Source organism: Carassius auratus, chromosome 1 (genome assembly GCF_003368295.1).
Source record: "Carassius auratus strain Wakin chromosome 1, ASM336829v1, whole genome shotgun sequence".
NCBI classification, from domain to species: domain Eukaryota; kingdom Metazoa; phylum Chordata; class Actinopteri; order Cypriniformes; family Cyprinidae; genus Carassius; species Carassius auratus.
Window position 1 is genome coordinate 29,770,569 of NC_039243.1, and position 60,871 is coordinate 29,831,439.

General features: G+C 36.3%; 1 protein-coding gene across 1 annotated transcript; it reads right to left on the reverse strand.

The window, feature by feature from the left end:
• Nucleotides 1-28,249: 28,249 nt before the first annotated feature.
• On the reverse strand, nt 28,250-52,613 carry LOC113106881 (2-hydroxyacylsphingosine 1-beta-galactosyltransferase-like). Its single transcript, XM_026268895.1, has 6 exons — nt 52,265-52,613; nt 43,206-44,032; nt 38,007-38,149; nt 35,282-35,358; nt 32,582-32,801; nt 28,250-31,879 (listed from the first exon to the last, which is right to left on the reverse strand). The coding sequence occupies exons 2-6, from the start codon at nt 44,028-44,030 to the stop codon at nt 31,519-31,521; spliced, it is 1,626 nt and encodes a 541-aa protein (XP_026124680.1). The 5' UTR covers nt 44,031-44,032; nt 52,265-52,613; the 3' UTR covers nt 28,250-31,518.
• Nucleotides 52,614-60,871: the final 8,258 nt, after the last annotated feature.

Consider the following 60,871-nt stretch of genomic DNA (forward strand, 5'->3'; position numbering starts at 1 on the left):
GTAAGTGTGCAATAACAAAAGGTTGAATCTGAGATAAACTGATATAGTTATTCAGATCATGTAGATTTTTTATAAAGCCTATTTTTGTTTGTATACTTGTTCATGATTTTTTGTATCCATGATTATTGATGGATAGTGATAATAGAGAATTTGTTATTTGTTGAGATATGAGTTAAAACTGTTAAAATTGATAATAAAAAAAGAGGGACTAGTACACACGTTGCCAATAATCAAGATGAATAACTTAAAATATAAAGAATTAATGTATTGGATAAAAAAATGAAAAAGTGTATGGTGACAATAAAGTGTTTTTATTCTTTTTTAACAAAAAAAAAAAAAAAAATTTACAAAATGTTCTGTTTCAAATAAATTTAAAGAGTCCAGGAATAAAAATGTATCAGCAGAAATGTTAACCATTACAACTATTTTCATTAATAAAGAGAAATGTTTCTTGAGCAGTAAATTAGCATATTGGAATGATTTCTGACTGGAGGAATAATGCTGAAAATTCAACTCTCCATCAAATGAATAATTAATTTAAAATGTATTTAAGTAGTTATATTAAATTGTTACAATATTTCACAATATTGCTGTTCTAAAAAAAATTTTTATTAAATAAACATACGTTGGTAAGCATGAGAGACTTTTATTATTTTTTTATTGCCAATTATTTACCAGTTTAAACAAAGGTACTTAACAAGTGTTTTGTGGTTAGAAGAAGAACTGTCTCAGACAGAGCTTGGAAAGAGTGTGTATCTGTGTGTGTGTGTGTGTGTGTACATACTCATGCTTCAGTGACAGTGTCTGCTTATCTGGCTGTGCCACCATGTGCATTTGAGAGTGTGTGTTTACTCTTGATACACTGTGTACGCTGTACGTTTAGGGCTATCACACTCAGTGGAGTGTGACCATTGTCTTAATATATCTAACAGGAAATGTGTGGAGTTCATTCTTAAGGGGCTTAGTCCTTTATCTTAGTCCTGAATAAAAGATGGTGCTCGTCCATGGAATATTTCGTTTCAAGTTTGCAAGGTCTGTAGGTCATTATGTTTGACTGACACTTTTATATTAAAAAAATAAAAATTTATATAAATGTATATAAAAGTCATACTACATACTATATATAAAATGAATAATATAACTAAAGGAAGACTGGTATGGATGCAGATTGTTTACGATATCGTTCATTCTTTGTTTTCCGTGTAACTATCACAAAGCAAAACTAAACATATCCTTTCTGGGGAAATTGATTTTGTGTGTGTGTGTAAGTGCAAAACGAAAAATACAGTTTTATGAAAAATAAATACATATAAGGCAATTAAGGTAATTTATTAATCTGCGTGTTTACATGTGTACAGATAGATAGATAGATAGATAGATAGATATAGATATAGATAGATAGATAGATAGATAGATAGATAGATAGATAGATAGATAGATAGATAGATAGATAGATAGATAGATAGATATAGATAGATAGATAGATAGATAGATAGATAGATATAGATATAGATAGATAGATAGATAGATAGATAGATAGATAGATAGATAGATATAGATAGATAGATATAGATAGATAGATAGATAGATAGATAGATAGATGATAGAGGGCTGAAGCCCTCTAAGTAGTGTCCTGAATTGCCTATGATGTACAGTATACGCACACATAAACACACACTCACTAGGCCATTTAAATCAGTCTGCAGAATAACATGCATGCATTTATCATTATTCACTGTAATCAAGCACCAGCTATATACAGTGGTAAAGAAAAATAAATGATTGCTGGAATAATATATTTTTTCCTGTATTCAAATCAGTTTTTGACAGAATTCAAGGCATCAGAAAAGGTCTTTCAGGAGAACTGTTGTCTATCATCTCAATCTCTGAGTCCGATTTGACTGACTGACAGAATAAGGAGCCACTCAGAGTCAGTGAAGTTAACTACAAGTCACCTCAATTCTACTGTGTGATCTAAACCATGTTGCATTTAGCAACATCAAAGAAGCAATTCATATTCATGGAGAGAAAGACCTTCTTTAATCACGGCTGCCAAAAACACACAGATGCACACACACACACACACACACATGATATAAAGTGTGTTGTTTGTAAGAACCAGTTATGCATTTGTGAAGTTGAGAGGCAATTTCCTTTGTTGTCTCCTGCTGCGTGATTATTAAACTGACTTTTTTGTCTTTCATTCTTCCAGCGCCTCTCTTTCTCCCTTGTGAATACAGTCTGTGCTAATAGACTGCATCTGTTAGCGGAATGTGGCTGCCAACCAATTTAACTGACCTGCCTCCTCAGTCTGGGGTTTGTGTGTGTGTGTGTGTGTGTGTGTTCGGTGCTGATAGTCATACAGTTGCTTTGGCCAAAATTCCACTGCTATATAATCAGTACAAAATCTGCTGCGTAATCAGTTTCAGAGAAATATAAGTACAAAACAAACTCTCTGTAATATATTGTGCTAGGAAGTTGTAACAACTCTTAAAGAAATACTTCAGGTCGAGTACAACTTAAGCTCAAAGTAGTGTTTGTAGCAGAATATAGATTATGACACACACACACACACACACACACACACACACAGAGAGAGAGAGAGAGAGAGAGAGAGAGAAACCAAAATTTGGTTTAGGAGGCACTTCAATCTTGTTAAAATCATTTTGCTTACTGACCTTTTGCTTAATTTTACTATTAACCTCAAAACCATGACAGCGTAACTGAAACGTAAGCTGACTCTAACAACGATTTAAAAGGCTTTACAGATACAACTAAATTAACTATATTCATTTATTTTATTTTTTTAACCTTGATATCAGTTTCAAAATCATTCAGATGGACTTTCTTCAAATAAAGCGAACAGCTGTTTCTTTTCGACATTTCCCTCCAAACTTTACCAGAGATTACCGCGGTGTTATATTTATGACAATGTATTATACTCATCTTACTGTAGGCGCCTCTAAAGTCGCAAAAACACAAAGCTACATGCAGTTGCCTTAACAGAATAATTAATATAAATGTTAAATGCTCTTGTATTATAACAATTATAAGTGTCACATTTCTCATTTTAATTTCTCAAAAAAAAATGGTTAAGGTTAAATGGTTAAAAATGGGAGACATTAGGTCAGACACCATCGACTTCCCCTATAGTGAAACTCTTTGCATATACTTTGTCACAGATGAAGTGGATATCTTGTAGCAATAGAAACCATTTTAAAATTTCATTCAATTATTTATTTACTGCTACAGCAACCGTATACACAAGAATAAGGTTTAATATAAGCCTGTACCTGTATTTAAATACCAATAAATATAAACTGCCATATAAACTGAAGAGTGTAGGATTGGATCATTATTGCAGAGATTAATATGTTTCTGGCATATTGCACGTTTGGTATCAATTCTTTTAACCCTAACTAATGCAGCTTTTTACTTCTCAAACAACCGTGTTGGAAGACATACCCATGTCTAGCCTATATTCCAGAATGCCAATTCAAGATTTATTGGACCCAAATTGTGAAAAAGTGGTTCAGAGAGCAGGAGGAGTAATTTTCATACATGAATTGGTCACCACAGAGTCCTGAGCTTAACCCTATTGAACATCTTTAGGATGTGCTGCAGTCGACTTTGACTCTATCATTCAATACAAGATTTTAGCCAAACATTAATGCAGCCCTTGATGGAAATAAATGCTGTGATGTTGCCTAACATTGCTGAATCAATGCCACAGTGAAACCATACTAATCAAAGCCAAAGGCGATCCAAATAAATATTAGAGTGCATAGCTTTTTTTTCTTTTTGGATTGTAAATGCATTGTTAAGTCAACTCCAGCATGTTCAAAAGACTCTGTGGTGGCTAGTCTTTCTCAGTTTGAGCCTGATGAATTCTGGAATATGTATATGGGTACATCTCCAGCCAAACATACAACATGCCAGAAACATATTTATCATGCTTTGCCAACAGCCTTTGCATAGAGAAGGTCAAGTGTTTGGGAGCTGAAATGGGACTGAAGACTCAACTGAGGGCTTGATAGGAAACGATGAAAGATCACTAGTGTGTCTGCCACAAGCAGGCCTTGAGAAAATCTACACAAACACTATTCGTCTACACACAACCACACACAGTTATGAACCTTGCAAGGTCCACTTGAGGAAGATTTGTGCAATTCTGTCATCAGTGAAAGATAAGAGCAAAGTGAAGGGTTGAGGCACGAGTGAATGGGCAGCGGAGAGAGGGATAAATAAAGACCACACGAGTGGGTTCGAGTGAGAATGAGTAAGAGAATGATGAAGTGGGAAAATAAAAGACACGGGGGTGAGCAGTCAGAGTGGATTGTGATGCAAATTACTCACAGCGAGATCTGTTATTGTAACAGGACAGAGTTAGCCTGACGACTGAACAGCATCTGCGCAAGCTCGTCTTTCTATTTCCGTCCTGCATTTGAAGAAATGAGAGAGAAAATAGTTGACAGAGACAATGGCAGGCTGATAACAGACTGAAATTTGGGTTGAAGAGACAGTATCTTACCAGAATCATGCCAGAAAGGTATTGCCAAGAAGCGAATAATGGAAAATCTAAGTGTGTGTTTCTACAGAAGAAGGTCAAAGAGCTTCTAAAGAGCAGTCTTCATCTTGTCAATGAAAAAAAAGTATATATAAAAATAACCTAGTGCGATATTCACAATGCAATAACAATGTTTACAAAATGACAACTGTAGAATAAATAAGTCAAATAATCCAATCACAGTATTGTGGATTGCACTGCTTTATTTATATATATGAGATTAATCAGCTGTATCAATCAACATGAGTATAATATTGCTGCTTACATTTGCACAGGTATTGAAATGCATGCACTGGTGTTAGCGCTAGTCATGTGACAGTGTACTAATGTAAAGTCTACAGTCTTTAAAACATGAACATGAAACATGTTAGCTAATGTTTCAGTATACTTATTTCATTATATTTCATGAGTTTGGCATGTTATACATTTCACTGATGTGTTTGTAATTCCATATACATTTCTGTTCAAAATATTATTATTTTATAGTGTTTTTTTAATTAATACGTTTTTCATCAAGGATGCATTAAATTGACAGTAAAGAAATGTATCATGTTACGAAATATTTATATTTCAGATAAATGCTGTTCCTTACATGTATCATGGTTTCCATAAAAAATATTAAGCAGCAACTATTTTCATCATTAATAAAAATAAAAAAAAATATTGAGAACCAAATCATAGCAACGTATATAAATAAATAAATAAATAAATAAATAAATAAATAAAATCTTAATTTTTCAGTGGTAGTGTACATGTGTCATACATCATTGAATTAAACATTTGTACATTGTTCAAACATAATACATTTTTCAAAAATGTGTCAATTTGACACATATATTTATTTTGGACATTATATATTAATTAGTAATATTTATTATTTCATTGACTGAAATTTTATGCCATTTCATTTAGATTAAAATGTGTTCAAATTAATGATGAAATTTTGAATACACGATTTGTTTTTTGATGCATTTTAGTTTATTTGCAAAGAGATAAAAATAGAAACTGTAGACTCCATCAGGAGTAAAATAGCACCAGTTTAACAAATCAATCAGGCCTCCAGCGACTCACGGCCGAGTCACATTAGCAACCGCAATCTTTCTCAGCTCCAGTGAAAGAATCGACCTGATAGAGATGCTAATGCCACTGAAACCAACATTAGAGAAAAATGCATGAGTGACTGTAACTTGCGTGTTGTTTTTTTATTGTGAGTCTACAATTAAATGGAGAATCTGTACAGCCCCTGAAAGGGATTGTCTTCTGCACCTTCAGGAATAGCCAATGTTTGGGTGTAATCATTAAAAACATTTAAGTTGGTGACTTTACTGACTTGATTACCTTGACCTCAAAGCAGTGGTGAACTCTATACCTAATCATGCACTAATGTTTCCTGTATAAAGTATAAAAACAATATTCAGCAGAAAGGTACTCACAGAGGTTATCTTAACTCAATCATAAATTAAAGATGATTTGTAACTTTATACTTCATAATAGGATTAATTTCATCACCTCATGTTTAATCATGAGAAGATGAGGGTCCATAGCGTCAGTTTCCATACTCAAACCCCTTTTGGATTTTGTGTGGCTCAGTCAAGCGTGTGTACTTTCTGACAGAAAATCAATTTCATATCACTGATTAAAGGTTGGATAAACGGGTTATTGCTGTATTGCATTATTTTCATGTCCTGCACCATCGTCTGTATGTTAATATATTAGATTAAAATACTGAACTTATCAAATCATCTTATCTCATCAAATATTTTTTCAGATGGAGATCATAATATTAAGTGAACACAGGGATTTTAAATACAGTGAAATTACATTTTAAATGGTTTCACTACTTTGGTTTGGATGCTGCTTTGTTTGCTATGTCCTTGAGTTCTTTGCACTCACTAAAGAGAAACTGGTGATTTATTTTTATTCATATTCCATGTATTCAGGTTATAGGCCCCTGGTCTCTTTGTTTTGCTATCTAATAACTTGTGGAGCAGCCCTACTGATTTTCATGTCTCAACATCCATCCCATAATAATTCTGTTGAGTCGACACACTTCTCCTGAGCAATGGTGAGCTTCATAACCTGCCACTTCTGTCTCACTTTAAGCCTCAGTCACACATACACACCAAACACAAGACAAAGATGTATCATTTATTTTCATTTAAGATGTCAGGCTACCCTTTTGGTCTTTCTCTGTTTAAAATGTTCAAGATATACATCGAGATATATTCTGACGGCTATATACTTTGTGTTGTTTCGACCTTGTGTGACCTAATGTTGACAGTTAAAGTGTGCAACGCATCAGCAGGCAAATTCCGACTCAAATGATGTGAATTTGACATGTTTTGACAACCTATCTTTTGCCCACGTTCCAAACAGAGCGTTTTTAAATGAACACAAGAAGAACCCGCACTGTTTTAACAAGCCTCCTTCAGCCACGAATCCACAGATTTTCACAGCAGAGAGAAAGCTAGTTTGATTTGAGAACATAAAAAATGCTGTATGAAATCCTTTCCGAATGCACATGGGTGCAAAAAATAACCCCATTTAACAGGAGTGACATCTGTGGCGCAGGTGATTTGCTTACAAGGTGACACTGCATCAGTCTTGGCGGCCATGTTTGGCAGCTTGTCAATAGAGGAAAGACTAGACGTATGAAGATGGTGGAATGTGTAGCTTTTTACAATTTACGATTCCAACTGCCAGGAAGCCCGAACCTCAAGCTCAGAGGAAAGAACAGTCTGGAAAATCAATGACGAGGTAAATTTACTCAGGTTTAAATATTTCATGCTTGAAAATGTTTTTAAAACTCCCATCGCATTGCTCGACTGACTGTGAACTTCTCCTTTAATGCAAAATTATTTCCCAAATTAGGTATTTTCCACCCACTCATTTTAACGCAGCTTTCAAAATGATTAGAAATCTATATTTCATACTTTTGTGCAGTACTGTGGCCTGCAACACTCACCCAGTTAGCCCTCACTCGCTCCGCTCTCATTTTCCTTCCCTTCTTTCATTTCATTTCAGTAATCTGTCTTGCCTGACTTCATACTCCCCGGTCTCACTGCAAGCCCCCCCCCCCAATTCATATGGATGTTATGGTTATTAAAAGCATGCAATAGACTGATTCAATCTGGACTTCTGTGTAATCTGCAAAATACAAAGACAGTCGGGCCAATCGATTTATAGCATCATTTTACTTCTGATTGAATTTGTGCATTAGATTTTAAAACAAACATTTTGTATCTTGAGTGTTTTTATCTCGGGGGAAGAAAAGACAGAGAGAGGGGCAAAGGAGTTTAATCATTTTGGGTGGAATAATTTAATAATGATGAATTTTTTAGGTTTATGTTTTTGTTTTCCATTTGGGCCTAGAACACAAGTGGAATGTGGAATAAAATAGCATTATAAAACGCATACTTTCTTTGAACGCATTCTCAAGTCTCCCTCATATAATATGAATTTTGTACAATCTCTGGCACTGCAGAGGAGAGGTATGATTATGACTATCCATGCTATTTATCTCTGATTTCTTAATTAAGTCTCCAGCTTGCCAACACCTTTCTTGGAAACCAAATGTTGGCAGATGTCATTGTATCAAAAATTAAGTTGCCCTTGCTGTCTCTTCCCACTTCTGACAGAATTTTGCTCAACAGGACACTTTCAGCATCCAAGAAAATAAATGTAGGCCAAATCAGATTATTTACAACACGTACAAACACACACACACACACACACACACACACACACACACACACACACACACACAGTACAGGGAGAATTGAGATGGGACTAAATAATACACTATTTAAAAAAGACTAAATTTATATATATAATAATAATAGACCAAGCTCAAACAAAAACATGCAAAAATGACAAAACTAGAAGTTTTTATTTTCTGAGTGTTAGTTCTTATTCATTACTGATTTCAGATTCGCAAGAAACAGCCACATAGGCCGTTGCCCGTGGCAACACTGTAGGGCCATTTGTATTAAAGGAGCTCTTTGATGTGGTAAAGAGACTCAATCAGTTAAAACTCCAAGAAAAATCTAACACTGCCAAAATATGATGGACATGTTGGAAAGCACTGACACTTGAAAAAATGTATTAACACAGATTGGCACAATATGAATTATAGATTATTTAACTTGAAGTTTAAGGAAATGTTCTACAAAGTGAAATATCTTTAAACCTCTCCTTTTTCTCCATTCTTGATCCTCTGTGTCATGCAGACACATTCTCTCATGGTCTCTGTCTAGCACCTGGTAATAAGTTGACACCCTTGAGTTTCCCTCTGTGTGAGAGGGCCACCAGACCCAGGTTACTGAGAGATCTGACTTGTGCTTGCAGCCTCTCCTCTCTCTTGTCATCTGTTCAATTAAACAATGCAAATGGATACTCTGCATTTTGGAAATATATACAGCACTGTATGTTCTTGTGCTCTTCTCTTATTTAAAAGGATAGATCACTTAAAGCTGCAGTAGGTTACTTTAGTAAAAATATATTTTTTACATATTTGTTAAACCTGTCATTATGTCCTGAAAGTAGAATATGAGACAGATAATCTGTGAAAAAATCAAGCTCCTCTGGCTCCTCCCAGTGTCCTATTGCCATTTGCAGAAAGCCATCCGCTCCCGGTAAGAAACAACCAATCAGAGCTGCGGTCCGTAACTTTGTTTGTGTTCAAAATGTAGAAAAATGTATATAATAAGCGAGTACACCATGAATCCATTTTCCAAACCGTGTTTTTGGCTTGTCCTGAATCACTAGGGTACATCTATAATAAGTGTTTATATTCGGACTATTTTAGATTGCTTCGGGGATACCGCGGCGGAGTAACCCAGTACCTTTGTGATTCTTCATAGACATAAACAGAGAGAAGTAGTTCCGGCTACGATGTTCTTCCGCAAGACGCAAGCAGTTCTGTTTATTAACCGCTAGAGCGTCAAAAGTTCCCTACCGCAGGTTTAAGTTCACACACTCTCTTGTCATAATCAAAGTAAATACAGAAAAAATTACTCTAAAAAGCTATAAAATGATCATAAAATTGGTTAAAAAAAATACCACATTCACAATCGCGATCACATGCTATTATTTATTTATTTATTTATTTGATTTAATTTAAATTGAATAGGCCTAAATGCATAGGCTTCATCATGCAAGTTGAGGCTTTTGGACTCTCAAGACCATCTTCTGGCAAAACACGGGAATTCATTCAGTGCACAACTTTCACATTGCATTATGGGTATTCTCTCGCAGTTGCACCGGTTGTACAATAATTTTTTCGCTGCATTGTGGGATTGAATGAGAGCACTCAAGAACATTCACTATGGTTTTGGACACCACTACAAATATAGTAGTACAAAATAGTGCCCTTTTTAAGGGTATGGGGGCAATTTCAGGTACAGTCTGTGTGGGTGTTTCCATGGAGACGCTCAGCTCACTGATTGCACTCACCTGTTCCTCATAATCAGCTCTCTATAAATGCTCTTTTGTTTGTTTTGTTATTTGTGGACTTAGTGTGTTGCAGTTCCTGTCTACCAACTTAATTTTTCACTCCAGTACTTTTCTAGCTTTTGCTCCTGGTTAGTGTTCTTTGCCTTATGGACATACCTGTTTTTGTATTTTTCCCCCTCTTTCATGGACTCCGTTTCTGACACACTCTACAGATCCCATGTTTTCTCCAGCCCAGTGTGTACCCAGTACTTGTTCTTCATTTGCTGCAATCCATGAGGATTGTACTGTTTCTATTTGAACAGTTCTTCCTCTGAACATTCAATAAACTGCTTGCATTGTTCCCTCTGCATCTGACTCCATTGGTCCTACAGCCGCATGACACATTTACTTAATTAAAATGTTGCTCTAAACTTGCATGTGTTCTTTCTAATATTCAAAAAATTCACAAAACAGGATTGAGAATCACTGCTTTAAACTACAGAAGGACCAAAAACAAAAAAACATTTCAGAAATGCATTATTTTAGGGAACAATTCTCACTATTAACTAGTTTTTTGTTAACATGCATATTAAAAGCATACTGGCTTTTTACTAGTACTTACAAAGCACATATGAATGCATTATTCTCAATATTTGTCTTCACATAAGACTCAACGTACTCGATACAGTGAGAAGAATGGCATCTATGCTAATATTAGTCTTTTTAATTCTTATTCCTTATTCAGTAGAGACCTTGTCAACTAGATGCCCCCAGAAACAGACCTCGTCACCTCAACAACCATTGGCACAAGACAACAGGAACCAGATGAGTCCTCTGCACAATCTGATCTGTGTTGCAGACTGGAATTAACCCTTGCCTTGCTGTTTTCATCTGGCCAGAGGAGAACTGGCCCCCCAATGAGCCTGGTTTCTCCCAAGGCTTTTCCTCCATTTCTGTCACCGATGAAGTAAATTTTGGTTCCTTGTCTCCTTTGGCTAGCATAGTTGGGGAAGCTTGACTGATTGTGAAGGTGAACTGGATGATGACATCACTGAATCATCAATGAACTGACTTTAGCTGGAATATTACTCTTTGAAATTTTCCTCTTGCATTATTGACAAACTATTGTCCTGTTTGACACTGTAAACCTGCTTCGACTCAATCAGTAATATATAAAGCGCTATACAAAAAGGTGACTTCCCTTGACTTATTTTCGACCCCTTAAACCAGGAGTGTTAAACTGCCGGAGCTCTGCAGAGTTTAGTTCCAACCCAGCTCTAGCACGCAGTTTTCAAATATGCCTGAAGGACTTGATTTTTTTGGATCAGGTGTGTTTAATTAGGGTTGAACCCAAACTCTGCAGGCCTCCGGCACTCCTGGAATTGAGTTTGACACCGCTGCCCTAATCCTACCTAAACTAAACAAAAGCTTTACTATTAATAAGCCAATCAGGAAATTATTGCGACCAAAGTCATAATGAATGGTTAGTTAATAGTGAGAATAGTGCTGCCAATATTTCTAATTACAAGGAGATTAAATTCTGGCCTTTTACCTCACTTTGATCCACTGAACACAACGATCTTGTCTTTGTGCGTATGTGCCTTTTGTTGTTGTTGTTTTTTAATCATTTCAAATGCAAGGATTTAGCTTAGGTTAATCTGTCTTCTGTTAATAATAATTTAGTTTTGTTTCCTGCTGTGTCAAAGGTGGCTAATGAGGGGAACATGGCACACACAGAGAGAGAGAGAATGTGTGTGTGTGTGTGTGTGTGTGTGTGTGTGTGTGTGTGTGTGTGTGTGCGCGTGTGTGTGTGTGTTATGCCTTGGCTAAACGTGAATCATTGTGAGAGACTTAACATTACAGAACAAAACTGTTTATTTTTTACTTTCTCTCTTTCATTCTCTCACACACACACCGTTCCAGGTTAAGCACATAGACTCACAGACACTTCAAGATTAGTATTCTTTTCTCCCTGTGGGTGGGAGGTGTCTGCTTTGCTATTGTTTGTTTAGAAAATTAATTTAGCGCAAGCTAGGTGCTGTGCTCCAGCTAATTATTTGCGCCGCTGCTCATCAAAGCGGAACAGAACCGGTGACGGCAGGTGAATAGATTGAGTGTATTTAACCTCTGCATCTTGCTGCATTAATGGCCTGACTCTCCGTTAACTGAGAACACTGACAGTGACTCCGGTAGCCATGCAGAAAATCGCACCATTATTAATGCATATATTAGCTCTAAAAAGCATCCACATAAAAGGTATGAAATGAGAGTTACAATGCTCTTAGAAAAAAGCCATCAATACTTTATGTACCCCTAAAAGGTGCATATTAGTACCTTAAAGTGCACATATTATTACCTAAAGTGTACATATTAGCAATAAAATGCTACTTAAAAATAGATGTTTGGAGCAAATCATAACAGCTTAAGGCCTTAATTTAAATTTTGGTGGTGATTTATTAATATCCCCTAGACACTGCTGTTGTTGTTAGCACCACAGCTAATGACACCCCAGCTCTGTCGTGACATCTAAGGATTCATTTGGCCGTGTGAGCTACAATATTAATGAGTCTTTATTTAGTCTGGCTGGGGTGCCATTCATTTGGACAATGGATGTTTAGCTGGTGCTTACAGAATCTCAGCAAAGGGCTGTACAGACACAGCAAAAAAAAAAAAAAATAGTTTTAATCACTATATTTGTCTTATTTGTCAGAAAAAATAAAATGTAAACATCCTTATAATTGTGACGTTGCTCTTTTTTCCCCCACAGAAAATTGTGTCAGATATATTCTTAAACCCAAAACTAAACTATTTGTCAGCTGGATATGAAAAACAACAAAAAAATTAAAAAGTTTTGTCTTTGCATTCACATTTGTTTCACATGGATTTAAAAAACATTAATTTTTTTTTTTTTAAATTCAATAAAATGGCACTTATATGTCATGTGATATAAGTTAAAGCATATAACAGACAAATCATCCATGCAACCATTTATACATTCTTAAAACTGTTTGTCCTTGATAAGCTCACATATATCAAAATCATTATTAAAATAAATAAATAAAGTAATACAAAAAATTACAAATGTTTTTTGTTGCATTGCATTTTTGGTTCCTGGTTGCATTACTTGACTTTCTTGGTCAGCAGAAGTTGTTCAAAAAAAAAAAACTTGAGTGCATATATATATATTTTTTTTTTCCAAAGAATTTTCCCTCAATTTTTCCCTCAATTTTATTATGAATTCAGGGCAGGTACCTGGTAAAAATACCTGGTGTTTTTACTTTTGTAAAATGTAAAGTGCCATTATACTGTATGAATGATTTTATTTTTCTGAACAACACATTAATAGATCCTGAACAAACTGATGTAAAAAAAAAGTGCTATGACTATTCAGTATGTCATGTAACAATCAGTCCACGTTTATTAAGAATCATTATGAATAGGTTAAAAAAAAGAAAAGGCAATTATTTCCTTCAGTGGTTTTAAAGAGAAAACAAAGACTCATGCACAGTTGCACACACTGTGTTAACCAACAACACCACACACACACACACACACACAGAGAAACTGCTTTCCATTGTAGCTAATTTAACTTGGATCTAAATTTCCAAGCATGACCACTCTTCTCCCCGTTGAGCATCTTTATAAAGCTCCCTCAGCCTGTACAATACTCTGTAAAATAATAATCCACTCCTGAGGCTCTCTCAGAGTGTTGCTGTCATCCCTGTGCCCCATGAGAGGCAGAGGGTTGAATAGAACTGTTCTGACATATGAATTTGTGGAATAATGATAGCGAGACAGAAATAAGGCCCTAATAAAAGAATCTACTCCCTCTAAAACCTGCTTTAGATAAGGGCCCCTGTACGCAGCCAGAGCCTTGAGAGCCACACAGAACAGAGAATTTCCATTTAGGTTAATCCACCCATCTTTCCCTGTGGTTCAGGGGAGGGTATATGCACACGCGCACACACACAACCAATCTCTATTGTAAATACATACACACTTGTTCCTTGTTCTTTGTTAAATACACACACACACATACAATCAAATACAATGGCGGCAGGTTTTTTTGATTCACAGGCTGTTGTTTTCCTAAATTTAAGTGGGAACACTGGAACAGATGTTGGCAAATCCTATAAGGAAAAAATCCCAATACCAGCCTAATCCCAAAACACAATGTTATTGCTCCAATCCTGCATCGTCGTGCACAAAATTATCCAAATCCAGGATTTCAACAGAGCCAAACACTGCACCGTTTCCAATCTCGAAACTCATTCTGCCTTACAGAGGAGCAAAGTTGTCAGATGCCAGAAAACATATTTAATAACAAGCGTTAGTTCTCGAGGCAGATGCACCAATGGCAGACTTCAGTCATGTTCTCTTCTGCCTGAACTGTAGGAAAATTGCAATCTTTTAGTCATACACAGTTCATTCTCATGCACAGGTTGGCTTGCTTCCACTGCTTTGGTTACACAGAGGAGTGTGAAAAAAATACAGAGAATTCAATATCACTACTGTGTCAAAATATACCAGAGAACGTCTAAACAAAAATGTACTTGAGTAGGCGCTGCAGTAAAAAAGTATTACTGTTATTTTAATTTTACTGTTTGCATTTGCATGTAGATACAATGTTTATGGTAATTTCCATAAAATTGGAAATCATGGCCTCACAATTAATGCTATTTTGCAAATACACATTTTTAATGATTTAAAATAATAAAGAACCACCACAAACTCCTTGTCTGTTGAGGAAATAGTGTACTGTCCTTTGGGTTACTGTAATTTGTGGTGCATTCATTTGAATAGACATCTAATCTCATATATGAAATAAAAAATTAGGATGCATCTAATCTTTGATCTATGCTAAAATATAAATCTGTTAACTTATCTCTCTCTCTCTCTATGAAGGAATATAAGGAAAGGACAGAGAAGACCCTTCTTCATTATCTTTTAATTTTTTTCATGACCAATAATATTGGAACTCTAAAAACAAATGCAAATTGTGTATATATTTTATCAGCTTCCAATATCTGCTTAATGAGATACAGAGAGTGGCCAATACACACACTAATGAAAACAGAACTATGCAGGACCTAATCTGGAAGTTCATCAAATTACATGAGAAGCTTGTTTGAAATGGAATTCTGTTCAAATATGCCTTATCTAAAAAAAATTCACACATTTTCTTTTAATGTCTTCTCATCAAAATACTAAAACTAAATGTTAAATAAGAGACAAAAATATAGATATATTTATTTAATTTTCCAGTAGAACTTGTTTCCAGATTTATATCAGGTGAATCATTCATAACCTTAAGCGGACTCCATATAAAATACTGTACCTGATTAGAAAACATGGAAAACATTAGGAGAAAACATTTGGGGGTTGAAAATTGATTTAAAAAAACCCATCTCTACTATGCATAATATTTATACTGTAAATCATAAAGAATACATTAAATACTGGCCCAGGGAGAAAGCGAGACCTCGGTCATGGTCTGATTTCTGAGAGATGCGCAGAGATGACATCACTGCTCACTTCCATCATAGAGTTTACACTCACTCCACACACACACATTATTGTGTTGTAAATTTAGAGGTTAATGCATAATATTGTGCTGTCTCCTGACCCACCTCTTACCTACCAACAACGATGAGTGAATGAGTCTGTGAATATTTTTTTCAGTTATTTGGTAAAATTCGTTATTCGTTTTAAAGCCATTATCTGTGCCTTTCTCGAATAAGGTAAATGGCTTCAGACACATCCTTTCTATAAACACAAAGTATTTCAGTTCAATGTAGGTACAAGTCCTGTTGTGTGATTGGGCGAGAGTCCATCGATGCTACAGAGTTTTCTTTATTTACTTGTCAACATTTTTTTATAAATGACCATGTCTTATTTGGAGAACATTCTCTGTTTGTGGTTTACACAGGGAGGACTGAGGACTTGTTTATAGAAGATAAACAGGTTTCCGTCAGAGCATTTGTTCAACCGGGGGGTTATGGCAGGATCTCTTTTGTTTGTTTTCGATTTGTACTCTTTGTCTTTGGAAGCACTGCTTTGTGTTTGTCGTTGTATTAGAGTTTACGTTGTGCAGTTGCTTTGTATAGTTTCCTTGCCTAGGATTAATCTCTCTCTCTCTGTGTGTGTGTGTGTGTGTGTGTCACTGTGACAAGTTTCCAGTAGCTGCAGCCATCTTTTCCTTCCTCCCCTCTCCTCTGATCAATGCAGCTCCTGTCTTAGCCTTCACCTCCAAGAACACACATTAATCTCAGACAAATATACACCCTGGAACAAACCACTGACATTTCTGCAGAGCCACAGCATACACACACAGACATTATTTATGACCTGATGTGACATATGGATCAATAGTTTAATATCAGTGTTTGTGGAGTGCAGTGCCACTGTCTGTCAGATATCCAGACGCACACACACAGAAGTAGCACTTAAACACAGACATTTGAGTGCCATCTGTTTGGTGGACAGACCGCTGGAAAAAAATCATTGACTCTCAGTGACCCTCAAACATGACCACCACATGAACAGCCCATCAGTGGGCTTTAACAGGCATGCTTACTGCTCTTGCATTTTAACAGAGACAGATGCTCCAGACTTTCAACAATGATGACTTCTGATTATGTAAAATGACCAGATGACACAATTAGTTAAATGGGACATCACATTTGAAAGGCAAATTCAGTTCATGATTCACAGTGGATTTTTCCACATGGGGTAGACGAGTTACATGTGAACTTCAAAAATGTATTTTTTCTCTAGTAAAAATGTCTCACTTTCCAACAAGATAAATTTACCTGAGAAGCAAACTGAAAAAAAAAAAATACCCCAAAACATATAATCTTTTACTCAAGCTCACGGCATTCCAAAATTTTCCCATGGAGCACAAAAGGAAAAAATTTGAAGAATGTGCTGGTCATTCTTTTCCATGATGTAACAATAAATAGAAACTGGAATTTGGAAAAACACAGAGAAAGTGTTACAAAAGCAGTCCATAAGATCCATATGCTATAATTGCTAGACAAACGTTTCATATGGATAGTATATGGACCTAAAAAAAAAAAAATAATTACTTGATTATTTAAAATTAATAGAATAGAAAATAGAACATCTCATTTAAAAACTAATATATTTGTTTACCATTTTGTTTTGTTTTTTTCTTACCATTTGGCAAATGTTTTCACGATTTCAGAATAAATTCCACTAATTATAGATAGATTTATGCTTAAACCAAGATTATAAAGCAACTTTTGTCCTCTGGGGGAAATAAATATCAGGTTTTACTTAAATTGTTTTATTCTCAAAAAAAGTCTAAAGTTTGAAGCTGTTTAGACATGCTTACTGGCCAACAAGACTAAAAATACTGATAAATAAAATGATGTAGTGATGTGATACACTGTAGAGCACATTGTTAGGTTTTTATAGCATTGCCTTAAAACCAGGCAAGAACTTTATATATCTCATATGCGGCTTATTTGTCTTGTTGTTTAATGTTTTGTTTAGTCTGTTTTACAGCCAATCGGATCCCGGCCTGATCCGGGTTATTGATTGCTTGTGCCCTCATCCTCCAAGGCTGTTCCTTTAATAGACTACAGAGGGCTGTAAATATTATTGCTTACTGTGTGCCCGGCGCACAGCAAATGCAATCACTGTTTTATGACAAATATAAACACCATTGAGCCACTGATCAAGAGTTATCTGAGGTAAGCTTAAAAGAGAGATTTTATTATTTTAATGTGTTGCCCTATTTCCTTATTTTGTCTTAGAGCCTTTTCTCAGTTTCACTTAAACTAAAATAGTATAGGGACAGTTTTTCCACATATGTATATAATATTATACAGTTTCGGTGGATGCCAGGTGAACTGCATTTTTGATGTGTTGCGGATTTAATACATTATTAGCTTTAAATATTTCAGTAATCAGCTTTAACGTCAGACATTGCATACCAAACAAAAATACCTTCTGCAGTCATACTCGCACTGCTCTTTATGAATATGATTGACATGGCATCCTCAGCTGGGGGATGTCAGAGGCTAAGCACTTGAAAGCATGTTGTGTGTCTTATGGTTCCCTTGCTGCATTTGTTCCCTCCACATTGCACATTTTTCATTCGTCTCATTCTCTCTGTTGCTTCTGCTTGCTCTTATTCTCTGGAAACAGCTGTCAGAGAAGACTGCTGACAAGTTTAGGAAGTGCATGTTGAGAGTTAAATTGGGTTAAATTACTGCAGGTTTCAGTGCAAACGGTATGTTCTCATAGTAATAGCTCAGATCACAGAGGCTCATCTCAAAGGATTTTAAATGCAAAATAATATTTCTATCTTTAATGATAAAATTGAGCAAATATTGAAGATAAAATGTGTTTAAAATCATCCCTGATCACACTTTTCAGCAGTGCACATAATCCAAAATATGTGTTGTTCAATTGATGCATATGTTAACACATAAAGAAAATTATCTATCTCTCTTTTTTTTTCTTTTTTCTTTTAAATGTCAAAAGTTATTCTTTACCTTTGTATGATTATGTACGGTGACCACTGGCTGTCATGTTCAGTTTGACTACACTTTTGCTTGGTTTATTAAAAATGCATCATATATTAAGTCAGGATTTGAACTTGAGTCCCCTTGTGTGTTAAACAAGCACTGTACCACTGTAGTCTTCATCTAGCGCTTCTATATAGAACAACTTGTAAGTTGTAAAAGGTGTCGTTGTTTTTCCTTTGGTCATGCCTTTGCAACTAGAAGTGCTCCCTCCAAAAATAAATAAATACATAAATACAATAAAGGTAGGTGCATTATGTCTCTGAATAGAGAGAATGTTGTATAATATACTTTTTCTTTTACAAAAAGTCTCCAGCATTAAATTATTTAGGTCCCACCCAAAGCAACCGTTTCCTTTTCTTCATTTCATTATGTAATCACGTGGGAATCATCACAGCCAAAGGTCAAAGAAACTGAAAATACGAAACTACCATTCTCTAATATCAATAGGGGGAGTAGCATCACTATTATATTTCTGCCTTGCTACAGTTTCGTTTATATTCATCAGCATGAAGTGAGCCAGTAATTGTTGCCAGAATTCCTCATACCCATTCTGGCAAAATTGTCCCCTGTTAGAGCAAGGAACCATGCATGACCAGTGGCTCTGCCATTACGATGCAAATGACATTATGAAAGAATCAGTCAAAAAGATTCTAAAGTGAATTTATAATATTCTGCTTTCCAGTTCAGGAACCATTACCCATGGTTCCATTGTCTCTTCACTCGAGGTGAACTGATAGGGGACGAAATTGACTGTGACACTGATGATGTGGCTGGTTTGGAAACCCAACTGTCAATCAATCAGAGAGAAACACTTATGCAAATGAGGTGCTCAAATACACGCAAACATATTGGAATACATTTTTTTTAAAATCATTTTTAACCAAGAGCTGTATTTAGTGTCTGCACAATTTTGAAACTGAATTGACAGCAACACAAAAAAAAAAAAAACTGCATTTTGCATTTTGACAACAGCTTCAGTAAGTTTGCAACCACTTTTAGCTTTTATAAATTGTCAACATTTTTGACATGTTGTCAGGTTTTCACGAGCGCTGTTAATGATGATTTTTGTATTCATGTCAAATTTCATTTTTAAAAACATTGAAAAGAAAAGGGAAATAAAAAGAAACTTTTATGAAACCTTGTTTCACGGTGTAGTTGTATGAACACAATTAAAATGGCTGTAAACTGTAGCATCCAATATAATAATTTGTTTTATATTATCAGTTCTTGAAAAGCCAGCTGAAAGGTAGTTGAAAGTAACAAATTATAAAAAGTCACTTTTCTGACCATCAGTCAGGTGCTTAGTAAACACTGCAAGCAACAATCTCTTTTGCAAGCACTAACTGTTAAGGCAATTCCTAAAAACACTTTTAAAAAATGTTGTTTTCTCTCTTTTTCTTTTCTGCATCTGCTACTAATTTAGCTAATACTTGAAACCTGGCATTGTGTACAGTAAATATTCTTGGCTGTAATGATAAATTGCTTGCAATGTCCCTCGTTTGTAATTCGCTTTGGATAAAAGCAAGTACTAAATGAATAAATGTGAACCGTTATGTAAATGATGGCGGCAGGCATGAAGAACACCTTTATTTTAAAAGAGATAGTGCTTGCTAAAATAAAAAAAAGTTGCTCATAGATCTTCATTTCAAGTAATTCCATTCAGATGAGACGAGGAGTGATCAGGTCTAAGTGGGTGAGCTGTTTACTTTGTAGTTAGTCTGTCTTTCCATCCATCAGGAAAAAACAGCTGCAAACATGATAGGCGGGCATTGTTGCATTGAGTAATTAGCCAATCAAATTTCTAAATATTTGTTGAGGCTGTTACATCTTTCGTGAAAAAAAACCAAGCTGTGTTAAATGATGAGAGGCACGCTTCAAAACAGTACCATCCCTTTAAATGCAATTATGCAGTTCTGAGTTTGACTTTTCAAAAGAGCAACAAAGATGTGAACCTTACAAAGTCAGATTTAGGACACACATAGGCCCGTAGACTGATGTTGAATTAAAATCCTCAAACTAAAGCCTGAGGGATACACTCACAACCCACTTACAGTGCTCTCAAGTAAAGACACAATTTAGTGAAACCGAATAAGAGTATGATAAGGTTATTCAAGGTTAATTTGAAGCTATTTCCTCTAATCTTTTACTCTGATCTCAGCGCTAAAGTTATGGCTAGTGCTACTTTTCACTTACGGACATGTTGTGTTCCCAAAAAAGACATGAGGTTTGTCTTCAGGTGGGGAACTAGAATTACGACAGCATGAATCTGTCCTCAGTCCAATATACTTTAAAAGGACATCTCACACTCGGTGACAAATGAGGATCGGCTCTCAAAGCAGGGTTTAAACAGCGTCACAGAAGAGGTTGGAGGAGAAACATCTATCAAACACTGGTTCAACGCTGGAACTCACCGACAGTGATGGAGAAGAGGAGTTAGACTATCGTCAAGGGTGAGAAAACTCCTCGTCTTTTTCAGAGCAACAAAAATGCTGATTAGAGGAGATGAGATGAGACTATGTAAGATGAAAGAGGACAGTGTAGGAACAAGGGAGAAAATACTGATTTGAATTACTGCGAATTAAAAAATAGAAAGATAAAGGGAGTGTGTCAGGCACAAATCAGAGAGCTGCGTCACAATGTCTTACAAGACAAAAGACTGAATAAAGAGGGAAAAGGAACAAGTGTATGGGTAAAAAGAGAAATGATTCATGTTGAGTATGCTGACATTTGAGAAAGCTGGAGATGAAGACACGTCAGAGGGAGTCAAATACAGCTTGACGTTTAAAATTATCTCTTTTCATATGTTCATCCATCCACCAAGACCTTCAAATCCATTTATCAGGTTTGTCACATTAAAGATCTAACTGTCTTAATGTAATAATGTAATGTATTTTGACAATTTTTCTGATATGAAATTACATTTTACACAATTCCATGCACCTCCTATTTTTAGCATACAAAATATTTCAGAAAAAAAGCCTTACATGGCAAGTCAAAATACTGTAAATATTGCATTTACATTTTATTTAGCACACACTTTTATCTAAAGTAACTTACAAATGAGGAACGCAAAAACAAAAGTTAATCTTTAGGAAGCAATAACACAACCTAGAACAGGGAGGGATAAAAGAAACAGTGAAAGCACTTTATTTTCACATCAGCAGGATGCAGTTACGATTGGTTGGTTAACATCGCAGTCAAATGGTCTTTTCTTTTCTAAGTAAGCATCTCTTGGACAATAACAGGTGCAGTTGGGACCAGACCTTATGCTGTTTAGCCAAAGCTCTTGCTACAAGACACTAGTCTTATATCAACATCAACAGTCCATGCAAATAAGAAGTCAGCTGAGATCAGTCGTAAGCCAATCGAAAAAGGCCATTTCTTTTAGAGATAAGAGGAGTCAAGGGATGCTGTTAGGCTGATGGAGGTCAAGAGATGAGTTGGAGGTGAGATAGAGACGGCAGAGATTACATCTGAACCTTTCAGCTGAGAGAGCCCAAAGCAAGGGTTGATAGAGGTGTGAGATAAAATCAAGCCTCCCTCGTGCCAACTACTAAAGGAGAGCAAGACACAGAGAAGGAGTAAGAGAGGGGTCACATTCAGCAGTCATCTCTCCTCTCCAGACACCTCCAGACTTTATCAGAATGGCCTGTGGTCAGCAGAGAGAGAATGACTCACGACTCTAGTCTTATGAGACCGCCAGGAAGAAAAACAAACATTTAATTCACACACGTCAGCATAAATTTAACCTTAGGTTCACCTGCACCTCATTTACTGTACACAAATAGGTTGAAAAATGTTGAATAATTTGAATTTAGCTTGACAAACTAATTCTTACAAAATTAAACTAATTCTTACAAAATACTAATGAGGAAAATAAATAAAAGTCAAACATTAAGCTGCACAAATGTTTCACTGTTTATACTTACAATTACTTGAGCACCAAATCATCATATTAATATGATTTCTGAAGATCATGTGACACTGAAGACTGGAGTAATGATGCTGCAAATTCAGCTTTGAGCACAGGAATAAATTACATTCTGAAATATAATAAAACAGAAAATAGTTATTTTAAATTTTAATATAAAATTAAATGCAGCCAATTAAATCATTATTTTTTTTAATGTATTTTCTTTTAAATTAAATGGTAAAACATCTTACAGACCTTAAACTTTTCTGCATATTTTACAATTATGCACTTAAACGTCTATGAAGGGGTCTGTTGAACCAGGATAATCATGAAAATACTGTCCTACAAATTATACAAGTTAACATAAGACTATGTTATATAATAATTTACTAAACTTGTCTATTCCAACTAACATTATTTCAATTTGTCTCATGACCAAGTAAAGTTAGTAAGCCCTGTAACTTCCACACAATACATGCAAGGATACTATAAAGTGACTATTTCTGGTAAAATTACAATGGTAAGGCAAAACCAGGTGTTTAAACACCTAGAAAAAAAGTTATACCACTAAAAAGACAATGTAGCCGTATGCATAATAACACATGCAGTATCTAAAGAGTATAGTACAGTAGAGAGGAACTGATATAAGTGCTTTACTAAAACTATGATAACATTTTTGTTATCAAACCCTCCAGAATGTCTTGCCCTATAGGTAAGGGAACTACTTTTGGTTTCAGAAATCTGTCTTTAATTTTCACTGTAGTGATATCACAGATGCAGTCAACTTTGCTATGAATTTGAACACAACAGTTGTAAGCTACCACTGTTTGCCAAATGTGCTACAATAGTGCACAAGAGGGTTTAGAAGTAAATCCTTTTACTGTAGGATCATGCTTGTGTTTTGTTTGATGTTTTACCCCTCGCTCCAGTTTTACTGAACAGTATCTGTCCTTTCTTTTTCTCTCCATCTTTGTCATTGTGTTAAAATTTCCCAACCCCAAATCAACGGTTTGTTTTGATGAGGTCACCATACCCTGCATGAGATGACAAGGAAGGGACAGAAAAGCCTGCAGAATTGAGGCTGCTATAATCAGAGCCAGGACAACAGTTGGCTGACCATGTCCACTGGTTCTCTTCCAGCTCTCTTTTGTGTGTGTAAGTGTGTGTGTCGCCTGCTGTAGTTCCAGCTCATTTCAGCATTAAACCTCCCAGAGATGATTCCTGAGTGTGTGTGTGTGTGTGTGTGTGTGTGTGTGTGTGTGTGTGTGAAGTACGTGCATGTCATGTCTAAGCTGTTTTCGGTTCTAAATCTCGCTAAGACGACTACTGCTGGAAATGAAGAATTTAATCTTCAATCTACACACAACCTGTAAATATATATCACAAACACTCACACACACACACCTGAATTGGACTTGACTATGTGTGTGATTTCGCACAAATATCCCCACAACAATGATGTTGTGAACATGTTAAATAATAATTTAAGTGACCTTTAAGTGTATTTTTAATTACGAGTTCTGAGCACAAGGATGACTGAGCGAAGTCATAGTTATGAGAGGAATTCTAGATGATTCATAAGTTGCAGAGTTGTGTTGTTGTGAAGTGTCTATATCTATAATATCGATTATGTCACACATCTGTAATTTACACTGTAAAAATTTTGTTCATAACTGTAAAAGGTATTGGAGTATGTTTTACAAGACAAAACTATTTCAGTTAAAATTTTCACATTTAATTCATTGTAACTTGCTGTCTCTTTGTAATTATGCTTTTTAAATTTACTACACATTTCTAAGAGAAAATAGTTTTAAGGTAAATCCTACACAGTGTAGGAATAGAGATCAGTGCAAAGTAGCCTATATAGTTTATTATAATAAATAATTTAGCAAGTTATTAATTTTACATGCTGTAGAAGGTAATTTCAATCCCTTCACATTTGTGATGTAAGGAACAGCTAATCATTTTTAAGTTAGCAACTAACACACCTGGTTTAAAATGCGAGATTTGTGGGTTAAACTATGTCACCCCTGAGGTTTGTCACCATCCAGGAGGGCAGATCAAACGTTGGTTTTGCGTTGGCATTCACAAAATGATTGCATTCTTAAATTGTGGTCGAAACACACCCAGTTTAATGTGAGAGTCTTTTGAATGTAACCCTATCGCCCCCTTGACCGCGCGGAGGGATTGCAGCTCACGCTTTCATTGGCTATCCACTTTCACACTTCTCTTTTACATTACACATTTACTTGTATTTACTCGTTATAAAAACAATAGATGTCAAAGACATCACCCATGATCGAAGTAAGTGTTACAGCTAGGACAGTTTTGAATTAACAAAAAATATATGCTGTATTATTGATAGTGAGAGCAATTCTGTGTGTGTGTGTGTCTGTGGATGTTGCATATTTTATTAGCAGCTCTTCCCCCTCCTGTATTTGACCCAACCTTGAGCCTACTGCTCTAATCACAGAGTGAGGTGTCTAGGCAAGCAGATGCGTTTAGATGATAACAGCAAATGTCTCTCAGCTGAAATAAAGCAGTGTCATCTAAATGCAAAGCATTAAAGAAGTGATATTATTTCCCCCACATGCACTAATTCTCAGTATTGCAGAGGTTTACATCAGAAAGGCTGCTCTTCACTTATTCATCAGCGAAGACATGAGATGCAGTTATGAGAGTTAATGAATTGAGAACAGAGCACTATCGTATATGGGTAAGTTTTACTTCGTGTGAAGCCACATGCAGTGCTGATCTTCTACATTTATAAATCAACAGTGCCACCTGCTGTTTTCAAAGCAATACAACATCCTTCAGGACCTTGTGGAGAAATTTACAAATTACATTTGAAATCTAGATTCGACAGGACACATTCATAATAAATAAACAAATCTAAAAATAAAAATGAATTTTAACTTTAAAATCCAATCGGAAGATTCTCAGAAAAGCTGTCACTGTGGTGGTTCCTTTTCAAAAGCTACACTTTTGTACCTTATTCAACACTGAAGTGTGCATATTAGTACCTTAAATGTACATATTATTATCCAAGGTGAACATATTATCACCTTTGGAAGGGGTACTGCCACAGCAACAGCTGTTTTTTTTTTTTTTTTTTTGATAGTCAAGGAGCTGTAATCAATGTCAGCTGCTTTGTTAATTTTTATTATTTTGCTAACTTCAAGAACAATCCAAAGAAAACACACCCTCCAAAGACAGAGTACACTCTCTGTTTGGACAGGTTTTCTGACTGACTAAAACTTGAGTTTTTTTTCTTTCTTCTATTTACAGCAAAGGGTCAAGATTTGGCTGGTTGGGATGCATCATCGGGTTGCAAAAAGCATTGCCATTCAAAATTCATCATGCATTCTGACAATTTGTGTGCTTTGATTTCTCATTTTTATTTAATCATTTTTAAAAGTTAATATACTGTATTTGTATCTGTCTGCTGTCTTTGTCGTCACAGCTCTGCATAGCTGCTAATGAAGGTCTTCGTGGCCATGCAATCTTGTGCTGCCATCAGCGAGTCAGTCAGTCCTGTCATGGAACTATTTTCCTGCAGCAGTGATTAGTCACTTGAGTCATATGGCATTGTGGGGTCCTGCCAGCCAAGCAACTGTAATCAAGCTTTTCTCTGTTATAGACTTCCTTGCTTACAGAGCATACAGATAGTGGGGCTATTTATTTGTGGTATTCAAAAATAAAATCAATGTGTGGTTTCTAAAAAATAAAGACAGCAACTTTAAGTCCACAACAAATGGTTTTATTCATTGCACATATACTATATTTTTATAGAACCATGAGCTTTTATCTGATATTTTATTTGATTTCAGCTACTAAAATGCTAATAATTTTGCTTAACAATAACGCTGCTCTATAACAAGCCATGACTTTAATATGATTTAGAATTTATGTTAAAAACACAATTAGATGGAATGTATTGCACCCTCTAGTGGAGAGAAAAGTCTCTAACTTTCTCCATCTAATATTCTCTTTGGTCCTGATCAAGTGGTCATAGTTTGGCTGGCTATCTATTCTACTGCTATTTAGTAGTTTTTATTATACTATGCTCTTATCTATTTCCCTTTCTGCTGCCTTTCAGGCTCGTCATAGTCCGTAGTAAAGGACATGGGACCTCATGTTCCTGTGGTGCCATCCACCAGGCAGCATTGTCATGACATCATTTCCCTTCAGCTCTGAAGTGGTTAGTCTCATGACATTAACGGATCGGGCAACTGGCTCAAAAGTATGCAAGGTTCCCCACTCAGGTTATTGGGTTTAGGCCTCATTACCCTGTCAAGCTCAAATAACTGCACCTTTCTGAATGTAGAAGAAAATGTGTTTCTCAGAACTCTAACTGATGCTTGTTTCCTTGCTCCTCTGTCTTTAGGCCTCTGACCTGGAAATTGATTGATGCTTGGCACCATGAAGGACATGTCAATTCTCTGAACACACAGAGGAGTCGAGGACTGCAAGGAATGGAAACCTCCAAAAAAACTAAGAGCATCACACTTAGACCTTCCAGTCACCCAAAAGCACTCTCCTCTAATTGCAGCCAAGGTTTATTGGAAAAACCGTGCCTTTACCTGGTATACGCTCATATAAAACTCCAAAAACATACCTATACACACAATTCACTGAAGTTTCTGGCTGAAATGAACAGTGACAGTAAAACACCAACAACTTTTATTCCATTTCACACAAATTTATGATTACAAGACCTGGTAACTCGATATTAATTAATGCACGGTTCCTTGCACAATACTATCTCAAAACAGTTTTACCATGGTGCATGATTGTAAATATTGTGACGTTTGCATCTCATAATCAGCTCCATATAAATAGCTTTTCTAATGTGGTAAACTTGCTCATTAGCGCACCTGGTATACAGGATTACACTTGCAATTTGGAGCACTTGGGTACAAGTCCAGTGAAACACGAGTCACGATAAAAGAGCTCAAAGGACTCAGAAACAAGCATGGTTGCGTCAGCCAACGTTTTTATCTCATGTTTGCTATTGATCATGTTTAAAGTAGGGCTGAGTGTATCTGGTGCATTATTTTCAAACGCGATAAAGCAATAAAGAAAAATATTGCAAAACATGCAAGGGGCAGCATGATATCAAATTGCAGAAACATCGCCACAGGCATGTTTGCAGTGATCTTGGGTTGTCTAATTGTTGAAACCAGAAAAACCAGTCTAATTAGCACTAAACTGTCTTCATGCACAAACATGCATATTAAGACAAACACATCACATGCTAAACCGTCAGTGAATAATTAAGAGAAAGATGCATGCACATTTACACACAAGTATCTTCAGGATACAGACCCAACTACTGTGACACAGTGCTGAAAACATAAGGACAGCACCTGATACCTACCGACCAACCGGCGTATAGTTTTACACTCCCTCTTCTCCCGTCGCAGTCATCTATTAGACTAAGAAATTTTACTGTAAACAGAAATTTGTATTCAAAGCGCTTCACCATTTTCACAGGATAACAATAGTGAGATAAATAAAGCATATAATCCTGATAGCCCCAAATGCAAGAACAATTAACAGAATAAGAGATATCATTTAGATGCCATTATCAATGAGGTCATGGGAAAAAAACCTGAAACAAAGCACTTCGGGACAGTGTAACTTGAGAATAGAAGTGAGACGCCATGCATGTGCTTTGTGACTAACTCACTGAATATTTTCTGGTGATGCAAGTGGCAGAATCTTTTTCATATTCTTCTACATTCAAATTAAGAGAGAATCATCAGACAACAGAAGTAAGCAAACAAAATATTTAATGTTTATTTACCATTAGTGTTTTTGTTTGTCTTTTTTATTTACATGACACAGACACACATTAAATCATTATGAAAAAAACTCCTTCAAGCACTTTTTAACAACTACTTCTACAAGGACTTTATCAGGAAACAGCAAATGAGAGGCAAAGAAAGGTTTCAATGCACTGTAAGCAAACTGGAACATTGGTTTTAAATGATCAGTATGTAAAGGGAAAGCTGGACACAAGAAGGCTCAAGCAACCCCATTCAAATACACATGCATACACACTTCACATATGTAAGAAATAACAATCTATTACCACACGCACACACACTGCCTTTAAGGTTAGAGTCCATCTGCAGCTTTTTCCTCTGTTGTTAACCATCTTATATTAATACTGAAAATCATACAAAACAAACAACTAGAAAACAAGTATAATGTTTTAAATGTGTGAGTGTGCGTCACTGTTTCACCAGTCATAGCTCTGATGCATTTGCAGCCATATTGCAGCTAGCGTATGTTCAAGTATGGACAGTCTAAAACAGTGCTTGGCTGAAGAAATGCTTTCAAGCTCATGGTAAAAACAATTTCAAATTAGGACATCAGTGATTCTTCATTTACAAAATTTGCTATTTTGGTTTTGCGATCTTAAGGTGATTTGACGGTTTTGTGACGTGGGAGAAAAAAAAACAAGGATTATATGAACAGTGTTGAGGTGGATTTAAAACTATCACACTGAGACTATTACTGGCAACAGTTCAGTCTGACATTGAGTTGTAAAAACAGCGTGTGATTTTATAACAGGTTGTCCAGTGGCATTTATTTAAAATAAAACCTCTGAGGCTTAGAATGCACTTTAACGCACAAATAAATTGCAGAAGATCTGTTTATTGCCACGTGGTGAAAAGTCACACAACTAAATGTTAGATGGAAATGTTACCAAAATATTGCCTTTAACAGAACTTCCAGTGATGAAAATGGCTTAAAAGGTTAAAAGATCCAGTAGAGCACCATGGGAAATGTTCATTACAGTCCCAAATTCCTCCAGGTCACTCTAGGCTTATTGATTTATGGGAAAATATCAGCAAACAATCTTTTGCGTTGATAACAACACTCGTCTGATACTACTATTATTCTAATAAAGAAAAAAATGTTTGTGACATCGAGACACACAAAGGCACGCATAACTGCTGGGTGATTCTATAATTGCAGATACATTTGGCATCCAAAGTCATTACTTTTTTCCAAATGGTTATATTTTGTATCATTTTAATAATTTGTTACTTACTGTTATGAATTACAAGATCTTACAGCCAATAACAACATAATGTGTAAAAAGTGTCTTAAATAGCTCAAAAGCTAATGATTTCATGTTGTCCGAATGAGCTTTTTTTCCATCATGTATCATTGTGTAATCTAAATATTTTATTTTACTTTTCTTCTTGTAATATTTCAGTCATTTAATTAATAAAATCCCTAAATACTAATTTATTTCATTCTACAACATTAAATTGAAAAAAAAAAAAAAAATATCCATAAATATCGCGTCAACTCTGTTTCCATACTATATTTTGCCTTTAAATTTGTAGAATTATCTCCCACAGCTATGTAAGATACAGGAAATGATGACACTTCACCTCACTGATTAGATCTGAACCACTGAAAAGTCTGTGTGCTCTCTCTCAGAAAATATTTTAATCTAATCAAAAGTTTATACAAAGCGTTATTTCGATGAACTTCAACACTGTTACCACAATATCAAAAGGAAAACAAAATGTATTACTGATCACAAATTGGGTTATTTAAAGGTATTTTACTCATTAGTGACATGTGCTTTATTTTGGCAAAAATAAAATAAAATTGTCAGTTCTGTTACCGTCAAACTCTGTTACCAAAGTAACAATGCTGACAATAGAGTTCAACTCTGTTTATGATCTATTTTCACCAAAAAACTATTTAATTTTTGCTTAAAATCTCATAAACATTGAGATATGATGTACCCTTATATTATTTCGAAAACATTTCTCCTCTCTCTTTTTTTTTTTTTTTACTGGATATTGTATACAATACATTTTCAAATGAAAAAGATTTGCTCCAAGTGGACAGTTCTGTGAAAACATAGCTATTTTTTGTTTTTAAGGTATGCATAGGTTAAATATTATCTCAGTTTCAAATGTTGAAATGTAAGTACTGTTTGTGTAATGATACAAGAAGGATTTTTCCTGTTATGATTTATTGTTATTTCTACACATTGCCTAATTTGTCCGTAACAGAGTTGACAAAAAATACCATAAAGACATCTGTTTTTTTTTTCATTAAAAGTAAAAAAGCAAGCACTGAATTATTAAAATGTAATATATTTTCAATAAGATACTGAAAATTTTTTGTTAGTGAACAGTTTTTTTTCTTAACTTTATGAAATGCCAAATGTATCTCCAATTATATTATCACCCTGCTATATACCTCCCACCCCCCTAAAATGTTCCTCCTAAGCACGATTTGTTTAATAAAATAAACCATTCAGTAAAGATGAGGATAGAATTGAAACTTCAAAACATAAACATCCATGGTATGTAAATGGAAGCAAAGTTTCAAGTTTAACTATCCCCATCCATCAAAATCTCTAGCATTTTACATAGCTAGCATAACCAGCAGCATTAACTAGTGCAGATTTGTTTCTACAAGGAATGAAGTTGTATGTTAGCAGAATGAAAATTCTATTAAAAGATTAAAGCAAGGCTGGTAGCATAAACACTAGCAAATATGCTAGCTTGCTAGCGCTGCTAACATCCAAGAATTAATATTCCTGAAGAAATGAAAACAAAGGAGGGACGGAGTGCGTGAAACATAAATATAGAACATAAATTAAATTCAGCGCACAAAAAAGTATGACATTTCTATAAATAGATATAGATCTCTGTTGTTTTAAAACCTGATGCCCCCTAGCATGATAGCTTCTCGTTACGTCCTAAACTTCAAAACTGTGGCTTTTTCCACAAGGATAAACTCAACAGTCAAGACTACAACTGAAGGTAATCACCATTCAACAGGGGAGAAAAAATATATATTCTCAGGAGCTTTCTGTTTCTGTTTTCTGGTTTTCTTCCATTCTTCCTTACTTTGGCTTCCCACTTACAGTTTGTTGTTATAATGGTTGGTTTGTTTCTTTAATGACCCATTTATTTATTTCCTGGATAGGCCCTGCTTTGAGTGAAGAGTAGTTAATTCCTCTTTTTAGTGAAGCGTTAGTTTTGATTTCTCCTAGTGCTTTACTTTAGTTTCTTCTCCGTACTTCTAACATGGCCATTTCTTTTGTGCTTGCCATTTGGAATTCCATTATGACAATGTCCATTCACCTTCTCTTCCGGAGATGAACCGCGCACCATTCGTGACCGGATGCACTTGCCTATTCGGTATAACAAGTAGCCAAGGAGAAGCAGGCACACTCCTAACACCACAGCGACATCCAATAAGAAATACTGGTAGGTGGAGATCTCATAGACTGCAGAACGGAGGTGGTCGGCGCCACGATGACGCAGTATATAGCTAATCCAGTAAACCGCCCGATTCACCGGATGACCAGGCTGATCTTTATGAATCTGAGACAGCAGCTGTGCTCGCTCACGATACCTTAACAGAAAGAGAGATGGAGAGGTTTCAAAACATCTGAGACCGCACATATATATCACCAACAGGATGTTGATCTTGATATAAAGGCCACAAGATGGCACTGTTCCATAGTCTCTAAATCTTGATCTGTAATTCAGGTTCGGAGTTCAATCAAAATAATCAGTTAATATGAATAGTTGAAAATATATTTATAATAATTAGAAAAATGTATAGTGATCAATATAAAGGTCTTTCTTGAGTAACTTATTGGCCTTCAATCCCCCATCCACTTAGATTTAAAAAAAAAAAAAAAAAAACTCGGACATTCTGCTAAATATCTCTTTTTGTGTTCTCCGCAAGAAAGAAACTCATACAGGTTTGGAAATACACAAGGGTAAATAAAGGATAACAGAATGGTTATTTTGGGGGGAAAGCTGAACTTTAATAGAGCTAAACCCCTTTTTAAGCTACATTTCTACATTATTTGTTAAAGCACTATGGATCTGCAAATATTGACACTATTGCGGGGTCTTCGGTAGGTCCCGTTTATCATTAAACTTGAGTAACCCCAATTCCACAGTCATTAAACATTAAACCAGCTCTGTCAATGAGGGTTTGGACTTGTATTACCTGTTTTTTAACAGACGTTTTACAGTGGCTGAAAATAGTGTGTGTGTGTGTATAATTTACTTTATTCAGGCATTTTGTACACATGTGAATTACCTTGTGTCTGTAATGACATTAACCATAGCAGTGTAAAGGTCTTCTTCACTCATCCTTTTCCACTCAAGCATTATGCCCATGCCTTTGGCCTGAACTCGCGTCATGGTGTCATAGTGATCTCCAAACAGTGGAACCCCCACCACGGGCACGCCGTGATACATGGCCTCATAGATGCTGTTCAAGCCCCCATGGCTCAAGAAGGCCCGTGTGTTTGTGTGGCCTGTAGGTGAATAAGAGATAGAGTGTGAGAGAAAAGACAACTATTATGGAAAATGTGCAATTTGTCATGAAACGCCAACATTTACCACCGTTTCTACATAGCAATTGTTGTTTAACTCTTTCCCTGCCAGCATTTTTTTTTTCAAGTTGCCAGCTGCCACCAGCATCTTTTATCATTTTCACAAAATTTTCATGGTAACTGCTTTTGGTTTTGTTGTATGAATATCTGAACATGCAATGTGTCAAAGTGAAAAGAAAGAACAGAAAAAAGTTTAATCTAGTTTCATGCATTATTATTATTTATCAACTCATGAATATGGGCACTTAAAAAATAAAATAAAAACTGAACAAAAAGCTGAGAAAAACGCATTTTTGTCAAAAACTATGTCTGGATGGGATTCAGAACAATGATCTTAATATAGATGGCGTCATTTGCTTCCATCAACACCCAAAGCTAATCCACTTCCTGTATCAACATTGACCTTTGATGATCACATTATATGCTTCTGCTTACACGTTCGCTTGTTTCTGCTTCTTCTTCACCTGTGTTTTGATCCAGAGATTCAGTACTCTCAGTACTATCAGAAGACGTGTAACAGCGCCCCCTACCATACACCAGTGATAACACAGAAAGACAGAAAGTTCTGTCAGTGGCCGGGAAAGAGTTAAATGTGGTATTTTAAGTGAGACTATATAATAATATTAACATTAAAATGGTAACATTATTTAACTATGGTTTCTTTAATACAAATCGCTATGAAATAAATCCACTAAAGTAGATTTAATAACAGAAAACTTGATTTTTACATTTTCAAAAGAAAATGCAAGTGGTCTCATCCATGCAAAACCTGCCATTACAGTACGTTGCATTAAATTACTGTTAAATTCAGTTGTCTAAAGAATATGCTGTAACTGGTCCATTTTTAAGCTGATAAATCACAGGACAGCGTTGACAATTTTTGCCAATCCTGATTGTTTTTTTGTGTGTGCAATCTATGCCTTATATGCGAACTTGTGTGCATGTGTGCAACAATGTAGCAGCACATTAGTTCAGAGCAAAGATTAACTACATGTACAATAAACAGTTTAAAACGTGAATTTAATATAGAGTATCCACATCCTCTATATAAAAACAAAAAATACATGCTTGAGATTTAACCTTCCACACTCATCCAGTCGCCTTCATAATAAACTTCACATTCATCTGTCAAGCTAGTTAATGTTTAATGAATAAATTCCTGATAAAATGCAGTTATATTATGGGCTGTTGGCATTTATTATGCTCGTGATGGAGCAGTAGTGGAGCACACTCAGAGCGAGTGAAAACCACATGCTCCGACTTAAATAAAAATTCACTCTTCGCTCCAGTCAAAAATCCTGCTGCTCCACTCCTCGCTTTGCTCCCACTCCACTCCGCTCATTTATACATGCTAACACTTCTTCCTCTGAATGAGTCACAATTAACAAAGAGTTTTATTAACCTTTTAGAGTCACCAGTTGTACATTAGCTCATAGAATGCCCTTATATCTCTTTTAAAATACATTTAAAGACACACAGGAAAATCAAAGGGACATTTGCATACGTTTTTGTAAATTTGTCCGAGGTTTCTCACGAATGGGGTAGGGTGTGTACCACTCTCTCACTGGTACTAACATGAGGCAGGACGGTTTCATTTAATGCATAAAGCTCCATAAAGTATGTGTGAGTGCATTTCAGGCTCTTATTAAAAATTGAAAATGTTATTTATTTTGACAGTGTTGATCACGGGTCATTGATCTTGAAGTTCAGTCCAGCTGATCTTTAGACAAGTAAGTGTTTGTGTTGAATAGCTGCGGGTCCTTAGAGAAGAAATGCTTTTGGTCCAGTCTGTCTACCAACTTTGATTATCAGACATTTTTTCTTGTCGTTATCTCTGGTGGGATGAGCGATCCAAACTGATGGAAGATCAAAGCACAGGATGCATCGACTAGGTCATCAGGGAACAGGAAGTGTGACAGACGGCAGAAAGACAGTAAGAGAAAGAGAGAAAAGAAATAACGATGGAGACAGAAAGGCACTCTGTGACCTCAAGCCCAGGGTGCACAATGAAACAGAAGCTCATTCATTCAAACAAACACATGCATAGGCTTTGTGTCTTCTAATACAACAGAGACATTATCCAAGAGATCCAGAAAAGAGCAGAGAGGAGGATGAGCTCTCTCTCCCTCACACATATACTGCACAAAAAAAAGCCTTAGTATTTACAGGACTTGAGAAGACATTCTAATAAGCCGATTTGGTGCTACAAAACATTTCTCAATTAATAATTTAATATGTATTATTAATATTTTTGTGAAAATCATGATGCGATTTTTTTTCAAGATTTTCACTTTTGAATGGTAATGTATGGATAGTGTTTTGTCATTTTTACTGGAACGTTTTTTTTTTTTTTACTTCATATGCATTTCTGAGAATTTAGTGAGAGATAGGGCGATACTTACCCAACAGGTCGTTCTGTGGCATCCACTCCACTAGTTTAGTATTGTTGCCAAGATTGGAAGGAGGAACTCCAGAGAACCTGCAGAGGTATTTAAAAATAGTAAAGAGCTTTTAGCTCATCTAGGGCTAGTGGATGAGACAATCATCAGTTGATAAGAATGAACAATTGGTTAGTTGTTCAAAGCATCATAGATATGAGTGAGATCAGGGGAGTGATGTATTCAATGGAAAGCACATTAGAGACAAAGTATGAGAGAGACAGAGACAATATAATTTGCATGCACAGATCAGATTAATGAAAAAAAAAAACGTACATTTAGAAGGCAAATAAAATGCCGAAGATGAAAGACAATCAGCTAGCAATAGAAGACCAGATTATTTCCTTCTACCTTATAAAGCTTATACATTATCTAATGCTTCTGCAGTAATGCATGACATATATTACACATAAACATTAAGTTTGATGAATACAACAAGAGATACAACCATTGTACTTTTGAGAAACATGAAACTGTATTCGCAACCTATTTGATTATGTAAAGCGATGGATTTCCAAACGAAATGAATATACAAAGAGCAATGAACAATGTAGGATGGGACCTGGATGCTGAAGTAAATTATTGTGGTAACTATTAGCAACATAATTGAAGTTGCTTTACCTACAGCAGTAGCCTAAATATCGATTATATAACGCTATTGGTTAGCATTTTTTGCTGACCACATGGCTTAAATGACATCAGCAGAAAAAGGGAATTATTTTCACATTATAAGGACAAACTATTTTTCTTTAAAGCATGCACTGATAAACGGAGTACAAAAACACCAGGAACACAAACCACTGCTCAAAAGTATGCGGAGGGATTGGTTTTAAAATAATGATAATTATAAGAAATGTTACTTGAGCATGTGATTCCATGTTGGCTTTAAGAAATAAATATTCACACATCTGCTAATTAAACTAACAATACAACAAGAGTTCTTCAATGGAGATTAAATGAAGCTTTTATCATAAAGTCTGGTTTGAGATTTAGTCAAGATTCGTCTCTTGTGAGCAAACACACAATCTAAAGGCCAGTATGTGCCGAACCTAACGACAAACATTCTACAGTTACTAAGAAACCCAACAGCAGTCAGCGACTCTAATAGCCATTACTAGAATCTATGCACACTGTGAGAGAGAAAGAGTGGAGACCATATGTTCATGACTTCATGTACAAGAGTGATATATTGCTGAGGCTCACAGTAGTGTGTCTATCTATCTGTACAGTATATGCACAGAATATGTTTGTGTTCCCTGGGCATTTGCGCTCCCAACAGTCTCCTCATTAGTAAAGTCTTGCCTTGGCACATTTGCATGGACACAAGAAAACAACTGGGATTATATGGCATGACTACAGGAGTCATGACAATATGAGTGCATGTGACAACAAAAGGTGCTGCTTATTTCTAAGCATGCAAGTTCACTTAGGAGAAGCTAAAGAGGAAAGAACCATAAAAGGGCATTTGAATGTAAGCATAGAGAAACAAAATGAATCAATTAATGGGAAAGTTTACAACATTTTATCAATTCTTCTTAATATAAAGCCATTTTAATATTAATACAGTTTAAAGTAAACAAATCATTCCCTTAAAAATTACTTAAATAAAAATGTACATTATTTAGTATTTAGTTTTTCCAGGGTAGGAAATTTGTAGTTGCTCTTTCCATGCAATGAATCCATTATGGTGACTGAGGCTTTCCAGCTTTATTGATTGCAAAATTAGCATTATTAGCATTATTAGCAAGTGTATTAGCAAGTGTTTCTACATTTGTGGTAAAGTTCAATTTTCGACTAATCCTCACACAGAGCTATAATATGTATAAAACTTTGTTTTATACACAAAGTATAAAACACCTACCCAGTGGGCAACTGATGTTGAAAAGACATCAAACTGACATCAAAATTGACGTCAAACAAATGGTCAAATACTGTATGTAAATCGAACTGACATCAAAAGCTTGACATGACACTGATTTGATGTAAACTGAACATACATAAACATTAAACTAATTTCAGTGTGAGATTAACTTCATATTTTCACCCAATTACCACTGGAAGAAACTGAATTTAAAATGATGTTACAGCACTTGATCAAGTCTTCACTGGTATTTGATATTAAATAGGTATCAATGTGCCGGGCTAGGTATTGTATTGAATGTGTATTTTTGTTAGAGAGAAGGTTTTGAACTATTACAGTACAACAAACCAAAATATCAAAAGATGATAAGAATAATAATTAAAAAAAATAAAAATTTCATGATCATGACTTATGTACCGCCATCTCAAAGAATCAAATGTCACTCCACTGCCAACAAAGGATGATAACTGATTGGGATTTAATACAAACATACTGAGGTTCATCATAATTATTGACAACACTCTCTGTAAATTACTGTACACGTGAATCCGTACAATGCTTTAGTCCGAAATTAATGCATCAAGTTTTGCATTTAGAAACCACTGGAAAGTCTAACGAAACCACCAGGGTTTACAGGTTTGGAAATGAAAAACAAAATAGTTAGCTGTAACCATAACTAATTTATGAGTGACCCACCAGCACAATCCAGTTGCCAATGAATACTATGTGACATAATAAACTATAATGGAGAGATACGCAGGTGATTTGATCTGTTGGCGAAATGGTTCACTGATCACATGAAAGAGGAAATGAATGGAATGGCAGTACCTCCAGATGACCCTCTGGGGAAGACGGCTCAAGGCTCCTGCAAGTTTCCGAGCAATGTCATCTGACAGATACTTGACTCCTGCACCAAACGACACCACTACGAAACCATGTTCATCTGTATCCTTCACCCAGGCTTCAAACTCCTGTACACACACAGATCAAACATCTATGAAATTTGTGTTGTGTATTCACAAGACAAAGCAATTCAGCATCATACGGAAATCAAAATTAGCATCTAAATAAAATTGTTTTTTTTTTCTGATTTGTAAATATAATTTCATTTGAATATATTAAGTAAAAAGGGACTAGAAATATCTCCATAAAATAACCGATGCACATAAATACCACTGTATATGAATCTTATAGTACACATCAAAGCACCATAGTATTACCATTTAATAGTTATTACTTTGAACAGAAGAGAACGGTGATACAATACTAAACACTTGATTTATGAGACTTTGCTTTTATAAACAGCCAATGAAATGGCTGAAGAATGCACCTTATTATCGGAGTCTAAGAGTTCAGAAGCACATTGCGACACAGTTTGTCCAAGACTTAAAGGGACATTACATACTGTACAACTTTAAATTTACAAACAAGTGAAAACATTTGTTTCGTAATATTAAATGGTTTTAAGGTATGGACATTTCTCAAGCTACTTTACCTTTGACAGAGACACAATGCGTGTTTAGAAATCCCGATCAAGATTTCTCAAAACCTTTTACCTAGTATGTCAACCATATGCCATTTTCAGTGCTACTGTAAGTGCTGTGTCAACACAATGGAAAATTAAATAAATGTGATGTACAAATGTCAGTGTCTATTTTTAGAGCTGTGTAAATTAGACTTTGACCAGGTGTGTCAAACACATTTTAGATTAAGGGCCAGACTGTTGTGTGGGTTTATTTATTTTTATATGCATTAAACCTTGGTACATCCATGAAGAGAAATCTGGAGCATATAGAGCACAGAATCACTTAATTTTTGAATTACCACAATAATGGTAATTAAAGTAGAATAAAGATTACTTAGATTGCATTCTGTACACACAATATACACATCCATAAATATAATAACAGAATATTAACAGAAAAAAAAATACTGACAAGAAAAAGAAAAGCCTTCACTGCTCTTGGCTGGATTTAGTATTAAATGATAATCTTAGATTTAATAAAGCAGAACATTAACACAAAGTTAATAATAAAAGGAGAAACTGTATGGCTAATATTAAACTCGAAAATGGGAAATAAACTAGACTAATCAGATAATTCTATATTAAAGGAACAGAAAGCCATTTGAGTGTGTGAAAATATATTCTGTCATAACATTCAACACGTCTCCAACTTCTGGTTAATAAAAAAATCTGGTGAATGCTTATATAATGATGCAGGATGATGATTTTTGGTTTAACTTTGGAATAATATTTAAATTAATTTTACAACCTAAAAGATTGAATAACCTATGAAGACTACAGTTTATTTTTATTAACATACACAGCAATAAACACACAGTTTTTATTATTATAGCCATAGCAAGTTTTATATCTAATCATAGCCATAAAATTCAAATATTACCTATGAATATTTACTGAGATTGTGTACAGGTGTTTTCAGTCTTTGAAGACCTAATGAAGACAAATGTCGGTAACCCAGTAATGTTCCTATCTGTAAAAAACTGTTTACATGGAGTAAACATTTGCAACACATAACCAGAAGTTCATCCACCTAGAAATTGCATTCCCATAAAAAAAGGGTTATTTAGACAAATTTACACCTCAAATTATGAACGTAAATTATTATAGAGTAATACAAGTAATAAGTGCTAAACCAAAAACATGAGTATGACATGTAAACTTTTTAAATAGTTTTAAATCGTTGGTTCAAATTTTTTGGATTTAGCTTTTGATTATTATATTATAACATTGCTAACATATTCAAAAAAGGTCAAATAAAATTCTAAGATGAATATGGCTTTGTGTTAGCATTTAGCATAAATTAAAGCATGAATGAGCCTATGAATTTTGATAATAGCAATGCTGCAAAAGCAACTCAGTTCTAAAAATGAAAGTGCACTGGTAAGTAGATAGTAGTGCAATTGTTAGCACAAAAATATGAACAGTGTTAATTAGATTTAGAGTCTTTAGCCTTTTATGTTAGCAGTTAGCATAGCTTCAGAATGAGCAGGTTTTTGTCTAAGACCTGCTTTTTCGCTGTTTGAGGGATTCCATCTGCAGCTGAATTGGCCTGGCACTGACTGTCCGCTCCTCACACTGGTCTCAGTGTCCTTCATACACACCCGACAATGGGCACATTTACACACATAAACACACACTCACACACCCTGCACTGACAAACACACTATTTGCATTATGGCTCCACAGCATTCATTGAAGCCATTTGGGCGCTTGGTATTCCAAAAGTGCAAGCTTAGGTTCAGAACTCCCACTTCTATTCAGTGGACAGCTCTGCACAATCACCCGAATTGATAAGAGCAGCCTTTGTGAGCATAACACCCATGTGCAAAATCAAGACTTCATTGAGAGGTTAAACGAGCCTAACACAGAGATAACAATGACTCAAATACATTGGATGTTCTCTTAATGTTTATATAGCCACTTGTCACCAAACTTTATGATTTTTAAACTGGAAAGGTGACCTATGTCACTTGTTTGAGGGAGTGGAATGTGGAATTTTTGACATTGGCCATTTTATATGAGGCCAAGTGAAAATTAGGTTCCTGTGTCAGTCGATCCCCATATCCAGCACATGATGCAATTTTCTTGCCATTAATGAACTCAAGCATCACGAGCACTGCATGTGCACACAATGCATTTACTGAAAGAACAAGGGAACTTTGGAATAGAAATTGTCTCAACAGAGGATTGCATAGCAGACAAACAAAGATTACTGCTTAAACTGATCCAAATATACAGTTTGTAAGCTTTCCATTTGCAACATGAACTAGTAGGCAATGAAAAGATCAGCTGAAAATGATTTACATGCTATGGCCAGAAACGGATAAATTGGTGATAATAACATTCTGTACTACTTTTTCTAAACACTAAATCATCATCATCATTCATTTTAGATGCAAAATTTTAACATAAAATTATAATGCACAATATGAAAAATGACTATTTTTATATTTGATAAAGATTACATTTTACAGTGTTATTAAAGTAACCGTGTTTTCAAAGACTAACTTTAAATGAGTGTTGGACAATGGCAAAGGTAAACTAAATGTAGAAATGTCCCTTAAAGTATTGCCCCTGTGACAAGTTGTTGGACATTTAAAAGGTACCATTTTTGCACATTTACTCTGACAGTGAACACTACAGTGGCCAAGTAGCCCATAGAACAACAAAATGTAAAAAACATGTAATTTTACAACACTAAGCCACAATCCAACGGAATCCAGCCACAACAAAACTCGCCTTTCTCAGCCACACCAGATGGTGGGTTAAACCTAACACCAGGGCTAACAGTTCATGTGTTCATAAAATGAATGCTACATTCAATTCAGTTCAAAATTTGGATTTCATAAGAACATTACTTCAAGTATACAGCCTGAATGTTCGCTTTAACACACTCTCAATGGTGGCTGAGAAGCATCTCCACCAATAGCTGGCTTTGTGTGTATTGCCCCATATGCAAAATTCAATTGTTCATAAAAAAAGATTGGTACAGTAAAACTGTTCAATGTTTAGTTTTCATTACTTCATTATCCCTAGCATTAACCACTTGCACGAATCAGACTTATTAAGCAATAGGGCAGCTCAGTGTTATTTTGTTAGAGCATTAAACAGTGCCGGTATCTTAGATTTTAATGCAACCTTGAAGTCTGAGAAAGGCCATCTTCAACTGACTGGCTCATTCGACTGTAGTAATTAATATATGTGAATTACTAGTGTCCATAAAAAAGACTGGAACAATAAAAAATGTTCAAAATGGATTTTATTAAATCATTGGAAACTGCATTAAATCCCAATGTCAGATAATACTAGGTGTATTTTTTCTTCTTTCAGATGAATACAATCAAGAGTTATATAAAAATATGTCTTGGCTCCTCAAAGCTTTATAATGGTAGTGAATATTGATCAAGATTTTGAAGCCCAAAAAAGTTCATCCATCCACCATAAGAAGTGCTCCACGGATTTAATAAAGGCCATCTGATGTGAAGCGACAAAAATATCCATATTTAAAACTTCATACAATAATCGCTTGCTTCTGGCTAACTGTCATGCATGCATTCACGAGAGAGTGGTATTCCAGCATAGGACATATGTGTAGTGTAAGCTCCGGTGAGAAGTGAACATGGAAGCGCAGAGGAGTGACCAAAACAAAACACCAGTCATAAATTGGAAATGTCGAGAAATATTTCAATATAAGCCAAGAGAAGACTGGTTTTCCTTTACTGTAAACAAAACTCGGTTCTCGCGAGACTAGCATATTCTCACCAGAACTTAAGCTATGCCCATATTCTATGTCATCCGCTGGAATGCCACTCTCTCGTAATCGTTTGTACAACAGTTTGCGGAAACTAAAGATTACGGTTTATAAAGTTTAAATATGGATATTTTCATACTCAGATGCATCACTTTGCTTCAGAATGCATTTATTTAAACCCCCAGAGCCGTGCAGAGCACTTTTTATGATGGTTGGATGCACTTTTTTGGGCTTAAAAATCTCGACCACCATTCACTGCCATTATAAAGTTTGGAAAGGGCAGAACATGTTTTTATATAACTCTGACTGAACTCATCTCACAGAAGAAGTCATATACACCTAGGGTGGCTTGAGTTTAAGGAAAACATGGGGGTCATTTTAATTACTGGCTTAACTTTCCCTTTAAGGAAGCGTCACATTATTTAAAGGGGAGGTTTACACATCAAAAAGTTACTAATGAGTAGGTACTTGAATTTAGCATTGAGATAGCATAGCATTGAGCATAGTTGGTTAAGTACACTTCCATTAAGAGCATTTCCATATGTTTGACATATGTTTGTTTCCATTGTGTTGTAGCTTGATTCCACTGTAAAGTTATGCTTGCTTTTTAAATTAAACTGTGCATTAATGAGCCATCATAGCATTATCTTGTGCATACCTAAAAGTGATACCACAAAAAAAAAACATTTTTGCAAAAGTAACATAACAATGTTTAGAGAATGTTTTAAATGTAATACCACTTGTTTCTTACCTGCGGCAAGGGGCTGGGGGGTTTGGTGAGGATGCCACCTACATAGACAACATGTGGCAGAGTGGGTCGTGGGAACTCGAGGGCCATGTCAGTACACAGCATCCAGAGTCGACTGTTCTGAACTAGATCATGCATGGACACAGATGGCTGGACGTTGTATTTCCTCATGATGCGATCATACTTGGGCAGAACCAGGAACCGGACACCAAATCTGGAAACCAGGTACACTGCTGTGTTAGCTACCCGTTGGAACAATGACATACGGTCCGTTAATAGAGAGTTAAATTCTGGGACGTAAGACAGAGGTGCTGGCGCCCCAACTTCCGCAGGGTACCACAGTCCTGTGCTGAACACTGCGTACTGGACACCCAAGATGTGAGCTATAACAAATCCACACATTTCATTAGGATCAACGAGCAAGAGGTCAAACTTTTCACGTTTTAGCTGCTCCATAACAGAAGCACTCCCAACAACGGCATCACAGTTTTGAGAATAATGGTCAAGGATGTCGAAAAGCTCCAGTGCTGTAAGACGCCCTGAGAAAATGTTGTGAACTTTTGATTGGAGGAAGTCATCGGCTGAGGTGCTGTTAAAGATTCCAGGGTAGCGCTGGAGACGATAATGGTTGGAAGGTGGGACCTCGCGACCTTCGGAGACCAGGAAGACTGTGTCATGGCCCTCAGCATGGAGAGCAGAGGCCAGGGTTTTAAAAATATAAAGGTGGCTCTCAAACATAATTGGAGGAACCACCACAATCTTAGCTGCCCAGGAGAAACTTGCCGTTAAACACCACAGCAATGTGGCAAGCAGGAAAAAAGCCTTCATGCCTGCAGAAAGAAGGACAACAAATGATTAGATATACTTCCATCTATCACTGACCCTTGTACTGAGCAAATACACAAATCAATACTTGAGTGTAAGCATTTTATCATCCATGCAAGCATAACTGGGGCCTGTTGCAATATTAGCAATGCTAAACAACCCTATCCCCAAACTGAAAGTATATTGTGGTCTCCTGTTAATTCAACTGTTATCACAAAACAATAAATGGAATTAATAGTAGTTGTTACCTTCCCTCCCAATCCCCTATAATACATACATTCCCTTATTTTAGTTCCCTTTAAAATAGTCTACAAATCCAATAACACGTGCTATAAGCAAGTGCAAAACTAAGTCACTCTGCGAACCCAACCCAGGAGTGCCCATATTTTTTAAATAAAGTGAAGTGACATTCAGCCAAGTATGGTGACCCATACTCAGAATTTGTGCTCTGCATTTAACCCATCCGAAGTGCACACACACCGAGCAGTGAACACACACACACACACTGTGAGCACACACCCGGAGCAGTGGGCAGCCATTTATGCTGCGGCGCCCGGGGAGCAGTTGGGGGTTCGATGCCTTGCTCAAGGGCACCTAAGTCGTGGTATTGAAGGTGGAGAGAGAGCTGTACATGCACTCCCCCCACCCAAAATTCCGTCCGGCTCGAGACTAGAACTCACAACCTTTCGATTGGGAGTCCAACCCTCTAACCATTAGGCCACGACTTCCCCTATTGGGGGCTCCTGTAAGCATAGGCTAATAATGAGACCCAAAATGCTGGGTTGAGGACTTCATAACATGACCTTACCCACTTACAAAGGGGCAGAATGGATGAGGACCCTGCTTAACTTCTAAATTGGGGAGCGCTAGAGGGGTGAGGACTTTTCAAGCCTGAAGTGGATGGCAAGTAGATGAGCTTTTTGAGTGGCCGATCAAAAACCAGGGTGGGAGGGGAGGAAAACAATTTGGTAATGAGAAGAAAGGAGAAATGTTCTTTTGAGTATTTTGGGTCCTCTATCACAGAGGTAATTTGTTTGGGCACGCACTGAATAGGTAGGATGAGCCAAACTTGAATGAAGCTTACATCGCTCAGTGTTGAATGGAGGGATGGAGAGCAAGCGTGAGACTTTGCGAGAACTGACCTTCTCCCTGCATTTGAATCAGGACGGCTTCTAAGCCTCAGGATCCAACAACACTCTGAGGCAGGAACCTTGATGCCTAGGAAACAGGTAGTGCTTCACTGTTCTGGGGCACTGCTGAAGCCCAGACTCAGACTTAGGAGGGGGCTGAGTTGATAGAGCCTTGTGACTTGACACAGCCGCCATACTGGAGCAATTTGGCAGGAAGTCACGCATTGCCTGGGATGACTTCTGTGCTGCTGTAAACCCTTTAGGCAAACCCATCCATGGAAGGGCCAAACAGTCCTTTGGGAGAGACTTGTGATTCTAGGAAGGCAACCTTGTCAGCGTCTCTGATCTCAGTTAGATTCATTAAAAGGTTCTCTATGGTTGAGGTTATCCTGGATGGACTTTTAACCCCAAGGCTGATGGAGGGCTCCGTCAACAATGGTGAGAGTGGCAGAATTGGAAAAATGAACATGTGCTGAGTAGGGGGTGCACCATGTCGTCGCCGGTGGGGGGATTATTGATGGTGCCCTTTCAGGTACCACTCATCAAGTAGGCTGTGGGCAGGCTCTTCTGGGCTGACTAAGCCTGGCCGAGATCCTCCACAGTATTGGTTAGAATACAGATCATCTCACCGTCCACACTGGGCCATGCGGCCGGAGTAAGCGTGTCAGGGTCTTCAGAACACGCCCACTATTCTGCATCTGAAGCTTTCAATGAAAGAGTCAACCATGAAAGCTTCCTCCTCAGATCCACCAAATGAAATCAAGGCGCTCGCAGCTGACGAGAGGCGTTGATCCTAACGTGTGAAGAACATTGGTGAATGGAGGCACTGAGGGGAGAGTGAAGCACGCGGGACCTCCTCCTAGGGGTCCGTGAGTGGAGAAGGGCAAGACTCATGTTCTCACAGTGAGAACATTGCATCTCGGTGAGCGCAGCATATTTGAGCTCAGCCTCAGTGAGGGCACTGCCCATTCAGGCGATGCCCAAGCCACATTCGTGGTGCAACATCTGCAACAACGTCACAGTGGAATTTGTTCTGAAATGTGCTATTTTAAAACCTGATGGCCACAGGGGAAGCTGTCCAGCTTCTTCCGCTGCTAGTGGATTCTTTTCACGTAGGTAAGAAAGAGGCTTAGCTTCTTTCTTCTCTTCGGCTTCTTGCTCGCAGGGTCAGCGGGGAGAAGAAGGAGAAAATTCTAACAAAATGACACTAAGACCTGACTTATATTGCAGTCGGCTCTACACCTTTTGGCGGGTTGAAGCACCTTTGGTTTGTGCAGCTACATGAACATGATCAAATCAGGCTTCAGTATCAGAGTAAACAGGTGTTTCCCCATAGAGTGTTAACGCAATGGGAGAGACTAATCGAAAGGGAACATTAGTGTTAGCATTTTGTGTTAGCTGTTAACATCATAATCAACATAAGCCTCAGAATGACAAAAGTTTTTTAGCTACATAATAAATTTGCCAAATTAGCAACCTCTGACTGATATTAAGTACTATTGTATGAGTGAGTGAAGTGACATACAGTCAAGTATGGTGACCCATACTTAGAATTCGTGCTCTGCATTTAACTCATCCAAAGTGCACACACACAGCAGTGGACACACACACACTGTGAACACACACCCGGAGCAGTGGGCAAACATTTATGTTCAGTGCCTTGCTCAAGGGCACCTCAGTCGTGGTATTGGCGGCCACAACTTCCCCCTGAGCTAAACCTGAAGTGCTGGAAAAATAGTTGTTATTAACTGTAGTTGTTAATGATTGTTACTATTTTTAATGCATTTGTTATTTTTTGAGCTCAGACAATTCACCTGAATCATAGCTTCCTAACACACCTTTTGCATGGTCATAAAAGTGTTTTTTTTTTTTTATCTAAATCATTCATTTTGGGTGTAGTTACAGATCATTTGAGCTCAAACACAAAGGGATAGCATTTAGAATCAGTGACTGATTCAACCCGCCAGTCCTAGACACACACTGTGTTCTCTGTGTGTCTGAGAAAATGTGCGTCATAACTGAGGTCATATGTAGGCTTATGATACTGTGGATTGTTTCCTCCAATATGATGAGCAAAGTTCACTGTGCATTCTGAAAAAACACACTTACACACACATTCAAGTCACTTTAACTTTACACACACATTTCACACATCATGCTCGCGCAACTATACTGAAATGTTAATGAGTTGTTTACACAGTACCCAGTTCGATTTATTTTTCCAAATATGATCTTTAGGCCTCGTTAAAATAACCAAGGCAGGTTTCCCACACTCTTTTCAACCAGCTGAACAGAAGGAAGAATTATATTTCAGAATTTTAATGTATATATGTAACAATTTAACAAAACTCCATAATTAACAACATATTTACATTAATAAAAATTATCATTTGGGGTCAGGTTTAATTTTTTTTTTTTCATTCATGTTTCTATTCAGCAAGGACTAGTAAACAGAACAAAAGTGACACTGAAGATTTTTCAATTGTTACAAAAACGTATATTTCGAATATATGATGTTCTATTGAAATACCACATTTTAGAATAATTTCTGAAGACTGGAGTAAAAATGCAGGTTTGCCATCACAGTAATAAATTATATTTCAAAATAATATCAAATAGAAAACGGTTATTTTAAATTGCAATAATATTTCACAATATTACTGTTTTCAGTATATTGAATAAATTCAGGCATCACAAGTGTTAAATAAATTCAGGCATGTGGAGAATTGTTTCAAAAAACTTTTTTTTTTCAATCTTTTCTTTTTTGTTTTTCCTTCTGAGGTTTAAATCATCAAATCTCTCTTTTAGCTTTTCATGCTTCTAAGTCATGAGACTATTATAATTGCTCTTAATGTAATGCAAGTTACGAATGAATAGTTGTAATGAAACAACAAAAATAACCAATTTAGCTCTGATGCCCAGGAAACTTCTGCATGCCTTAGCATCCCTAGAGTTTAATAACATGTTTAAAACACAATCCCTAAGGCTTTGGTGTTCTCGTCTATCATCACGTCTGTCTCACACCTTAATTAAAGCACATAACCTACAGCAGGTCATGAGCCTGGGGATCCAATAAACAGGTGTATTTCAATATACGTAAGGAGAAACACAAAAATGCACATAAAGAAAAAAAAGGTAAAGGTTAAGGGTACTTTTTATTCTGTTCAGAAATGATGTCTCCACATAATTGTCTCTAAGGCAGACAGGACCCAGAGTGGTCTGCATTTATAAATTGCATCCATTCAAACAACTGTATTTTCATTTGGGAGTTCATTCAAATGAGGTTTGCCACATTTCTCTTCCCTCAGACAGCTAAAACAACTGCTGCATGAAAAAGCCATTCCTAAAAACAAAATCAATGTCCCCGACAGTAAAAGTGAAAGCTATGAATAGTGGTTCTAGATGTTTAAGGCTTACAAACCGCTCCCAAAATTATAAAGAAGGACTGTACTTAAATAATAAGGCATGTTAAATAGAGTGTGTTGAAATAAATCTAAGAAACCCTTAACATTACCTGTAAATACCAAAAAGGTGTTTAGTGGTGTTTAAGCACAGTGAAGCTGTGAGGAGAACAAGTAGACTTAAGAAGGTATGTTTCCCAGGTCATATAAGCCAGCTGCTGAGGTACATTTCCCATTTCTCCTGCTTTTAATTAACGGCCGTTGTTTCTAACGTGACCCTTGGCTCTTTCAGTTTCAGGTGGGCTATCACTATTACAACCTTTTTTAAACCAGACTGTTGATGGTTGCCATGCCATGGCGAGTCAAGCTGTACCCTAGCAACGTCAAAGCTTGTATTACTAATGGATGGTTTAGGTTTCCTGTCTATCGGAGTGGAGAATCATTCGCTATTAAACACATGGAAAACGTTGAGATGAACGATAGAACCAATAACGTGATCGCACTGTTGCTTGGGCTGCCACACAAACATCACCTAATAAAAGCAGATTCTTTTATTTTATAATGCAATAAACTGCATTCAAATTCAACCAATATTCCCTTTAGTGACCAATAGAATATTGCTATACAACAACTATAACTACATGATCATTAGACTAAAACGATAAAAACAACCTATTTTGCAGATAGTTATACCGATAAAATTTTTTGTTATCATAACTTTTGGGATCTAAATGGTCAAAAAAAGAGTGAATATTGGATGAATAAATGCACAGGCTTTGCTGTCATACCCAAAAGCTTGGAGTAATATGAATTTGTTTGCCATGCCGGTTAAGACCTGCATACTTTTATTAAAACAATATTTTACTTAAGTGCGTTTGTTATTTAGCACCATTTCATCTCTTTATATATATTAATTAAACACACAAAGTAAGCTTTTAAACAAGAAACATTGAATTTTACATTTAAAAGTGCATTTGTCAGACTAAAAGCACATAAACAGGAACTTTCTAGGAGTCACGGGTTATCTACATAAGTAGGCATGGCTTGATGTTATCATCATGACATTTTACATGCCTTAAAGACGTGAAGAAACATTGACACACATGCGCATTTTGATCACGTGACACATTATAATGATTGTGATACCTGATAAGAGAGAATGAACAACCAGACAATCAAAGAGCAAATCCAAACAACTCACACAGTGTGATCAGAGCAAATGTGCTTTTTCTAACCATAATGGAGGATTTCCCTGCTCATGAAAATAAGCTTTTATGGTGTTCATCAAACAATACATACTGTATGTGCTTTTGGTTTTATTTTTGATACTTTAAGATTGAACAAATAGTAGACTATTCATAAAATCAGTTGTGGTGAACTGAACCATGACAGGCCTTTTTCTTCAAGATTAGGCAACAAATGAACTTGATAAAAATCTTGAATGTTTCACTATGGTCACATAAATTAAATACTACAGACGTTTATTAACAACCTCATTCGAGAACCTTGCAGAAAGCCTATGCTAATAAACGCAGTTCGAGCTTAATGATCAAACCACCTATGGCCCCCACTAAAGACACTACAAGTGCATACCTGGAAAAAATGATGTTAGTGAAAATAAGAGATTGGTGAATGGACGCTTTGCGTGTGGTTCTGAGACTCCGAATGGACTTTTAATAAAGGAATGCATAAGCCACTAGGCCACATCCTTTTCAAGGAAAAGATGTCCTCTATTCACAAGAGAACAAAAGAGCTGATCATATCTTACGGTACTAATCCAAATGTCATGGAAAACAGATAAGACTAGTGTGTATAAAAATAATATCTCACACAAAGAGTGAAGGAGAAGTATCGGTCCAAAACCAAATTTTAAACAAAAACCAGCATATCAGATTTCTGCGATTTCAAACCTTTTCTGATTAAAACCAAGTACTTTTCTCTAGAATTCCACAACATATACGCACAGGTATCATGACAGCCGACTGTGAGGTGGAGTCCAAACAACAGCTGCTAATGGAGCAACAGACTTTAAACTGGTCTAACAGGATCTTCCCTTCCCCCTGCCACACACACATTTACTAAATGCCCTCTAAATCATACCACTTTGTTAAGATTAAAAATATATATAATTAATTAATTAGAGCTCTATGAGAAGTGGTGAGAGTTTTTCATATTACTTTTTTATTATTTTTCTTTTTTTTTGCACTACATTAAAAATGGACACTCACCCAACACTTAAGTGAGGACTGGAGGATGCATCAGTTTTTAGCTATTGATCTTGAATTTTCTGTGCATGGCATTAATATTAGCACAATCATGTTTGCATTCACCCAGGTTAAGCATGCTTGTTTCTTTTGGCCTGGATCTATTAAGTTAAGTACACATCCTCTATAATAAAACTGTTATCAATTTTTCAAAATAGCTTATGCAAATTTGATGTTTTGATATATATTTAATTTTTTTACTAATTTGGCATTACCATTTGTTTTTATTTGATTTATATCTTAACTATAGTAGTAAATTATAAATATTTGAAAAAGGTTAGTAATGAGTGTAGCATAACTATGCATGCAGCCAGTGATGTTGTCATGTGACAAAAAAAAAAAAAAAGCCATAAAACAGAGAAGACCCCTGTAAACCCTTGTGACTGTGTCAATGATATTAAGTTTTTTTGTTTTTACATCTTAATGAAAAAAAAACAGGTTTCATTCAAGGCAAATGCAACAGCATTAAAAAATAAATAAATCTAGAAATACATTTAATTGCACTTTTCACTGGTTACATGACTTGCCATCTATAATTTGGGCTCTCTCTCTTCTCTTCTCTCTCGCTCTCTCTCTCTTTCTCTCTCTGTCTCTCTATATATATACAGTATAGAGAGAGAGAGAGATGTATATTCATACATTTGTGTGTGCGCGTGCGTATATAAATGCACGTCTTAAATAAGAGTTTTAAAAGGTTTCTTCATCACATTGGACCCATGTAGATAAAACGTTTTTTTTTCTATCTGCATTAACCCGCAAAAAAGGAACTAAATAGACCAATAACCCGACGTTGTATGAATTTCACAAGAATGTGTATGCAACAAGAATATTACATCACAAAGTTTACAGTCAGTTAGAAACCACAAACTGACCCCCTTATACAAAAATGTTTTTCTTTACAACAAAATGAAGATAACAAATAAAAACACACCGGAGACTACAATGACACTTTTCATTCAGAACTGACATTATCCCTTAATTTAGTTTCTTATACACAGCAGGAGTTGAATGTCAGTCTTACGGTGAGAGACCGTCTGTTAAACTATCTCTGGCAGGTTAAATATTGATGAATGGGGCTGGTAAAAGTGAGGAGGTAAACCTTGAGATCAAGTCCCAAGCGTTCACCTGTTCCTCGATCTCTAGGAAACCATTTAAAAACATCATCATGTGACAGGTACTCGGTCATACCATGATACTGTATTATATAAAATCCCTATCATGAACACGAGCTCAGTTTCGATTGAACACCGAGACCTCAGAACATGTCATATGCGAACATTTTAATGAACATCCATCTTCTTAAAATAATCCAGAACCCAAAGGGAACATCTAACTGTAGCCTAATCTACCTGGAAAAATAGCAAAGGCTAATTTATCCGCACTCCCTGAATGTTGCGAGTAACACCTGTTTCTGAACTGAAACACCGCCCTTCGCCGCTTACCTGTACAGGTGAACCCGGCAGATCGGTGTCCGAAAGTCTGGAATTCGCGTCCCCTCGCTCTCCTGAGCTTCTGACACTTTTACATAAATCCACAAATGGTGTTGGCTGGTTAAAACTGCCCCGTTTGCCACAACAGGCGAGGTGGTTATCCCAGTGGCAATGAGATGGGGCGTTGTGTGTCAGAACTCCAGGGAGGGCGGGATATACGAAACCTCGGTTCACAGTCACAGCAGGGAGTGGTTGGACCATTTAAACACTAGAGCAATAGAAAGACTTCAGCCTTCCCTCAGATCCCCCTGGAAGCGTCAGGTGTATTTGCATTTGAGCTGCGTCATCACACGCGCTTGTATATAGACAGAGCTGTGCTATAAATATGACTCACAGGGATCACTGACACCACTCCTGAAGATAATAAACATCATTCCACCCTAAACGTCATCTACTCGCTAACAATAGGCTAATAAGTATGTTGAGTGTCTAATAGTTGTTAATAGGCTATAGTTAAAAAAAAAAAAAAATTTAATCCAAGATTAAGTGTTCTGTTATGATAATGTTAAGGACCAGCTCACAGTACTTGTTAAAACTTAATTTTCACGAGTTCATAAATTAATCATCCCACCAATGAAGTGCATAAAAGAAGTTTTCAGAGCATAAAAGTGAAAACTTTTGAAATGAACGAATTTTCAGCCAAAAGTTCATAGTTCTTAGATGAAGATGGGTACAGGACAATGACGCCTTTGTTGCGCATGCGTGTTGGTGAGAGCGAGAGAGAGAGAGAAGTAGAACATGAGGATTGTGTTTGAATCATTGATGATTCTTTTCAGATGGTGCGGCTCATGTTTCTGTGAAGTGCTTCTGTGGGTGTTACACAGTTTAGGACCCCAACCCTTAGACATACAAAACAAAGGGACAAAAAACATTTTTTTAAAAAGAAGAAAAGACAAAAGAAAAGTGATCCATTTATTTAAAAGGAACACCCTGGAAATATATATCCCAGACTTTTCAAGGGCCCTCTCTTCCTTTGGGGCCCTGGTTATCAGTACTGGTTTTAGCGCCAGTCTGACGCCCCTGAGTACAACCTTTGTTTTGCTTTTTTGGTTATGAAGACAGACAAACATTATTAACTCAGAATGAAGTTCCCTGAAGAATAAATCCAGATTGGAATCTCCAGTGTTCTTTCTTTGTAGGTTACTTAATAGCAGGTGTGGTATTGGACAGGTTTAAAGAGATCTATAATATAAAAAGATTGATAGCATTTCCATTCATCTCTGTCGCAATAGTCAAGAAGACATGAGATGACACAGTTTCATCATACATTGCTACTTCTGAAGTTACACAAGAGTCCAAACAAAAATGTCCTCAAACATGATAAACCAACAGCCCCTAAGAATAAAAAAAAGGAAATATGAAAGAGAGAAGTGAAAAGGAACCATTCTGACCTGCCAAGAAAAAGAGAGACAGAGGGACAGACTTGCAGTGCCGTGACTGCCGTGTTCCAAGCAGTATTAAACATTTGTTTATAACACAAGCCTGCTCTTTTTGTCATTCTCTCTATTATATTATTCTCATAAATCTTTCAATATTTCATACGTGTTTATGTACACCACTTTCCACAAGTTTGAGGTCGGTAAGATTATTTATTTATTTTTATTTTATATATTTAAGTTAAGTAAAAATGTGTAAAAAGCACAAATGTGTAAAGCCAAACATGTATTTAAAAATGTATTTACCAGTTTTAATTTGCTTAAAATGTACTCACTCTCAGGCCATCTGAGATGTAGATGAGTTTGTTTCTTTATCAGAACCAATTTTGGAGAAATGTAGCATTGCATAAATTGCTCACCAATGCATGCTCTGCAATGAATGGGTGCCGTCAGACTGAGAGTCCAAACAGCTGATAAAAACATCCCAATAATCCACACCACTCCAGACCATCAGTTAATGTCTTGTGAAGAGAAAAGCTGCGTGTTCATAAGAAATAAATTCCATCTGTAAGACTTTAACTTTAAAGCGTTGCGTTACTTACTGCTAAAATATAATTCCTCTTTCCATAATACTACATTCTCAAGTGATAATTTAGTTGACTGGTTTAAATCAGGATGGAATTATGCACAGATTGTGCACAGTCCAAAACAGCTACAACATAAACGGTGGATTTTGATGTGAGAGGAAAACAGGAGATGGACTTTTTCAATGGAATTGATTAAAAATGACAGTCCATATTATTACAGAAATTCTATTTCAGAAATATGCTGTTCTTTCTGTAAAAATAAGCACTGTCATTTTTAATCAATTGAATGCATTGCTGAATAAAGTATTAAACTCTTTAAAACAACAATAAAACTGAAGTAAACTTACAAACTTTGAATAAAATTGTTATTTTATTTGTTTAAAGTCAGGCATGTGGAATATGTCTAATAGTTGAGGAACAACACCTGTAGTGAACACATGTGTGGACATAAATACAACTGACCTCATTCACAGAATTGTTTATTAATTGCGTTTACAAATAAAAATGAAGTGTAATGTAAATCTACACAATTATACTTGTACTCTCATGCTTGTGGCAAACACAAACAGAAGGATCTGACTCAGAACCTTTACCAGGACTTATTTACTATCTGTCATTTGATCACAATTCCAAATGTACATGTAATTTTAGGGTAGTATTGAACGTGTGTCTGTGTGGGGGTGGGTGCGTACTGTCGCTTAGCTAGTATCATATGAGACACTTGAGACTGATATCAATAGTTAATCACCAACTGATACTGAGAGATAGAGACAGGAGGGGTGGCTGGCGGAGGACAGTTTAGGGTATTGCAGGAACAAGGAGGAAAATATGATCATATTGGTTTGTAAACCAAGTCTTATAAATAACTGTAAAACAAAAATGGTTAATGTAAGACGTAAAAGAGCCAAGACAGAAACAAATTAGAGAGAAAGAGAGAGAAAGCAGTTTACACAAGCTGCTTAATCATTCACAGCCACCACACCACGGAGGATAACGTTTCCCTGTTATCACATTTAGAAGCAGCCTTGTTCAAAGTCTAGTTTGAGGTCCAGAGAATGCAAAAGAATTGTGTGATCTGTGCTTCTTGTTTAGTTTTGGTGCAATGTCAGAATTATGAGATTCCTCTTGTTAAATACACGTCCTCGTATGACTCATAATTACAGCTTTAATCTATGAGTCCCAACTGCTGAAACGTCATGCAGAAATAATTAGCTCAAAATGTTGGCAGCCCACATGCATTTGTCTTGAAATAAATGTATTTAATGATTGCTGTAATTCCATAATTGATTAATAATTCAAGAAAATAAATAAATAAATTTTTTTTTTTAAAATGACCGCTTTGGTCGCCTGAAATTTAGGTTTTTAAAGCCTTAACTAAAAGTTACAGTAAAAAACATATTTCATTAACTGATATAATGTTAATATACCCACTTACTGAAATTCTATTTGAAATTTCTACTTCCTTTGTAATACAATGAAAACCACCAAAATCAGGCAGTGATGAATAAGTCACATGATGAATCAAAGCTTCTGTCAAGCAACTGTTAACCATAAGCTGAGGAAGTAAATACTAATATATTAATTGAACTCTCTTTCTTGAATGTGTGTAAGACAGTGTGTATGGCAGAAGCTAGATATCGCTTCACTTACATTAATAAAGCATCATAAAGCTTGGAAGAGCCAGAACATATTTTAATATAATTCTGATTGTATTCATCTGAAAGAAGAAAGTCATTCATCTACAGTAGGACGGTTTGAGGGTGAGTAATTCATGAGCTCATTTTTATTTTTGGTTGAACTTAAAGGGTTACTCCACCCCAAAATGAAAATGTTGTCATTAATCACTTACCCCCATGTCGTTCCAAACCCGTAAAAGCTCCGTTCATCTTCGGAACACAATTTAAGATATTTTGGATGAAAACCTGGAGGCTTGAGACTGTCCCATAGACTGCCAAGTAAATAACAGTGTCAACGTCCGGAAAGGGTATGAAAAGTTGTACTCCATCTGACCTCAGACGTGCAATCTGGGTTATATGAAGTGACGGAAAACTTTTTGTAAGTGAAGAAAACAAAAATAACAGCTTTATTCAATAATTACTTTGTCAACAGTCTCCTCTGTGTCACTCCATTTCACATTTTTAGTGTTTTTTTTAAAGGGGGGGTGAAATGCTATTTCATGCATACTGAGTTTTTTACACTGTTAAAGAGTTGGATTCCCATGCTAGACATGGACAAAGTTTCAAAAATTAAGTTGTACGTTTAAAGGAGTATTTCTGTTCCAAAAATACTCCTTCCGGTTTGTCACAAGTTTCGGAAAGTTTTTTTCGAGTATGGCTCTGTGTGACGTTAGATGGAGCGGAATTTCCTTATACGGGTCCTGAGGCACGTCTGCCGGAAGAGCGCACGCTCCCGTATAGCAGAGCACTTAGAGCACAACAGACTTCACTGATCAGAGCGAGAGCGTCGCCAAATGTCACAAAAGGAGTGTGTTTTTGGTTGCCAGGGCAAGACAACCCTGCACAGATTACCAAAAGAAAAACAGCATTAAGGGACCAGTGGATGGAGTTTATTTTTACAGAGCATCAACGGAGTTGTGCAAGTGTTTGTGTTTGTTCCCTGCATTTCTAAAATGCTTGTTTTACAAACAAGGCCCAGTTTGACGACGGATTTGCGTATCGTTTATTTCTTAAGGATGATGCAATCCCAACGAAAAAGGGTCATGATCGTGTGTTGGAACCGCAGGCGGTGAGTAAAACTGCTTCAAATATCTCTGCCTCCTTGTTAGTGCGTCCGCCTCCCATCGCAGACCCGAGTTCGAGCCCCGCTCGGAGCGAGTCCTTGCTGCTGCTGCTCTCGTTCAGTTTCAGCCTTCACAGCTGTCACAGCTTCCAAACGCTCTCAACGCAACTGGCGCTCGTGATTCTTTAGCTCCGCCCACACGTCACGCCTCCAGGCGCTCGTGTTTTTCCGGGAAAAATCGGTACAGACTATCTTTCTCTTATGAATATAATAAAACTAAATACTTTTTGGAGTTATGAAGGATGCAGTACTACTCTATAGGTACTCAAGATTAACATGATATTGAGTGAAAACGAGCATTTCACCCCCCCTTTAAGCTTTGATTGTGTTTAAAGTGTGCAATATAACGTGTCCATGTTTCACGTGTAAAAAAACACAGTATTTTTCACACAATTCACTTATCTGTATACTGCTGTTTTCACTGTCATAAAAACGGGCTGATGTTTTCCTTGTTCTATAAAGTCCTTCCTTCAGAAGCACTGATTGGGTCAGCGGTTCCTGTGTTGTGATTCGACAGCAGCTGAGCGCAGGCTGCCCTCCTGGAAATGCGATTGGGCTAGTTTTGAGAAGCAAGTGGGCAGGATTTGTTTTGAAAACCTGGCAATCCTGATCTGAACGCACGTGCTGGAGATATACTTCTAATCACAGAACGCCTTAACTGACGATATGCACATAAAAAAAACTAGTTAACAAAGCTAAACAGTGTTACCCTTTGTGTAATAAGTTACAGAAACTGTTAAACGCAACAACTTAAATAATAAAATACACTTACCGGTTGTGGCCCATAAACAACGCCTTCTCCAGACAAAGAGGGAACTGCTCCATCTTTCAAGAATAATCTTTGTGCGAATCCGGCATTAAACTGATTAAGATTGAGGAAGCTGTCCTCAGCAAAATGTGCTGAACATAGTTTTACATGTGGATTATAATTTTCGGGAACCGAGTTAAACATAAATTGTATACATTGATCTCTAAGTACAGCGTCCCTGGGAAGCCCAAACAAAGATGATTGGACTCCAAGATGAAAATAACATGGCGACAAACGCACTCTTCAAACGTACCTCCTCCTCCTTCTCCGTGCGAGCGCAACAAGACCACGCCCCCTTTTTTGTGTATTCTTGTGGGCGGAGATTAGTCATACAACTGTTTTAATTACTGCAGGAACTAGAGGGACGTAGTCCAAACGGGTCGTTCGATGTAGACGAATTCTTTTAAATAAAATATCTCGCTTGGCAATGAACTTTGAGCTTTAGAATTTTACAAATATTATTTATACTGTAATAACAACATTACACACGAACTAAACTTAAAAACATGGGATCACGAAGAACGGGACCTTTAATATCTTTCTGTCATATATTTGCATTTAGCAGATAAGAGCTGGGGGACAATATAAATATATTATAGGCTTTGAAGTGATACAACCAATCAAGCAGCTGAGCCGTGTGATAAGTGGTACAGTCCGCTAGATATCAATATTGATTATGATTGACTGGTTGTAAATTATTTCTCATGGAAGATTTTAGATATAATATGGCCAGTTCTGCCAGGACCACTATCGTCAAAGATGATTGACAATTGGTGTATGGTTTGGACTGGTGGTATGGTTCTGTCATGGGGGAAAAAAAATCTCCCTGTCTATCCATATAGCCTAGCATGGATAAGAGCAAGGAGAACAATGATAACCCTCTTAGGATAGACATTAATGTAGTAGATATGTAACAACATTATTCAAGATAAAGGGGTCTGATTCAAAGAGGGATATCTGAAAGCCAAGTCCTAACTGTGAATGAAAGGAGGAGCTGGGGATGGAGGAGGGTAATTAATTCATGAACAAAGTAATAAAGCGGCTGAATAATACTGACTAGACGGTTTAAAGGAATGTTGTATTCCTGTAGGTTGACATGGTTCAGCTGAGAGTCATCCGATGCCAGTTCGGTGTGTCCTACCCGAACAAATTGATTTTGTATACTGTGTAATGAAAATCATTCAGAGTGAAGCCAAAGAAGAAACGGGCTACGCAGTCATCGAGCAAAACACAAACACTGACAGTCTTTCTGAAACACAGACAATTGTTGTAATATAAAAAGTGAACCATTTTCACCAGCTGTTATATTAATGATCAGTTTTCCACCTTTTTACTGTCTGATTTTTTCTCTCTCTGTCAGCTTTTGTAAATAATGTCAGTGTTTACCCACAAGCAGACATTCGCATCGTTCTCTCCTAAGTAATAAAGGAGGACACAATGACAGACAAATTTCATGATAAACCTAGATTTTTTTCATTTACGTTTCACACAGTGAACTTTCACCCACTCACGAATGACTCAACTCATTTCCTCTGAAATGTTTTTTCAGGGTAAACATTTATACAGCAAAAAAAACATGCACACAATCTCAGGATCATCAGTTCTTACCTTCCGCTGTTGTTGGTTTCAGATTTTTCAGATTTGTTACCAAGATACACATTTTTGATGTTACTTGAGAAGTGTTAAGAGCTTATTACTATATCAGCGTTATGTATCAAGTCATTTTACAGTTCTGAATGACAGAGCCTTTTAACTTTAATGTGCTCCTACTGGTTACAGCTCCTACAAAAAGAGGTCCGTTTCCACTGAGCTCAGACATAAAGTGGAAAAAGTGAATTATTTCAAGAGTATCTATGTATCCATCATTGTATTGAGTAATATAAATCAATGTTATGAAGTGGACGCAGTTCCTTTAATTTGTTGCTATACAATACTGCCACTCAGAGGTGATTTTGAAAACTGCACTGCACTGTATTGTCCTTGACAAACCAGCAGAGGGAGACATTTCCAACAAGATAAGTAAGCAGTCAGCGTTAAATGCTGAATATTTCATTCATTGATGGATTTAATGTTTGGTATTTAGTATATCAGCTGACTAATTGTGCTTGTCCTATTACTGTAATTAATTTTATTATTATTATAATTGTTATTATTATGTTGTTGTTGGTCAATCTGGCTGCATTTAAAATCTTTAAGTGAAAATTGACATTTTATCATATCATTGTAAAGCTGAATTTTCAGCATCATTACTTAAGTGTTTAGTGTCACAGGTTCCTTCAAAAATCATTCTGATATGCTGATTTGTCGATATTTATTATAATCAACACTAAAAACTCGTCTGCTGCTTAATATTTTTGGGGAAAGCTGCGATACTGTTTTCAGGATTCCTTGAGGAATAAAAAAAGAACTGCATTTATTTGCACATATTTATAAATGTCTGTCACTTTTGATCAATTTATAATGCATCCTTGCTAAATAAAAGTATTAATTTCTTAAAATCTAACTTATTATACTTTAAATTTACAAGCCTGTTTGCATTTCTCAGGCCTCACATCAAGAAACGGCTGAAAATATCATGTCTGCCTTTCAGCATGAAATGACCATAATCTCTTTTGCTTGAGAACAACTGTAAACTCACACACAAACACACAGTCCCACACTCACACACACACACATTTTGAAAACAATGAGTGTTGATAATAACCTAACTAAAGTGCAGAGTTGCTAAAAGATTCTCTTGTCCTTTCATCTTGCACATAATGAGGGACACAGGCGTACACATAAGCATCCTGTGCTTTCACTCTCACAAAAATGATCTCTCACCTTCCTGTTTCCGTGAACACACACGTTTGTGTTTTGATTGTTTCTAATGGAGCCATTCTTCCATTTGTGCACACTTGTGCCCTGTAAGTGTGAAATCATTACACTTCACCTAAAACTCAGTCGTGCCTAAGGCACAACATGTCCACTGAAAACTCGATTTAATTAA

Bases quoted from the DNA above. Each gene is read 5' to 3' on its own strand.
- LOC113106881 (XM_026268895.1), bottom strand. From the start codon at position 44,030: ATGAAGGCTTTTTTCCTGCTTGCCACATTGCTGTGGTGTTTAACGGCA. The intron at 35,359-38,006 runs GTACTGCCATTC...ATACCTCTGCAG, and splicing joins CCCCAGAGGGTCATCTGGAG to GTTCTCTGGAGTTCCTCCTT. The intron at 32,802-35,281 runs GTAAGTATCGCC...ATTCACCTACAG, and splicing joins GCCACAGAACGACCTGTTGG to GCCACACAAACACACGGGCC.